We start from the raw sequence: 70,812 nt of genomic DNA on the forward strand, positions 1-70,812 counted from the left end.
AAAGCATTATAAAGCATTAAAAAGCTTTGGCTGCAGTCAAATGAAAATAGGTATGGCAATAAGAAAAATTTAGGTAAGAAGTATCACCAACATGCAAATGTCTATCCCTACAACATACTTTTGAAAAAAATGAGGAAAAGAAGAGGCAGAGAAGCAAGAATCAAAATCAGGAGGCAGGAAGAGGAGCTGGGAGACAGTAAATTACAGCATTATGTGAGATTCCTTTTGAGACAAAAGGAAATGAGGGATGAAAGTATCTTCAGAGGAAGGACAAATGAGAATGAACTGATTCTGTCTTGTTAGCAATGAAAAACTGACACAGAAACAGAGACCTGAATTTCTTCATGTGATACTGCATCTGCAAAAAGGAATGGGCTGGAGGGAATAATATTAAGACAACATACAGAGCTATGATCTTCCCAGAGAATATTGACTGCAAAAGGCAGGCAGGAAGGAAAGAAAGCAAACATTAAATGAGATTAGGAAGGAAGGCACATAAGGTAAGCAAAAGGTGGAAAGTAAGGGATAATCAGAGCAAATATCACCAAAGGGAAGAAAAACTGAGGCAGAGGAGGACCTGGATGTGGAATTGGGATTTGCGACAGTGGAAAAAGAGATTTAACAATCCTAGTTAGTGGAAGTGGTTTTCTGCACAGTATCTTGGGAGGCAAAAGTTAACCATCCAAAAATTTAAATGTCTGGGATATATCAACATCAATCGAAAGAAATTATTCTGCCTCATCTAGAAAGAAAATGGGTCAATTTTAATATCTGGCTCCAAAAGTAAAACACCACTACAAGCAAAAGGCAAAAAAATTGATATGTGTGAAGTCTTAGCTGCAGTCATGACCTTAATAACTTACTGTATTTTTGTACATTTAAAAGCCTTTTGTAGAATTCTATAGAGGATTAACAAGAAACAGGAACACACAACCCATTTATTATCTGAAAAGGACCAATCACAGTGAAATAATAAATAGTGAAAAAATAAATCTTCAAAGTAACATTTTTGAATCCTGATTAGCTGGAAGAGGTCTGAGTTTATGTTGCAGAGTAAGTGGCTTTGGCATGTAGATTTAAGTAAGGAACAGCGTTATCTGTGGTTCTGCCCAGTTCAGCCTCCTTTTCATCATGCATGTCACTCTGAATACTTTAGAGCTGCATTTGGTCCATAAATGGTTTTGTCTGAAGCCATGATACACAAATTAATTTTAGGCTATGCAAGTCACACCACTATGTCTCAACATCAAATTGAAGCAGACCCTGACTGAAATTCCATTTTCATGGTACCATTAGGGAAATATGGAACAAACAGAGCTTTATTCAGAAAAACTCTGCAATATGAATCTTTCCTGTGCTAGATGACACCCATAAAATCACAAAAACCAAGCTCCTTTTTGCACTAAACATTACTGTATTTATATAAATGCAGTCAGTAAAGCACAGAAGGGTTAAGGAAGGGAAGAAGATGGAATGGGACCACTTAACTCTGTACTTAAGAAAATTATAGGGAAAATAATAGATTTCAGTATTTCAGTATCTAGTACTCCTGCATTTAGCTGCACCTCTAACTAAACCTATAATCAGAAAATAGGCTGAAAAGGTACACATAAAGGAGAGCTGCAGATTAACTTGCCAGACAGTACTTGTGTATCTCATGAAAACAATGCCTTGTAATAAGCTGTATTTTCAGGCAGAAATAAAAGCCTGTAGAATTGCCCAGGTGAGAAGGAACCCCAACCCTCTGTGGGAAGAGGAGCATAGATGTGACTAGCACCCTGCTGATACCCTCTTGAAAACTTCCAGCAATGTCCCCAGGGAGGTTGTCCCAATGAATGGTTGATGCTTTTTAAAAATTTTTCTTTCCTATGTCAAGATTAAACCTCGCCCAGTGCAACCTGTTGCCATTACCCCTTGCCATAAGGTCTCTTGTGGAGGGACCCCACTCCTCAAGAATCCAACTCCTCAGATTTTCCCTAACTGCCTCTTATGATAGGAAACAAAAGAGTCCAGACAGACAATGGAGCTGGTGAAGGGTCTGGGACACAAGTCCTAGGAGGAGCAGCGGAGGGAGCTGCGGGCGTTCAGCCTGGCGAACGGGAGGGGAGCCTCTCCTCTCTCCGGGGAGACCTTACTGCTCTCTACAACTCCCTGAAAGGAGGGTGTATCCAGGCGGGGCCTGACAGTGACAGGACAAGAGAACGGAGTTTCAGCCTGTGCCAGGAGAGTTCAAGTTGGACATTTGGGGAGATTTCTTCACCGAAGGAATGATTGGACACTGGAATGGGCTGCCCAGGGAGGTGGTGGAGTCATCGTCCCTGGAGGTGTTTAAGGCTGGACGGGGCACTTAGTCTGGTTGACACGATGGTGTTCGGTCATGGGTTGGATTCGATAATCTCAGAGGTCTTTTCCAACCTAATTGATTCTGTAATTCTGTGATGCTGCAATTCTGTAATTCTGTAGTCACCGCCCTGCGCGCGCTCGCCCCTCAGGCAGGCGAGCGCCGTTCCCGCCCACCGCCTCACCGCCCCCGCGCGCCTGAGCACGCGCAGTGCGGCCCCGGGCGGGGCGGCCTCTGCCGGGCGTGCGGTGGGCGTGGCCAAGCGGGGCGGAACGGGGGCTACCGGAGCCAATGGGCGTGGCCAAAGGCGCGGCGGGGCGGGATCGAGGGCGTGGCCAGGCATGGGGGCGCGGCCGACGGGCGGCGGGGTCAGGGAGGCGGGGGAAGCGGCCGGGCGGGCGCGGGGACTGGGGCAGGGTGGGCTTCGACGAGAGCTGTCGCCGCTGCCGCCGGCACCGGGAGGGCGCCGGCCATGGACGCCACCACGCTGGAGCTGGACGCGGTGAAGTTCGCGCAGCTGGCGGTGCAGCGGGACCAGAGCGGGCGCTACCAGGAAGCGGTCTTCTACTACAAGGTACGGCGGGGACGCGCCGGTTCCCTGGGGGCGCGGCTGTCTCGTTCCCCTCGCCGCGGGCCGCGCGATGCTCTTGAGCTACCGAAGGGCTCGCACTCACCCCTCGGCCCCCCGAGGCCGGAGAGGAGTGTTGTTACCCCCGCGGCCCGGCACGGCCCTGCCGGCCGAGAGAGCCGCGCCGGGTCAGCACGGCCGCCCCCGCCCTCCCCCGCGGGTGTGCCCCGGGAACGAGCTGCTCGGCCCGGGGGGGACGAGGCGGTGCCCGCCGGGACGAGAGTGGAAGGCCGTGCGTGAGCGTCGAAAGTTTGTCAGTCTCTGGAGGAGCCGCGTCCTTCAGGGCGGGTTGCGAAACGCCTTTTCCCTGCGTCCTGTTTGTAGGTGGAACGAGCGCTGCCCGTGCGCTGATGTTTACCCACAGGCTTAGGCGTAGCACTGCAGGTACTCTGCTTGGAAAACGGGAACGGGCGCTTCTTCCAGCTGCTGGAGACACAGCCCCTTCTGTGCTTCTGGGAAGAGTCATCGTAACCTGAAAACGTCTCTGCCCCGCTGGTTCTACGCTTTCATTCCTGGCCTCTCCCCAGGCCCTGCCAGGCCAGAAAGACTGATCAGTTTTGCGCTGGCGATGTAAGCGCTGGGCATTTTGGAGAACCACAAGTGGGCATACTGTGCTCCTGTGTGTGCAGCTGGGAGCAACTCTGTTGTACAGTCATCAAGTAAATAGAGAGGTCTGTGGTGAAATACGTGATGCTCAGCAATAAGACAGGTTCAGATCACGAGCTGTCAGTGACAGGTTTTTAACCTTGTGTGAATATTCTTTCCATGAGGGAAGAATACATATTTTATTGTTTCAGCACAGTTTCAGGTTAGTGTAGCTAAGGATACAATGAAGTTTATTCAGTGTCTTGCTTAATATCTGTAGGGTTACTACTAATATTTAGTAGTTTTTGTGCAATCATTAGGCATTTTTCAGTTATGGAAATTGTCTTATTTTGTTGTTTTATATGTCATAAAATTACATTAAAGTTTCATATCTCATTGACTTTTCATCTGCGAGGAGGGATCTCTTTGAAGCCTCTGTTTATCCTTATGTCAGTAATCGTTCCACAAATTCCATTATCCTGACAAAGTCATTCTCTTCCAATGAATTGTTAAAAGATATGTAGTTGGCCTTTTTATTTCATGAGTACAAGGTGTCTGTGAAATGTTTAAAAAGCATAGTGTTAATATCGTGGTGGCCTATGCAAGTGTGAAATAGTAGGAAGAGGAGTAATTTTTTTCTTATTTTTCAACCCAGTTGTTGATTTTGTGGGGGCTAAATTTATATATGTAAACCTTATATATGCAAAAGTTGTAGTTGCTGATAATAACACTGATAAGCTCTGTGTTCATCAGCAGTGTGTGTGCATGGTCTGATAACCATGTGCAATACTGCTTTACTACTGTATATTTCTCCTTTTATCTGGAAAAAATTGCTCAGTGCTATTCAGAATGAAAATACCTTTTTGTGCAAATAGCCGCCCTTGTTTGCTTTTGAACATACATGTGTGTGGAAAATCTTTTTCACATGCTGTATACAGGTGATATTCTTGCTAAATGGAAAAATGCACCCCTGGCAGTCTTGGTGCACTTGAAGCTACGAGAGACAAGAGTATAACCTAAATATGTTTGGCTTTCTGGATGTTGCCTGAAGAATCACTGCCATGTTAAATTATACAAAATAATTACAAATTGTCATTGGTTATTTCAGGGATACTTTATTTGTTTGTTTATTTATTCCAGCACAGTGGAAGTAAGCTCTGACCTGTCACCAGCTTTCTTATCAACTGCTCTAAAAAGTTCAGAGCCCACTGGTGCGATTAGCAAGCATGTGAGAAAGCCTGGGTACTGAACTGGCTTCTGCAGTAACTTAAGGATGGAATATGAAAAATGCCACAGACAACACCAAAATAGACCTGTGTGAATGGAGTTCTTATGGTTAGCAAGAATGCTTGGCTTCCTGCTGCCATGTAACTTTGATAGATGCCTAGAGGAGTGCTGCATGGGAACCAGCTTCGGGCAGCTTGCTAATTAGTGGAGTTCTGCAGAAATGTCAGGATCATATTTGGACACCGATGACTTCAGCCAAAACTGCTGAAGGCTGTTGCTAAGTCTGGCTGTTGACCAGCCGTTAGCAGCTTGCAGAATGATCAGTAGTTAGCTTAGTGTGACTGTGGCACACGGCTCGTGACAAACAGTAGTGACATTGGACAGATCATAAATGCTAAGTCGGAATTGCACATCCATCTGGCCACTGGAAACAGCTGGCATGCTGGCTCCACAAGCACTCTGTCAACTGCTTCAGTCCTTAGCAGGCTTGGTTTATAAAATACTTGTTTCCATTATGTTTGCATCTTTAAACCAGGCAAAAACAATTACTCTTGAAATCACACAAGCAACATCAAAATTATACACTGGTTTTGTAGCACTGGTTTGGAAATCCTCATTTGTTCTTTGCATCATATGTAGACCATGTACCTTTGTGGTACAGCACCTGTTTTGTCAGTCTGTACTTGCAGTATATGACAGACAAATCTACCCATCCCTTGAGCTCGTAGCTCTAGTGCACTTTTTTTACCCTGCAAAAAATAGTTGTGTGCTTAATGGTAGTTAATTGCTACATATAAATGGTACTTCTGCTTACCCTGCAGTGGCTGTGGATGTTTTATGTGATGTAACAGGGAGATGGATGCTGGCAGGGAGCATGCAGTACTTGGTTCTGTGATGTTTCTCAGTGAAAATTTATCCTGATAACAAATACAGGCTGTATCAGGATCATTTTGAATGTGGGCAAACTAAACAGATGGATAGGGGAGCAACCTGCTAAGCTCGTCCAAAATAATGGCCATAAAACACACGAGGGAGCCTTGGCCATGGATCTGTGCTTGCCCTGTGCAGGGCAGCCTCTCTGAGCACCATCTCTGTGAAGCAGCTCTCTAGTTACTCTTCTGCTTCCTGCCTTCCCAGCCTGCCTGCTGCACGACCACCTCCTATCCTCTGCCACTGGTGGGAAGGCAAGCACTGCCACAAAAATGGGGGGGTTCCCATGTCAATAATGAGGACAAAACAAGGTTTCTGTCCTCATTTTTGTGGGGTGACAAATGTTGATTCTCCATATGGTTCAGAGACTGTGTCAGCTCTGGCTATTTATTGCAACCCTGCCAAACCTTATGTGTTTTTCTTAAACTCAGTGGAGGGATAGACAGCTTATGCAACTGAAGGCGTTTTTTCTTAATAGATTAGTACAGTATGGAAAAAGCCTTAATGTGGGTAATGTACTGTGCTTCTGAGCCAGAGGCCTACACTCCCTCCTGAAAGGAGACTTCCATCCAGTATTTTGTGCACATACCGACGTTTACAAAAACAAGTTTGAGAAGCTAGGAAGTCTCATATTTGTAGATGTTCAAGATTGGATTGCTTTATCTGAGTAAAAATAATTTTAAAAATAATTTTTAATACTTTTTTTAAAAAATATTGGTGTTTGATTTTTAAAAGCTTTTATATTTGTTTACTTTCATTATTGCCAGATTAAATGCAGATAACTGGAATAGCTACTTTTTTTCCTAACCTTAAATCCTCAGCTGTAAAACCAAACTGATTTCAGTGAATGCTTAAAGAGTTTTACTTAAAATCTCCTAATTTCATATATTACTATACAAACAGACCTAAGATCTGGTCTTAGAGAACTTCTGAATGCTTTTATAGTCTTATAGATTGTTCCAGATATGAGAAATTAAACATGATCTAGCTTATAACTTGAAACTTTTTCCTTTTTGAGGCAGATTTTCCCTGCAGCTACTGAGTCTTTTTGCAGATGTAAGGGCTTGCTTTCATGCAACTCATGGCTGCTGTAGGCCCTCTGTTTATGGTAAGTAATTTTCTAGGCAGCAAACATTAACTTTGTCTCCAATTCTTCTCCCTGCAGGAAGCTGCACAAGCCTTGATTTATGCTGGGATGGCTGGGTCCAACTTGGAAAATATTCAAGAAAAAATAAATGAGTACTTGGAGAGAGTTCAAGCTCTCCATTCAGCAGGTGGGTAAGGAGCTTTCTAATTAAACCTCTGCTTAAATTAATTGAGTGGAAAGTTGTTTGCTGCTGTGAAATACATATCAATGGTGTTTGCTCTGTTTGTATTATTCTGATTTTCTTGTCCTTTGTGAATAACCACAAATACAATGAACACATCGGTGCTTTGAATTCTGATACATAGTAAATTAAGCAGAGACTGACTTTCTAAGGACTGTGGGTATTCTTTGCTTTTAAATATTTTGAGAAACCACATCTGCAGAGCAAATGTGAGAAAGTTCATTAATAAAGGTATTAGGTGACATGGACACCTAAGGAACATAGGTGATGTATTTTCACAAATTATTAAATATTTTATGTAATTAAACATCCTTGTTCTCAGTGTAGTATGGAAGAGATTTTATTTATATTATTTCTCATCCAAAATATCCTGAGAAATAACTTCTGCTTCAGGGAAGTGTGATGGTGTTTCCTTGTCCTTTCATAGATGTTTATAGCAAAGTTTAGAAAGATTTTATTTCCAGACAAGAAGTAGCTGTTACCCATCTGATTAGAGCTGCTAGTGTTTTGGTGACATGTTCAGGATGTTTTTACATGTCTGCTGCTATAGAAAGCTAAATACTTGTTTTTTCATGTAGTTCAGTCACAGAAGACAGACCCTCTGAAGTCAAAACAACAGTTGGACTTGGAGCGTGCTCACTTCCTAGTTACACAGGCTTTTGATGAAGATGATAAAGGCAATGCAGAAGAAGCTATAGAGTTGTACACAGAAGCAGTGGAACTCTGTTTGAAAACAGTATGTTAAGCTACAGGTTAACTTGGTGGAATTATGTGATGGTAAGAAATTCTTCCACTTTCACAAATGACTGACCATTAAAGGCTGACTTGAAAATGGAGTACCTGTATTTGTTAAAACGACCTTTTTAAATTTTTTTTGTTTCAATGTTTTTTGGTTTTTTTAGTGTTTCTTCCAGTCTTTGTTATGTTGCTATACAACACTGTAAATTTATGGGGACTTGTCATTTATGTGTTTTTTTTTCTGGACTGGATTATACTAAAATCTGGAAATATTCTGGAATATTTTTTATGTTGATTTTTGCCCTGGAGCAAATACCACAAAAACAGAAATTAAAGTCATGTTAAAAACGAAGATGACTTGCTAATGTATCAGCTATATTAATTTCTGACTACATTAAAGGAAATCAATTAAGTGAAATTTGTATATGTAACATTTTCTGAAGACATAACAGTCTACTGATGCCAAAACTATTAAAAATACTACTTGATTACTCAAGTGCTCAACTCTAAAACTTTTATGAGTGAATTTAATTCACACTGAAATTAATAAGGATGTATTGGCCATTACATAAACAATGAAGAACATAATTACAGGTACTACTTTTCTCCCTTAAGTCCAGTTGCCTTAACTAACTCATTATAAGAAGAGCTCACCATCATAATGTAACTCCACCAAGTCTGTTTTTCTTTTTCTCTTCTTTTCAATGTTATAATGTAAAAATATTTGTGGGTTTTTGAGGGTGTTATATTAGTGTTGCTACATACTTGAGTAAATCCTTTTCTCTGAATTGTGTTAACAGGCTTTACCTAGGCTAAAACCCTTGGTGATACAGTGTAACCAGACCAAGAGTTAGTAGAGCTGCTCTAGGTTTTCCACTTGAGCTGTTGGGGCAGAACATTTTCAGTCTATTACAATACATTTAGTATTGCAGCATGTTCCTTCTCCTTTTCTGTGTTCCTCCTCCTGTTGTGTCAGTGCCTGCAAATATGACTGAAGTTAGTCTGAAAATGTTTCACATTGACAACTGCATTTATTAGGTATTTCATTAGATACAAGATACTGTTGCAGTTTCTTTTAATCTTGACTAGCATATTCTTTTGTTGACAAGATGGTAAAGTCTGTCCCTTAGGGTGACCCAAAAGTACCTTCTTCTTCCCAGGATGAAAGGAGATTTAAGGAACTCTGCTATCTTGAAGCTTTACTCCTGTCTTTCTCCTCAGTATATTCAGGGGGAGAGATTTGTTTCTTCCTTACCCTTGAAGTACTCATAGAGCAGCCATTACTTCTCTTCTGTGGCCGATTCCTAGATGAGTGTGCTGGTGTTCTTCCTTCACTACTAATCTTTATAAATCTTTAAAAGTCTTTTCCAACCAGGAACACCAGAGTGTTATTTATTTGCAAATGAAATTAGTCGCTTACAGAGGGTGTTTCTGGTTTTGTTTCTTGGGGTGAAAGTAGCTTGCCTTTTGTATCCTCAGTTGACGTCCCTGACCTGGAATAACTGGTCAAGGCACAAAGCTAGAACCTGAAACCTGCACGTGGGTGCCACAGGAGAAGCCACGCCTCAGTTCTGCAGATTATTTGGCTGCAGAAGCCATGCTTCACCTGTAAGGAAGATAAAAGTATAAACTGTCATAAATGACCTCCCAAATGGGAACAGAAGTTAATGCTCTTCACATCTTTGTCACTTGCACCTCAATCTGGTTGTTTGAAAACAAACTAACTTTATAAAATTAAACATTTAAAATTTTTTTCCTGAGTTACCATGATAATTTTAACACACATGGGGAAGAGAACAGGAACACATCCAAGCTCAGCAGTATATGCAGCATTTTGTTTTGTCTTCTTTCTGCCAAGAGTGTTTTAGTACAATTAATTCTTCTGGCAATTCTTTTTGTGTATGCACTGTTTTCCATGCTGAAGAATTTTAGACATAACTTCCATTTATCAAAATTTCAGTAGAACAGCAAAATTATATTTGCTTACATTGTATTTTTTTTAATGCTGAGTTTAAAAAAAAGAAACAACAACAAACAAAGCAAAATATTTGCTCATTTCAAAAAGTGAATTAATAATAAATAAATAAATATCTAGTTACTCTTTGCTGTAATCTAGAAGTATGACAGCTGAGCTTATAAAATATGTTGGTGGTTTTTGGATGTGTAGATTTTTCTTTTATTTTGCATTTTAGGCTACTGAAACCTCAGAAGCAGGCCTCCAGTCCAAACTGAAACAGCTGGCTCGACAAGCACTGGATAGGTGAGTACTGCTAATGTAAGTAAATGTACTTGCTGTGAGATCTAAGTGTACACTCTGAGTTGGATTTTCAGTCTAATGTCTGTGTGGATTCTGTGTAGACTAAGCTCCTGCAGAATTCACCTTGGAACTAGTTGCCAGCTGCTTCACTGCTGAATGTAGCAGCTGTTGTGCCAGCCCTCTGGGAATCTTGGGACATGCAGATGACTGTGTGCTTGTTAGAACAAATGCAGTACTTCAGAGATATAATCCAGAGTACTGTAATTATTGACATCTATAAAAGATGCTGAAATCAGGCTACTATGAAATCAAAATGCCTCCATAGGAAAGACAGCTTAGAATCTGGGAAACACTTCTTTACAATAGCAATCTAATTACATGTTACATGTGTATTGAAATCTCTGAAATTGTCTGAAACAATTTACACAAGTATTAGTTCAATGTAGCTCTTTTAAAATCAGCTCTATGATGGTGAATCCCAGGCCATGCTGGGCTCAGTTTCAGTATAAGCTGGGTTTTAGCACTTCTCAGTCTGTATTCATAAAAAAATCCCAATATTTTGCGTGTGTGTGACTATCCAGCAGCTTAAGGCAGCAATTACAAAATATGGCTCCTGCATACACAGTATTCAAGCAGTTGAAAGTCTGGGTTGTGAGAATGCCCATGGGTTTTATTACTATTGTATACCTGCTAGACAAAATATGTCTGGAAGGTATGAAAGAATGCAGATCAGTTTTCTCTCTGTGTTTCAGTGATCTTGTTTTGAGATTCCACATAATGAGCACTTAAACAAATTCTCCTATTAGCATAATTTAGAGGCAATAAAAATCTAATGAGTTCTGTCAAAAGTAGTTTGTATGAGTTGCAAATGCTATATTTTAATTGATTCAAGAACAGAAAAATAAAGAAGTACCAGCATCAGAAATCGATTTTTGTTTCTTAGAAAAGGTAGTGTTTCTCAACTTGGGCATTTGCTCATTCCATTTAACATGTGTGGGAATATGAACCAAGAAAATCAATAATTGAACTGTAATTGTATTTTTATCACTGTTGAAAAGAAAATGCATTCTTTATTTGCTTTAGAGCAGAAGCACTGAAGGAATCTATGTCAAAGCCAGCTCAGAAAGAAAAGTCAACTGCAGCCAAACCAAATCAGCCAGTCAGAACCTTCTTTCCACTGGGACCTGATTTTTCTTTAAATGATAAACCACAGACAATAAGAGCAGTACAAGCTAGTGAATCTCAAGGTCAGAGATACACTGCAGAAGAGATTGAAGTACTCAGGTAAGTCTAAGATTTTCCAAAATGAGTTCATGGAAAGTCTGGCTCTGAGAAGCCAAAGTGCAAAGTTGTTTTTCTAGATTATACAACTGCTACCTCATTGGAAATCAAAGGCTCATAATATTTTATATGACTTTTCCTTCTATTGCACCCAGTTCCTTTTACTTTGATTTTTATTATAGGTGAAATAAACTACAAATAATCCATAAAACCATTATCCTAAATTGTGACTTTTGAAAACTATCAAGTATATGATGTTCAAGAGGTAGTTGTCTTGTTTTCAGAAGCACTGTGTATTACTAGTTTTTAAAAAGTTACTTTATTTACAATTAACTTCTGCAAGTTAAAATTCAGAAGATGATTGATAGATTTGTAATTCTTCTTTTTTGTTGTTTTTCTTCTGACTTGCAGGAAGACTTCAAAGATTAATGGCATTGAATATGTACCTTTCATGAGTGTTGATCTGAGGGAACGTTTTGCCTTCCCTATGCCTTTTTCGTAAGTATGCTTCAGTTACTGAACTTAATTTTTTTTTATTTTCAGAACTTTTCCATATTTGATATTTCTCTATTTTCTTTTTCAGGGTTTAAAATTGTTTGCATAGGCTTTTAAGCATAATTCACACAGAGATATTCAATACTACCACTTCCTTCTTCCACTCTGAACTTAAAACTGTATTGTAAGATGATCCTGCTCTGTAGTACTTTTGCACTTGTGTATTCTTCAAGCCTATGAGAATAATATTTATTTGGATTTTTGGTTTATTGGGCTGGGCTGGGCTGGCAGCTTAAGTCTGTTTTCTGATGCTGCTTCATGCTAATGAGTTTAGCTCTCTTGCCTCTCTTGTAAAATGCAGGTGATAGCTGTTTACTCTGTAAAGGGCTATTCCAAGGAAGAGTGATATAAAACAGCTAGACTTTCATTCATAAGCAATAATAATAAGATTAAGATTGCACAGCTGTAATAGACAAAGACATTTGGGGTTGGTTGAAATTTTTTTATATTTTTGCCTTTTTTCCCCTTAAGAGCCACAAACTTAGAAGCAGTGTTCCTTGAAATTATTTTACCGCTTTGTAATTGTTCTGTGCGTATTTTGCACCATCTATCAGACGTATTTAAGGCTGCACATAACATAAAAAGCTCTTCCAAGCTGCAATTGATTTATTTCTACTTTTTTCCTCTCTTAAATCTAGAGATAAGTGTGGGAAGCTACCATTATCCCCCAAACAGAAGGCCATGTTTGCCAAGTGGGTGCGACCAGATGACATAACAAATAACCCTACGATGATCTATACTGTATCAAGTTTCAGCATAAAGCAGGTAAATTGTTCCCAAGGAAAAATGTGTGCTGCTAGTGGTTTATCATGGGGGGCTTTGTAGATCAAAAATAAATCCCCAAATATGAGAGCGCTTTCCTTGGCTGTTATAAGGTTAATATAGGTCTGTAGGGGCCTCATGTTGAGCAAGAATACATTTTCTGCCTCTTTAATAGTGGCTTTGCTTCTTTTGGTTTAAATCCTTCCCTTTTGAAAGGAATTACTAATTGACTGTTTTCCTTCCCTCCACACACTGCATTCATCTCTCAGTATCTGAGTTAATAGTAAATGTCCTCACTGGTTTTCTTTTCTTTATAGACAATAGTGTCAGATTGTTCTTTTGTGGCATCACTAGCTATCAGTGCAGCATATGAAAGAAGATACAACAAAAAATTGATCACGAGGTAAGTAGCTGTTGCTTTGTAAGATCTTTTCAGACTTAATACTGCCAAGCTTTTGCAGTATGTTCTCTTGACAGCTGAAAAACAGCATTTGTTTCACCTTCATCCCTCTTGGACTTGTGTGGTTTCAGCACTTCTAAACTGGAAGCCAACTTTATATTGAAACAAAGAGTTTTAAGTCTAACAGCAAAAAGCTGTTAGATGAGCAATCCTAATAAAAATTTTGAATCAAAATTGGGAACAAATTGTGAATTTATTCACTATTGACATGTTCAAAGAAACAACAATGTTCCAACATTTATATATATGCTCTAATATACAAGACCTTTTAATCTTTTTTATAGCCACTTCAAAAGTCTGCCCAATTTATTGCATCATGGTATAGGTGTTTTGTTTCTTTTATTACTATCACAACATCTCATCTATCTTTGTTTAATGGATAACCCAAGTTTTATCCAGCCGAGCAGCGCTTTGTAAAATTTGCTGTCCTGGTTAGACAATTGCTATTGATTAAGTTTTCTGGGGTGTAACAAGCCTATGACATGGGTCCTTTAGTGTACCTTCAGTTCTTTTTCTATGACATCTTATTCATCTCTAGTTATAGGATAACCATTAAACAATTCTTTATTGAATTTTGTTCTTCAACTGTTGGTTAAGTTCCCTAAGTGGTATGGGTTCATGGAGTTCCTTTCTGCAGGTGCTGTGAGATAATTTCTTCAGCCAACACAGATCTAAATCAAAGCCAGCTAAAATCACAGTCAAACATTCCTTAACTAATTAAGTGTAGTTCATTACAAAATTCTTTAAAAATCACAGAACTCCTGACTAGCTAAGATACAACTCACTGACAATATACATATATATACAGACACTGGGGTCTAACATCAGATGTGCTTTCAGGAATAAGAAATAGTTGGAAGGATTTTGCATTTCTTTGGTATTTTTTAAATATAAAATTTATTTATAATGCTCTCTAGTTTCGTTTTTCTTCTTTGTTAGCTGTTGTGCAACAGGTGGCCCATTTTACAAGTCATTGTAGAATTAATGTTAACAACCCTATCTCAGCTCCACTCAATTGGCAATGTAAGATAAATATGTTGGCCTTGCTTCTGTTTGAGAAACAATTAGGTTACTTACTTGTGTTCTTTTTGCTACTATATTAAGTAGAAAGCTGCAGCAAGAGCAGGGCCTGAAAAAATAAAACTTATTTAAACATTATTTTTACTAAATTTGAGTTGCTCTTCATTAAAAATTCCATATTTCTGTTCAGTGTAAATTCTGTAAACAGACTGTGTTAATCCCACTTTTATCATTATATGTACAGACAAGTCATTTATGTAATAATTTTCTCTTTTTTTTTTTTTTTCCCTGTTTAACAGTATCATTTACCCTCAGAATAAGAAAGGAGAACCAGAATATAATCCATGTGGTAAATACATGGTGAAGCTTCATATCAATGGTGTTCCTAGAAAGGTAAAAGTTTTTGGGGAACTTTATACTGTTACTGTGTAAGTTGTGTGTTTTAAAGGCTTGATCAGCTTCACTATGAAGTGCTTGCATAGCAAAAACTTTAGGCAGGTGTTTTTGGAAAGTAGTTTTTAATTGTTAAACCTTTTTGAGATTCATTTTTGGTTTTGAAGTATGCAACCACATGCTTCTGTCTGTACTTCTGTACTTCTATAGCTGTTCATAAAAATAGCCTTACATAAATTCGTGTAAAAAATGCCTTATATTACTTATCAGCATTGTGAAAACCAAACAGGAACAAAGCTATGTATCCCCTGTTTATGAGTTAAATGGGCACTTTTCCACTCCATCTTAGAAAGAATTAAAAAATATAGAGGGGGATATCAGAAGGAGTATAGACATGAAATGACCATAGAGGAATAACTCAACCAATAACTAAAGGAAGCAACAGCTTTTTAGTAAGAGGAAATGCCTGATGATAAAACTTCACAAACTGACAAACAATTTCATCTTCTTTTCAGTGCAATAAATAAGAACATAAAATAATGTATTTCTCCATATAATACTTAACTGTAGCACAGATCACAGTGACTGATTAATGTTTATGAGAGTTCAGAAGTTGAGTGGTCATATTCATGGGGTGGAAAAGTAGGGGGAAACTCCTCAAAGGCTCCTAATTGTTAAGATACAACCTCTGGGTCAGGAAGTCCTTGAGCTGCAAAATTCCAGAGTCTGAATGTTTCAGGAAAGTATCATTTTTGTGTCTGCCTTGCTCTTAATATTCTTTCCAAAATATCTCCTAATGGCTGCCTTTTGTTAGGATGAATGGCCATTTGTTCACCTATGAAAAGGTCTATTCATTCCTGCACAGATAGGATTTGACCAGAGAATGTGCTGTGTTAGTAGCCTGCATTTGTAATGGACCAGTGCCAACAGGAAACTGAAACATCTAATCACGGAAACTGTTTCAGATTACTGCAAATATGCAGTAAGAATCTGTAATGATGATGAATATATAGTACCTAATTTAAAGAAGAAATGTTAATACTGTCAGAGCTGTTGCTTTGAGGTGTTTTTCCTTTTCAGAGAAAAGAAACTTAAATCTGGAACAAGAGGCTGTGAAAGTGATATGACACAATTTGTTTCCTTAAAGATAAATAAATATTTATTTCTCTGCTGGCTGCCAAGCATTGTACATGCTCTAATTCTTAATTAGATAAGGAATACTGTTAGGCTTTTTTTTTTACTTTTTATGCTTGTAATTGCATAGAACCTTTCTGCAAATGTCTTTTTGCAGTAGCTATTGCACACTTCATAGAAGTGTACTGTCACTATCAGTCAAGGCAGCCACTCACATGTCACCCAGTTAGACCAGTGCAATTGAGAGCTGGCAGTAGAATTTTTTGTTCATTTGTGCAAACCACTGCAGGATTGGTAAAGGTCATATGAGAGAATAATGGTCAGGTCTGGCTGTGTCAGAAAAGCTTTGTATTAATGAGGGTTTTGTTTTATTTTCTGATTACTTTCAAGATACTCTTAGATTTATGATGTTTTTTCATTCATTTCACACAGGTAATCATAGATGATCAGTTACCTGTTGATCATAGTGGGGAACTTCTCTGCTCTTACTCCAATAATAAGAATGAATTGTGGGTTTCACTAATAGAAAAGGCTTACATGAAGGTCATGGGAGGATATGATTTTCCTGGATCAAATTCTGTAAGTATGAGGTTATTTCTAAGAGGAAAAAATTCCACTTAAATAATAATGTGAAAAATAATTTCCTTCTAGTGAAATCAAAGTTAACAGCTTGGGGAGACAGCTATTTGGTTTGACATTTTCTTAATTTTTTTTTCTGTTTCTTTCTTTCACAAATATTTTTAGCTGTACTTAGTGAAATTATTCCATCAAAATAGAATGAGAAAGACATCTTGATGGTCAAAGTTAATCTTAGTTCTCAGACTTCAGTATTGATGCTTGTGAGTAGGAAGTGTTTATATAGAGTCTAGATGGAGATATTGGTTGAAGTCATAAATTCTGTTTGCCCATATCAATACTGCTGATTTTGGTTTCTAACTCTTTCAATAAATAGGACAGTTCTCCCTTATTAGGCAATGGAGTCAGCTAGGAAAGGAACAGTCTAGTCATTTAGAAGGTCTGTAGAGAGGGAGCAAGTACTTTGATCTGTGCTAGTTTATCAGATTGTTCCACTCATCTCCATAAATATGCATTGGGTTTCTATGATGTGGTTACTAAAGAAACCATCAACATACATCATACAAGTGACATGCAAGTTATTCTTTAAAGAGAGATGGTTTGCTGAAATGAGTAGCTCACATAATTTGTTACTTAGGAAGCCTTTCTGATTTTAGCTTTATACTATTAAAATTTTAAAGTTGGTTTGGTTTCTTTTAATTCATGGTGCTAATTGGTGTCTTGACAGTCACATTCTTGGTGGGTATACTTGGTAATCATCACTTCTTGAAAAAGTTTTATGGAGATAAATGTGGCTTTGTGTAAGGGGTAAATGTAGCACACATTTTTATGTGTCAGGGTGCTTTGTTTTGAAGGACAAAAGCTGGTGAGAATAACTGTATTTTATTCCCATTGCCATCCGCTAACTTGCTATCAGGAAAAACAGCTTGACTGGTGACATTTAATCTCCACCCTTCCTGCCCCTCCACTTTCCACTGTATTCCAGCTTCCTTCTGTAATCAGGGTTGCTTACAATCAGACTGTCTTGTACTTGTAATTCCTCAAGTTTCCAGCCCCCAGTGCTTGTTACTGACACTTCAAGCATTTACTGTCTCTGCTTTTGCTTTGAGGAGTACAAAGCAAAAGAATAGGAATTAAGCAATATTTCAAGGAGTTGGGAGATTAAAGCATCTTTTTATGGAAATATATGTCAGTGTCAGCTTTACCAAAAAGAATAAAAAACCCAAACCCTGAGCTTTAGAAATAAAACATAAATTATTTAAAATGCATATATAATAGCAAGGTACCAAATCGTGCTTCTGAGATATGCTTTAAAAATCCTTAAATCAATGAAATAAATAGAACACATCACACAATTGAGCATGACTGATGATTCTGATATGCTTCCATTGCTCTGGAATTCCAGTTTATTTCATCAGTTCACTTTCCAGTTTTTTTGGGTCTTTTAAGCTACTCAGAAATGTTGTCCACATCTAACCAAAGAATTTTTTGTTTGTTAGTCTTAATCTTGATTCTTTTATGTGTAGAGCTGTATTGTAAATTATATGTGCTCGATTTCTTTCAAGATGTTTTATAAGTTGTGTACAGATATCGTATGTTTATATCTGACTTATCTATTCTGATTTCTTTTGAATACTTGCATTTCAGAATATTGATCTCCATGCACTGACAGGTTGGATACCTGAAAGAATTGCTATGCACTCTGACAATCAAGCCTTCAATAAAGATAGCACTTTCAGAATGCTTTATCAGAGGTATACATTTGTTCTTTCCTAAGTCATTAAAATGTTTGCTGTGTAGTAGCTGTGTTACCACTGTAAAAGCAGTACAGTCACCACTGATATGTCAACAGCATTTTGGTACTGCTATAAATTGTGTTTTATAAAACCTTCATGTGCTTTCTGGAAGAAGGAAAATTGAGGTATTGGTGGCTTTGATAGAACAAAAGAATAAAATACTGGGGAATTTTTGTGTGACAGAATTCTTCTTCTTTATGTACGAATAAAATAAAAAAATCCCTTTCTTGATAGAGAAAACAGAATATAGTCAGAGAATAGTAGTTTGGAACCAATACAGCAGTTATAAATTGTACCAGTTATATATATATATATATATATATATATATATATATATACACACACCAGTTGAGTGTTTAAAAAGAAGAAGGGTACATGTTCTGTGTTTCCACACAGTTCCCCAGAACTAAATTATATCTGCTGTCCTTAGCAAGCAGATATAATACAGTATTCCTAATCATATCACAAGATTATGCCCCATCAGTAAATCTCCTGGAGGAGCAGCAAAAGTCTGTCAAAACTGCAATCCTGGTTTTCAGACCTGCCATATCAGTTGGATTTGATGGTCTTAAAAGTCCAAACTAAATGATTCTATTATTTTGCTTATGTTGAAAGATACAGCTGTAAATTATAAATGCCAGGTATACCAAGTACTTTGATTTCTTTCAAAAAGGTTTTGTACAGCCAGTGTCTTATGTATTTCAATGCAGTAGAAGGAGGTTATTCTATTGACTGAAACACCTGCATCCACGATAAGAGAGTGCTTTTTCAGTTGCTTAGGAGCTCTCAGAGCTGTCAGCAGTTTTTCAGATGTTCTGCTGTTGTAATTTGAAGGTGTGACTGAAGTTAGGATGGGATCTAGTCATTGGAGCATTGCTGTTGCTCACTGTGCTAGAGGAAAATGTGTTAATCCATATAGTCCAGTGATCATGTAATCTATCTAGGGACACTGAGTATGTACTTGGATTTCTAGCGTGGGCTGGAAACATGTTAGTATGTTTTCACAACTCTAAGTGTTCCAAAATTAACAACTGCTGTTCAGAACACTAAACTAGAGTATAAACACCTGCAAAAGTATAGAAGCATGAACTTCTCATTCTTTAGAATCCTGTGGGTGTGACAGACTTGATAATTTACTGTATGCAGTCATTGACTAAGTGGTGAAGAAACCAGTTTGTGCTCAGCTGTGGATCTGTGAAGAGTATTTTAGAAGTGACACGGGCTGAGCTTGAGGTTGATAAATGCTGAATTTTGTTTATGAAAATATGAAATTATATTAAAATAATATTTTTTTAATTTAAACTGTATACTTAATTCTGAAAGAAAAATATTTCCACTTTCTCAAAGTTTTATCAGGAGTGATTTCTGCTGACAAAAACCCCTGGTTTTGTGAAGCAGGGTCATGCTAATGGGCAGTGTACAAACATGCTATTGTGGTGTCTGGTAAATGTTAGATTGCAACTTGTGAGATTTAATTAAGCTATTTTTTCCTGTTTCTGAACAGATTTCACAAGGGAGATGTTCTCATCACAACAGCAACAGGGGTGATGTCTGAAGAGGAAGGAGAAAAGTGGGGTTTAGTTCCAACCCATGCATATGCAGTCTTGGATATACGAGAATATAAGGTATCAAATGAAACTGAAGGTGTTTTCAAACTCCTGTTTGAAACCTACATGTGTTTCTAGGTTTACTCTAGATGGGTTGCTACTGAATTTTTTGCTCTAAGAGCTAATATATTTAATTTTGTCTTGGACTCCACTGGGAAATTTCAGAAAACTTAATGACTCTGTGTTTTCATGATCCATATAAAAGCCACTTTCAATATGTAAAAACTACCATGACAAGATGAATTGACAGTTTTACTTTGTGGGTTTTTTTTAGGGACTTCGATTTCTTCAGCTAAAAAATCCCTGGAGCCACTTACGTTGGAAGGGACGATACAGTGAAAATGACACAAGAAACTGGACCCCAGATTTACAAAAATACTTGAACTTTGATCCCAGAACAGCTCAGAAAATAGACAATGGTAAAAAGGTTTTTAAAGTCATTATCTTTTCAAATAGTATAGATCTTTATGGTGTATCTCTGCAGAAAGGTAGAAAGGAATGCTTAAGCACAAGGAGAGTAAAACAAATACTAGAAACTAAAGTTTAGGAAGTATTTGTATATTTAAATCTGTCATTTCAGGTTTGTCTGGAGTTTAAGTAATCTAGACTGTTAAATATGAATCTCAAATTCATTGACAAGGCTACCTCCTTGGCTAAATGCTGTCTCAGTATGTGGGAGTTCAGTGCAAAGAAAACATTCTGGCAATAAGCTGTGTAATGCTGCTTTTTAATACGTGAATGGACTTTTTGTGGTTTTTTTCCTCCCCAATATTTTCAAATATGTATCAACATGCTTACTGTAATCAGTATTTAAATCAGTCTTTCTGCTGCATCAGCTACATTTTACTGTCATAAAGATGTTTCTGCTTTTTACTGTGTCCTAGTTGCTGTCTGCAAATCTCTGAGGGAGTGCTTTTGTTCAGTACCATTGTTTTTACAACACTATGCCTCCAAATCCATTAGATTATAGCATGTATTGATAAGCCTCGTTCAAATGCCTGATGAAAACTTTTGATTCAAACATAAAAATAGCAGCCCTGGATTTGTGACAGTTATGAGATAATAGGTTGTTATTTATTTACCAATTCATTTAGTAAGTAATTTGTAGTGTCTACTTGTTAAAATTTTATGTGAAATTACATTAGTAATTCTAATGGAGTTATTCCTTCTAATTGGATTTATACTTTGGTCTTCTTTTTGTGTAGTCATTATGACTGATTCTTAGTGCTGCAAGGTCTGCAACTGCCTATGTCAGACACATTATTTATAAGGCTGCTACCATTTTAAAAGTTCATTCTACTAGGAATTTGTTGGCTTGCAGGTATTACTGTTGGCTGGAGTTGCAATTTAGGGAGCTATGGAGAATTAGAACAAATGCATGAGAATGTTGCAAAGATAAAGCAAATTTAGGGTGCAAAAACAAGTGACATAGGTGTTGGATGAAGTATCTTGGAAATACATTTAAACATACTCGTGTTGGATACTCAATTGTGCTGGATGACTGCTGAAGTAGGAATTGCAGGAACCTGTTTGACTGTGTATTTTATTTTTGTGTTTTCAGAAACCTAGGAAAGGGGAAATCAGGTCAGAATCACCTAATGATGTCTCTTTCAAAATAGCATATTTTCTCATACCTTCTGCTTAGTGCTTGAGAATGGAAAAGCATTCTGACAGGTTCAGAAAGTCCCTGATTATAAGCAGAGGCTAACTTGTGTTTTTCTTGCTTTAACTTGGTTTGGGGGGCAATTTTAAATTTAGCAATTTAGGCAATGTAGATATTACTACTACATTTTGCAGAAGTGTTGGCTTATATAAGTTATATCATTTGCTCAGAAAGAGACTTTTAAAAAACCAGGTAAAATCAAGGTATCTGGGTAGAAAAATAATAACAGCATTTCCTTTTCAGGCATTTTCTGGATTTCCTGGGAGGACCTGTGCCAGTACTATGATGTTATTTATTTGAGTTGGAACCCAAGTCTTTTTAAAGAATCTACATGCATTCACAGGTTGGTCCAAAAGATAAAATTTTTGTTTCAAAATCTCAGTAAGTGTTCTGATGTTTCCTTCCTTCCATTCTTCCAGGTTACAGCTAGGGGCTTGAATTTCAGCCCTGTTCTTTTGAGCCTGGCTTTACACTTTCTCAGCCCAGGCTTTGTTTATGACTACTTCTGTAACATCAGTGGAGCTCAGTGACCCTTGTGATGTTGCTGTGGAACTATGGTTGTGAAACCAGATTCTGACATCAGTCCCACATCTCCCTATCAGAATAAAAATCAGATTTTTGCGCAGTCCATCTCTAAGCAGTGCCCAGACAATGCTTAAGTGACCTAATTATTATTTGGAATTCATTTTTCTGGCCACTTGCAAGTTGGCTGTACAGAGTGTGTTGTCTTTACAGGGTGTGTTCACTGACATCAGGGTAGATTAACCAGTTCTGGGTTTTAGCAGATGTGGTTATCATAAATAATCTTCCTTGCCTGCTGATTTGTTTTCTGAATGTGATACATGTCTCTTACCAAATTTCCATTATATTCAGGGGTTTTGTCTCCCGGTTTGAGGATAATTATGTGTATCTGTGTCTCAGTTTTGGAAAGCAAGGGTTTCTATACTTTTCCACTCCACCAGACTGCACTTTGCCACTGCTTCCACACTGTCCCTGCATGTGTTAGCTCTGCACAAGCTCCTTCATCCACAGTGTGACTGCTGAGTTTATCTGTAAAGGTTCCTTCCATTCTTGCTCTCCAATTACTTCCAAAATATACTGTGGTGATGTAGCAAGATGAGATAATGTGTATGCTAATATCAGAGCTCACCTCCTGGTCTGTCTGTCCTTACATTATCAGTGATTGTCTTCCCTCTGTGTAGGGAAAATCCTTAGCACAGTGGCAGTTGCCATGAAATGCAGAGTAACAACAGTGATAATCTGAAGCTTTTTTAATGCAACATTCCACACATGCTGTTCAGTTTTACAAAGGTGAGAGGGACAAGGAGACTTAGGACTTCTGTTTCCAGTGTGCCACATTTTGTGTTCAGTCATCAGCACTTTCTGTTTTTTCTCACGGTATTTTTCTTGTCTAGACACTTCACGAGGCAGCAGGCATATTCTGCAGTAGCCACCTCAAAGATCTTTAACACTTCCTGCAGGGCATCCTTCCAAGCGTGAAACAGGGCAAATAAAAAAAAAAAAAGCCTCAGGAAAAAAACAAATGAGGAAGAAATTTGGCAAGCTTTTGAAACCAACCATGGCAGGCAGATAGATAGATAGATAGACAGATGGATAGATAGATTTCTACAGTTACAAAAATATAGGTGTTTTTGATTTAATATTGATGTGTGCAACCATGGCTATGGTTGTGTAGCCCAGACTGCTTAAATGGTTCAGCTTTTTCTGTGCTTTTTTTTTTTCTTTTTACTGTGGTTGCAGTCACCAGCCAGGCTGTTTGTATTCAGCATTTTTTTATTATCATACATGTATTGTGATGAACTCCTTTATAAAGCAAGGTTCTAAGATAACGTTTCTGATGTGACTGTGTTATGTAACCACTGCCACAGATTCTAGCAGAAAACTAGTCTTTGGTAACTTGTTACTGATAATATTACGCCCTGCATATGTGTAGGATTTGAAGTTTGTTTCAAAGCACAAATGAGTTTCTTACCGGTCTAATAACGTGTCTGTCACTTTCAGTACGTGGGATGCAAAGCAGGGCCCGGTGAAGGATGCCTACAGCCTGGCCAACAACCCTCAGTACAAGCTGGAGGTGCAGTGTCCACAGGGTGGTGCTGCTGTCTGGGTCCTGCTCAGCAGGCACATCACTGACAAGGTGCTGGTTCTGCACTGCGAGCTCTGCCTCAGCTCCTGTATACATCTTTCTGTATGGCTTTCTCTTATTGGTATATTACTGCCTGTGTTCAGGTGTGTGTGCCAGACTTTTTTAATTCAGCAGGTACATGCACCTCTAATTGAAACAGAGTAAAATTTGAGCTAAGTGATTCTATTCCACCATAAAGGTTCTGAAGTAACTTTGAATCCTGGGGCCTGAATAAGTTAAATCAGTGGATTTTTGTTTACTTCAGGCATTTGAAAAATAATTCTGTTGGGTATCCCAATAAATACAAATATCAGATCGTATTGTGTGATAATCAAAAGGGATGGTAGAATGTGTACTTGACTCTGATTAAGCATTCATGATGTTTCACAGAATTGCACGACTCTGATTTGTGATTTTTTGTGGTTTTGTTTTTATAGGATGACTTTGCACACAATCGGGAATTCATTACAATGGTTGTATATAAGAGTGATGGCAAAAAAGTTTATTATCCAGGTTAGTGTACCTTAATTGTCAAGTAGCTGATTTTATAAATAAATGAAGAAGCACACAGAATTTTGAGGAGAGGAAAGGCATTTTTTGCTTTAAAACTAAATGCCTCATTAAGAGGTCAGTCTTCTGAAATCATTGTTTTGCTCTGTTTGATCCTATTTAAAGTCTACACTGAAGGAATATGCCATCCTACACATACTGTATACACTCTTAATAGGTCTACAGAGTTCTGCTGACACTTACTTTGATGCAACATTTTCTTTATTTTTCTGTTTATTTTTCAGTGCCAGTAGTTAATACTTAGAGGAACAGATGTTATTTGCTAATTTCTCTGATAGCATAATTATTTCCTGCATTTGTGAAATTATTTAAAGGTCTACAGCTTCCACAAAATTAAAATAATCAGGGTCAATTGTCCCATGAACTTGGCTTAGTAAAGTACCTAAGCAAGACTATGAAATATAGGTGAACACTGCAGGAGATTTCCAAGAATCAGGTATGGAATGTTCAAGATGCTTAAATTTTATCTAGATCTCACTCTTGGTCATTATATGTCAGATTATTTTCACCTTGAGAAAAAAAGTTTTGCTGTAGCTGTGAAGTAGCCAAATATGCTTTATTTCAAGAGAGATAGCAGATCTGTGTAAAGGTAAATGTCCAGGTTGAATGGATAGACTGAAACTTTAAGGTGGAGCTAATAAGATCATATTTTTATTTATTCTTTCTGTTAAGTAAGAGATTGCTAAAAATATTTCTTGGAACTATGCAGTGGAGGTGCATCCTAAAAAAAACTGGGATTTGGCCTGTTGCTTTTACAGATAGGAACCTTTTTAGAACCAGGTTTGCATTCAGGTAGCTGCTCATGCAACAACTCCCTTAGTAGAGTTTAAAGCTTTTTTTCACCAAAGAGTAGAATTTGTGGGACTTTTTCTATTGGAATGGCTAATAAGCATTGCATTGTTTACATCTGATCTTTTCCAGTTAACTCTGCTGACCAATTCCCCAGAATCCAAGATTCCCCTAGAACCCAAGTCTTTCTGTGGACAGATCTGTTGACACCTGACCAAATCATCATCTGTTTTTGCAAGAGCTTCTCTGTGAGGAGAAGCAGATGCCCAAGTTGCTTGTGGTGTTCCTGGTAGTTGTAGCAGTGCTTATTTTGCACGTGTGTCTCACTGAAAAGGCTCTTAAGTGAGCAAACCCAAGGACAATTGTATAGCAGAGAGAATTGTTCAATTGTGCTCAAAAGAGACAGCCTAGCAAGACCGTAGCAAAAACTGAATGATTCATATGTTTTGTCTTGCTACACAAACTCTTTTAAAAACTTCTGATATCATGAGCTCAAACTTGTTTAAAACCTTTTTCCATGGAAATAGATTGGTCAAGCTGCAGTACTATTTTTAACCATCTGTTAAAATGAGATGAGAACAAAGCAGCTTAATCCTTTGGCAGCAAGGCCGAGATTTCCCATTCCTAAGCTTCTTATTGTTTTATATTAATCCTTTCCCCTCTCATGTTGCTTTGTGGAAGAAAATAAAAGAACCTGATCCAGGGCCTATTGAAGTAATTGGCTGGAGTTGGTCCTGCTTCACTGAAATTAAAAGAAGCCTGCAAAGAACCAATTAGAGGCCAAATAACAAATTACACTGTCTAATTGTAAAAGCAAACATTTGGGATCTTTTAAAGTACCACATGTGTGTTCGTATTGGGATGCAACTGCATCTGTGTAGTGATCACAGGGATTTGAAGAGAGAGGGAGAGAAAGCATGTGTGATTTAGTTAAAGGAATTAATATGTTTTGAAGTATTGTTTACGAGGTGGCCAAAGATTTTGACAGCTGGCATTCTGGAACTGTCCAGCTAATGAAGAAAGAGCAGACACTTCAGAGATTTTCAAAGAGTGCTTAAATATTCTTTATCTTTCTCTTGATATTTCAACATATTTACAGTAGTCTTCTTTGAGTAGTGACACTGGTGGGAGATGGATAAGCAGTCCTTGCAAGTCTTGGGATTTAAACTGTATTTTCAAGCACAGAATTTGTGTCTTGTCATGTGTGATGTACCTCTACTGAAAACAGTAGTTGATGTTAAGACGCCTTTTTATGGGTAAATCTTGAGGCTCTCATCTGTTCAGAGCACTCGGGTCTGTTTAGTCTAATCTTAGAAGTTTACCAAGCTGGGGGATTTTTTGGTCAGGGAAAAATGTTCATCTTCTTTTTCAGCTGATCCTCCTCCTTATATTGATGGTATTCGGATCAACAGTCCTCATTATCTGACCAAGATAAAGCTGACCTCTCCAGGTTCCCATACATTCACCTTGGTGGTGTCCCAATATGAGAAACAAAACACCATCCATTACACTGTCAGGGTATGTGCTGTTGTTCCATAATGAGTGTAAGGAATTAAACTGTAAAATGTCCTGTTTTTAAAATTGATAAAAAGGGTATTTCTAAATCAATATTGCTATTTTGGGGAGGGAAGCTATGAATGATGGAGCAGAACCAATGGATCAAGTGTTTGGTAACGTTCTCCACCTGCAGTTAAGATATTAGTATGGTTTTAGTAACAAAATCAGGGAAAAATACTCTTATTTCCTAAAATAAAAAAGTATCTAAAGGCAGATCACTGTCTCTCTATGTATCCAAAATCAACCTACTTTAGGTTCTGGTTAAGATTTAAAGATTTTTGACTTGTCTAGGTCTTGACTTAGGATTTGCATTTTTCTCTTAGCTGCCTAGCCACATAATGATCAATGCTAGATTTTTTTTTCACTGAAAATAGAGTAAAATGCAGATTGTTTCCATTTTGCTTGTTTTGTTGGTTGGGGTTTTCTGGTTGTTTTTTTTTTTTTTGGGAGGGGGGTGGGGTTGTTAAGAAAAATTAAGTAGAACTAAGTCTTAGTCCCAGCACAATCCTGAATTTTGAGTTTAACACAGGGTCATCTGATGGGTAATACAAGCATGTAGTGAACAAGTATCTAAAAACATTGTGTAATCAATTCTGCTTTCTGTTAATTTGTCATGATTTCATTTGAAGAGTGCAATATGAATGTTGAGTGACCTGCTGCTTCTTTTACAACACAGGTGTATTCCTTGTGCAAGTTCACCTTTTCCAAGATTCCTACACCTTACACCATTTCCAAACGGGTAAAGAAACCTTTTTTTTTTTTTAATGGGTCACTGGTTTGGCTTTGTACATCTGAGATGTACAGGGTTTTAAAATACACTTTGATACTTCTGGCCCACCTCCACCACAGAGTGTATTGTTGCAGCTGTGCCACTGCAGACGTGCTGCAAAGCCTTTGTAGAACAGACTGGCCTTTGGAACAACAACCCATACCCTAATAAGTCATCACTCTGCAGAAATCAGGTTGTGCTAGTAATGGTGCAGAGTGAAAACCCTCCAGAAGTATTGCTCATTTCCCCTTGGGAGAATTGCATGATTTTCTTAGAAAAACTCTTGGCATGATGGGACAAAATCAGCAATGCCAAACCAAAGGCACCAGTAGCAAGACCATAAGAAACAAACTTAAGATGGCAGTATCACAACACGATACTGTTCCTCAATTTTGCAAAGATACCTCAAGGGTCTGTAACAATTGGAATAAGCACTCCCAGACAGGATCAAGTAAGTATATCCATTGTACATTTCCTGTAGAATCTCCCTGAGATTATAGGAATGGGAGGAGAGTGAAAAACTTGGCTGAAACTAAGGCAGAAGCTCAGGCAGTTGTTTTGGAGCCAGCTGCTGTTCATATTTCAGCTGTCAACATGAGCTGCAGTTACACCTTCAGCTGAAGTGTAAATATAGCCAAGAGCTCACAGGATAAAGTAACTTGCATGTATTTTCATGTTTTAGCAGTTTAATCCTCAGGAAAGAATAAACCAGCAGCTGTTAACTCTAGCTCTGTACCTACCATGCATACCCTGGAGAATTCTATTCTAGTCAGAAGTCTTCTGTCCAAACAGTAACTTGTTCAGGTAGAGAGAAACAAGGGAGTTTGAGCCACAGTGGAACAGTCCATTTTCTAGGACGCTTGCCTGAAACCCAGGATTGTATTACTTTGTGGTCAGGGGGACATGCTGGCTTGCAGCTTGGCTCCCCAGTTCAGACAATGTTCCATACCAGCTGTTATTTCTGGAACAATATTTGAAGTCTGTTCTAAAGAATGGTGAGTGACTAGAGAGATTCTTGGGAACAGAAAGATGATTTGTTCGGTTCTCCAAAAAGCTGTTGTCCTATATAGCTATTAAAAATTGGGCTTACTTTGAGGAAGTACTTTAAGAGGTCAAAAGCACATTCAAGATGAAAAGCCTGCTTGAGGAGGAACATCCATTTTATGTTGTAATATGTTTGAAAAGAGAATTAAGTATGTAGAAAAATCCTGTTATTATTTGAACATGTCTGTTTAGTATTCAAAAAAAAAAAAACCCACAAAAGGTAGGTTCTATCTATCCAAGGCCAGTTCTGTGTTCAGGATTGAATACAAAAAGTTAGTTGCTTGTATTTAATGCCTATTTGGTGATTGCTTAGCAGTCATCACACTCAAAAGCAAGCAGAGAACTAATTTGCAGTTTAGCAGTAAAAACAAGTTCTGTTAGATGTCCTATACTGCACTCAAGTAGTCACCTCTGGAGCTCACCAAGCCCTGATATGATTCCTGGAAATTAAGTGTAGCAGAAGTGGAAAAGAGCTAGAAAGCTCCATAGCACACAGCAGTTTTAGGTTCCTGGGTAGCAGCATGGTAGGGGGAGAAAATCCTCTTGCTTCTGTACTTACCATGTTTGAGGGGCTTGGGCCCTGAGTGAAGAAATTAAATCACAAGGGAAAATACTGCCCCTTGCTGATTTGACAGTCAGGAGAGAAGAAACAGAAGAGATGGATCTCAGCTATAAATCTGTGGGAATGCCTGGCATGTCTTACAAGTCTAACCTTTCAGTTTAATGACTAGCAAGAGGAACTTGGAAACAGATGGCCTGCTTCTCATAGTCTGAGCAGCATTTTTCCTCTAGTGTGTCTTTATCCTTGCAGAGTCTGTACTTATGGTTATCTTTCACAGCAGTGCTGGTTCTCAGAGTGCATAGAGGTGATGGACAGGGCTGGAGGCAGAGATCTTTGAAAGCAAATATTGCAACACTGTTAGTGTTGTACTGCTTGTATCGCTGCTGTTTCTCATTTAACCCAATGGAGGAGTATCTGAGGACAAAAAAAATCACCTGTGTAGTCTTGTAGGCATGGGATAGATGGCAATGAGGGTCTTCTGTTACTGCAGTTTGTCACAGTCAGAAGTCACTCAGTGCTTGTTTAATGTAAGCTGGAAAAATACACTACGTGTCTCAGGGATGTAAGGCTTTGATCGAGGGGAATGGGGAACTGCACAAGATTGTGCACGCTTAACCCCATCCTCCTCAGTTTATAAATTAGAAGAGGTCACTAAAGTCAGTAACCTCTAATGTGAGAGGACCCTCTAGTCTTGTTTGTGTGTATATATGAGCAAAACAAATCCTCAGAATTTGTTTTCTGTACTTTTGACTTCTTTCAGGTTAATGGACAGTGGAAAGGTCATAGTGCTGGAGGATGTGGAAACTTCAGAGACACCTACAAAAATAACCCCATTTATCAATTCCAGCTAGACAAGAATGGACCACTGCTAATTGAACTACGGGGGCCGAGGTTTGTAGAAAATAATTGTGTATCAATACAGTGAAGGCATTGCATGCCGAAGATAAAGCTTTGTCAGTATCCCCTTAGGGAGGGTGGGAAGCTTGTGGAAAATCCAGAAGACAAGGTGTGGGAGTTGACTCAGATTTAGTACTATTTATGTGTTTGTCTTTACCACCATTAGTGTTTTAAATCTACACATTCACTACTCAGGGAAAACCTTGACCTATGAGGAAAGCAGCAGCCTTCCTTTCTCTTTAGTTTTGGGGTCTAAGCAGAGCTAGGGAAGAAGGTATAAAGGACATCTTCTTAAAAGAATGATCATAATTCATTTTATTTTGTAGTAGTGCTAATATGCAAGATAGTAAACCCTTACAGCTCTCAAACAAAAGTGCATTTACTCTGCCACTAGCTGGCCAGGAGACGTGCTGGATGTCTATGTCCTATAAAGTAGACTTATGCAGGCCAAATTCCTTTGGCACAATTAATGATTACCTCAAAAAACCAGTATTCAGCACTTCAGAACAGCAACATCTCCTGACCTGGAGTCAAGTGTTTATCCTTTGCAAAGCTGTACAGTGAGCCTCCCCTCTGTGAGGAAACTCCTTCTCATGAATTGAAGGGAGAGGTGTGGCTGCACGGTTCAGTGAATTGAGCAGTTCTTTGTATGCATTTTTTCCTGCACTTGCACATCATCTTTGGGTAATTTGAAGGACAGGGGCAATGGTGCCCTGACACATGCATTAACTGGAGCAGACAAAGTGTCCCAAGTTTTATTGCAACATGAGAAATTCGGCTGAGATCACTGACTCCGAGTCCTCTGATAGCAATCTGATCACACCCCAGGATCTCTGCCATGTGGAACAGGAGTGTGTCACAAGCTTAACTACTTGAATTCTGCTTGAGTGCACAGGCAGGCTTCTAGCAGGCATTTTCCCTAGTTCTAGACCTCAATTGAATTCTGTCTTTCTCCAAATGCTATATTCATGTCATGGTAAATTTGACTTAACATTTTTGTCACAAAGATGACAAAACTTTCAGATGTCCTTTCAGTTATACTGTATAGTTTTTAATATCTAGCCCTCTTCATGGTAATCCTGATGACCCAAATATCTAAAGCAAGTCTGTCATGTCACTTGCAGGCAATACAGCGTTGGTTTTGAACTTGTCACCGTTTCAACAGTGGGAGATCCTGGTTCCTATGGCTTTCATAAAAAAAGCAGTGGTGACTACAGGTAACACTTAATGAAGTCTGTATAGAGGTTTGAAACATACTTTGGATCCCATTCCTAACAGGTAGTTTTCTTTATCATAGGTGTGGATTTTGCTACTTGGAAGTGGAGAACACATTTGCTGGAGTTTACAACATTATCCCCACCACATTCCTGCCTCAACAAGAGGGCCCTTTTTTCTTAGATTTTAACAGTACTACTCCTCTAAAGGTGTCACAGCTGCAGTGAAGAGACAGAACTGTGCAGTGCTGTTTAAGGAGATGGTTTTGGTTTGTCCAACAAACAGGTGAAGAATGCTTACTACACATGCACAAAAGAAAATTACATCCTGAGTTGTAGCCAAAAGCATGGAATCACAAATTGCCAGTTAATTGTGGCAGGCAGTAAGCTTTGAGTTTGCTGCTATGGTCCAGGAGTGAACACTGTTCAACAGGCTTGGGAATAGGCTAAAATGCATATATTCAAATGAACCAGCAAAACTCAATTTATTGCAGTTTTTCCACACTTTGAATCAAAGTCTAGTGAGTTACAAGAAAAACTAATATTGAAATTCTCTCCTCCCAACATACAAGGTATATGAGCTAAAGATTCTATTCTTAAAAGTAAACATGTAAGAAAAAAATATTCTTGTGTATTCTGCTTATTCAGTCTCAGGACCAAATAGATTTTTTTACATATTTGTGCTGCTATCTATAATGTTTTCAGCACTGAACTGGTTCTTGCATCTAAATGTAAATGTACTACTGCTGAGCCAACTGTATTCCACATACCATCTTATCTGGAATATGTATATAGGAGTAAAGGAAAAGGAAGATTCCAGCTTTAGCTATTTCTAAAAGCAAAGCAAATGCTTTGCTCATGTTACGTCCTCATGTTACTTTGAGAGCTGTTACTTCATCTCTGTATGACTTCAGTACATAATACAGCAGGAGGTTCTGTGGCTTTCTTCCTGCCATCTGCTAGACCTAGGTTGATCCCAGCGAGCAGGAAGGACAGGAGGTTATCCAGCAGTAGTGCAGACAGTGCAGCACAGCCTTCCTCAAGCAGCTATGAAAAGTTTTCACCTGAAGAGCCCCTGTAAGATCCACTGTATTGACTGAGGGTAGTCTCAGTTCCTGGTACAGAGATGGGGAACTGCCCACCACCAGCAACTCAGTATTTTATTTTCATCACTTTTATAAGTATGTATCATGTAGGGAAGAATTATTTAAACCTCTCTCCCCCTACAACACTTGCTGATTCCATTATGGAAGACATCTTTGAAAATATAAGGAAAAACGTGTAAGTTGAAGCCAGTGAAGGAATTGAGCACACGGCTAGTGTCATCAATAAAAGAGTTTCTTAAGAAAATAGTAGAGGTGGAATTAATGCAGAAAAAGTTATTTTTTTAGGAGCCTCCCTTATGTGCTCTTCTTCTAGATCTTGCATTGTATGCATTGTATCTAAAGAGGATTCAAGATGAGAAGTTTTTATTTAATACCAACTGCTTCACAGATCCTGAAATGGATTAAATGTTGTTATTTTTACAAAATTACAATATTTCACAGTTAGGGGAGAGGGTATTTTTAAAAGAGCCATGGGAAATTTTGCTGCTGTTCACACTGGTTTGGCAGTTTTCCAAGCAGAAAGGTAGCATTTAAATCTTGCTTTGCATCACAGGTGTCATTTGGCCATTGGGAAACTGAACACACATTCTACAGTAGCACCAGAAATGTTGGTGGGCTAAAATTATTCCCACAGAAATCTGCTATTAGTCCTCTCCAGAAAGTAGAACCTTTTGTTTCATTTCCTTCATCAGACAGCTGCTTAGCAAGTGTCTGGTGCTGAAAGGGCACTGATAGCTCCTGCCTTGGAAAACACTCTCAGAGACCATCTGGGCTAGGGAATTCATGACAAGACTGTCACAGAGTGACTTACCTTCTTTTGCAGGGAAGTTTCTGATGATTATTGCCATAAAGCAACAGAGGCAATAGCATGGGCTCAAGCTGAGAAAAAAAGAGTGAGGTTCTTTGTGATTATGCTTGGCTTTTGGAGTATGTGCCAAGGACTGCTTCATCCCTAAAATATGAAAATTTCATTCAACTCCCATTTTCCCTACAGGCTTCTGTAAAGTTTTTAGCTGAGGCTAAAAAGTAGCAGTGGAGTCCTCCATGTATCTTATCACCTCTAAAGTCAGAGGTAGTGAGGAAGTCTCAACTGAGTCTCTCTTTGGCAGTACAAAAGGCAAATGCCAGAAGTGCCAGCTTTCAGCACCGAGTTCTTACACATTCTCTGCTGTTTGAGATCAAGCTGGTAGACTTGCCTACAGGAAAATCTGTTGTTGTTCTTCAGTGGTTGGTTTCGACTCGGCAGGAAGGAGTTTTTCTTTCTCTTTCCCCCTGAGCACAAGTTAGTGCCAAAGCTTATGCTGCATGAAACGAGCATAAGGCTCAGCTTCCATACTGTGCTGAACTTAAACTGAACTGAACTAAAAAGTAAGAAATGCACTCACTTTCCTAATGCCAAGCAAAGGCATTAAGGCCAAAGGATCCTGTCCCCACCAGGATACGCCAATATTTCTTATACATTCGGGCTAGTCAATGGATTGGGATTAATGGGCATTAATGGGGAGCCCCATTAATGCACAGGTCTTAAGCTTAGTGTCAATCTTATATATATAAAGCAAATTCTGCAAAAATATTGCACCTGCATAGGCTACCAGAATGCCATCACTGTGCATTTCCCTTCAGACATAGGACAGAACACTCAGGTGAAGTATTTAAGAGGTACTACAAAATATCCATATAAATTGTAGCCTAGGGATTCTGGTTATGGCAGATTAATTTTACAATAAAGCTTTCTTGCCCTTTTTTCTTAAGAAAAAATGTTGATGTAAGCATTTAGGATTTGCTTTAATATTTTCTGTCAAATACATACTTTTATATTTTTTCCACAACTGAAGTCTGGAAAAATTATTGTAAAGTGAACTGATCCTTAGATTTTAACATGACCTCAGGCCATAAGTTAAGCTTTTCTTTTCCCTGTACTGTTGAGCATTTTTTGAGCCATATGACAGAGAACAGTTTGTTAGGAAGACACAGGTTAGCCCTTGGCTGATCCCATCCCCCAGTTCTCAAACATTCAGTGAGACATAGTACCATGGATCAATGGTATCAACAGCTCCTATCCCAACTGCCCCAGACTGTGAGTCTGAGTTCAGTCCTAGTCTCCTGCTGCAAGCTTCATGTAACTATTTTGTACAGTAATTATGTACTTAACCACACTATCTCTGCAGCCTTTGAATAGCCACCTATTTAGAATTAAGTTTGTGTACATACAGTAGAGATTTTCATCACTTCATCTAAAAGGACACTGAAATTGTTTGATAATACCAAAGAGAAGTAGAGCTCCTAGGTTAACATTCGCTTTGTACATTCTCACATCAGGGCAGCTGAAGCAATCATGTATACTTTGATACACCAGAGGCTTATTTTTATACCCATGAAGGCAGCTACCATCATGTTACACTTCAGAATCCATGAAGAGCTTAAATAAAAAGTAACTGGAGAAAGCTTGTTCATTTGCTTGTACTCCACAGCAATGTATGTTCATTTAAGTCTGTCATATTTATAATTATGGCTTTTATGAAGTTTAAAATAAAATGAGTTTTCCATTAATTTATTAGACACACAGTTCTGCCTGTTTGCTTGCACATTTGAAGGGTGATTTACCTACCAAGTCCAGGGCTGCACCATGAGCTTTCAGCAACTCTTGCAGCAGGGTGGTAGAAAAGGAAGGGCAGAGTGGGTTCCACACTCTCACACAGTTCCAGATCAATGGTTTTACCCAGCTGGGAGCTCAACCCAATCAGGATATACACAAGGCAGTGCATAAAATTAATTCATTGCACCCAAGTGTGGGAAGTTTGGATTTCCAGTTCGAACTGGCAAGATGAGAAGAAATTTCATAGCAAAAAAGGTTTTAAAAAAAAAAAAATCATCACCAAACCAACCATCCAAAGAACCCAGGAAAATATAACAGGTGTTGACTGGGAGGTCTACAAAAGTGAGATTCAACCACAAAGAGCAATAGTTTTTCTAACTGAAAGCAGCACAGACAATAGCTCAGCTATGAAAGTTTATGTAAGAACACTTAATACAGTGTGGCACTTTTGTACTGCTTTTCATATTAAATACTGTCTATCCCAGCTTTTTTCCCCAAGTAATGGTCACATCAGAAGCTGGAACCACAGATTTCTTTTGTAAGCACTTTCTGGGCCTGAAAACTGCTGGCAGTGAAAGGTTTCAGCCTTAAGGTCTTCAGAAGATGTAAACATATAAATGTCCAACACAGTTACAACTTAACAGCTGTAACACGATGAATCTATTTTTTTATGAAAACAGGATTCTTTGCCTACAATTCTGCACAGCTTTTCAGCAAATTTCAGCAGCATTAGATACAGAGGTCTTATGTAACAGAATACCTCCCTCTTCCTACACACTAAGGAGGTTTTGGAGAACCTGACTGAAGCTCTGGTCTTGTGGCACAGTTCAGAATAAAGAGTGAGCCACATGTGCAGAGACTGGGGAAGCTGGAAAGAGGCACCAGTTGCCCACGTACCACAATGGATTCTAACACTAGTGTGACCTCAGCCTGCAAGTCCTCAGCTGGAAGTGGATATTTGGAGGCTAAACTTGCTGTGGGAAAAGATTTGGTTCCTAGCATTTGAGATAAACTTCACTTGCACAGACTCAAAACATGGAAAACAAAAATGTTTACTGTAGTGTGAAGAATTTTACATTAACTTTGAGAATAGATACACAAGCTGTGGCAGGGATGAAATACAACAGGACTGCAAAAACATAGAATAGAAAATACTTTGGGCAATACTAAGATTCCCATCAAATTAACAATATAAACTGACATTTTAGATAAAATGGTGCTTTCAGAAATGCTTAGTCACCAAAACTGAAGAGTCCTAGAATTTTTACTACCACTTATTAGCATAATTATCAGACACTACTACTGCCTAACAGCTGCTGGCAAAACATGCCCCGTGCCCTTTCTAGTTTTATTGAACACTGTCTAGGGCATACTAAAATCCCAAGTCCCTTTAACAGTTATAACCCCCACACAGTACAACCTACAGAGATGCTTAAGAACACATTGTCAATCAACACTGGCAATTCCTTTTCTTCATGCATATTTCAAGGGCAAACCCCTTATCATAATCATCCTGAAAACATCTATGACTCCCATTTTTGAGGAAAAAAACAAAACAAAACAAAATAAAAAACACTTAAAGTGCTGAAAAATAATACTTCACTTCTCAGAGAAGCAGAAGGGCAAGGGGCCAATCAACTCTTTTTGGTCACTGCAATCACCTGCGGACTCCAAGCCAGATTTGGGAAGGTGTCTAGAAAGGGCCTCCCACTGCTGGGCATTGCCATCCCCCTCTGTCATCCGTCTGTTCTAGAGGCTTTTAGAGGCATGACTCATTTTATCCTTTCTGTGAGCACCAAGAGAAGAGTGAAGGCTTTCAGACCCCACACATGCAACAGCTTTCCTGTATACAAAATATTTCTACAGTTTCAGCATAATACAGACCAATACAGATGTTAAAAGATTATGCCACTTGTATTCAAGAGATTGGTTGTGTCTAAGGAGCATTTCATTCTACAAAACCGAAGCCAAACCGCTCTCTGCAAAAGTCTGGCTTGAATTTCAGGCCACCGACTGGCATGAATTTACACGGGAACATTACTAGTTATTGCTTCAGCCAGGCTGCTACAAAACAATTTACAAAGTCTGTGAAATATGAGCACACCTTAAACATTTGATAACTCGTCCGGCCTACAAAGGATTTACTGAATAAAAACTTCAGCCCTCCACAATTAAACTTCTTAGTGCATTTTTAAATTCTCAGAGTAAACGCTTAAGATTTGGCATATATTATTGGCACAACGTTCTTCAAACACTCAGAAGTTCATGTATAAATATTTAGACTCCCATTATTCAGGACAGGGCACGAGAAGGCTTCAGCCAATCTGGGCAGCTTTCCTGCCCGCGCATATTCCCTCTTTGATTTTCATGCACTGCAGGGAGAGCTGCTTCATTCGGTTATCCAGAGCCAGCCCTTCGCTGGAGCTGCTCCTGGTGCTGCTCCTATTCTTGTTCACTCTGTCGCTCGTCTTGTTCTCAGCCCCTTCTGCCCTATCCCCTGCAAAGAAAGGATTAAACTGGATGTTAAATCCAGATTTCATTCTGCAAGTTAAGCTTCAAGCAGGTGCCTCTGCAGCTTCCTCTGCCAAAGCACACAGAAATTACAGGAGCAGGAGCAAGATGCTTTAACAAAACCAAGTTGACTTTCCAAGCTGTGCTCGTTTGGTGCACTGCATCAGCCTTAGGGTGGAGCAGACAAGGGCAGTGGTAATCCTCTAGTCTGAATTAGTCAGCCAGGGCTGGCAGAGCCTGCAAGCAGCTCCTTCTGGCATGGTATTTTTTTGTGAGGATTTTGGGTTTTTTTTTCCTCTGGAAAGCAAGATTTTTAAAAAGCAGGACAGCAATTTAAATAAATAAACTCAGATTTTCCTCCAAATAAATATACCATGAGAATCCCACTGATCACTTATTTAGTGAGAAATCTCAAACCCCTGCATCAAGAGAGACCTGGGGAACATTCCCAGCCAGGAGAACAGTAATTAATATATTACAGATATTGTTAACTTTGAGACACAGGGCCTTCCACAATTGCCTTCCCCAAAGAAGCAGCCAGCAGCTCAGAGCATTCCCTGGCATATGCCTAGGGGAGCTGGGATGGTTTTCCTGCTCCCTTTATGAAGCTGAAAAACACTGGCCCAGGGTGTATCCAGCTGTGCCTACCTCTTTCAGCTTCACACTCGGGGGAGGAGGCCCCACTGCATTCACTCCGGGGCCCCAGGACAGGGAAGATCATCCCAAACTCAGAGAGGGAGACAGGGCTGGGCAGATCCAGGCTTCCAGGTCGTGTCGCAGGAGGAAACTGAGTGGGCACCTCACAGGGACTCGTGGGACCAGAGCTGAAGCTGGACACTGACTGAGTTTCTGAATCTTCTTCGGACACAAAGCTGCTGCCATTATCATCCTCAAACACTTCTGAAGCCACTGCAACGTTCAGAGAATACTCCAGTTAGTAACTGAGCCTCCCCTCCCGCCCCTTCCCAGGCAAAGGCAGTTTTTCAGGTTTGCATCTCCCACACACGGACACACTGCTAACCCATGGGCTGTCCCCTCTGGTTTTCTGCCCCCTGTGCAAAGCCTTAGCCTGGCTCTGCCCTGAGGAGCAGCACACCTGCCAGCCAGGCCATGCAAGGCCAGCTCTGCAGTAGCTATCTTGATCCCAGCACAGCCTCCTGGTTATTTAAGGCACTAATTAGAAAGACAAAAGTCCCAAGATTTCTTTTTCAGTGAGGATCACCAAACAACACCAAATTAAAAAAAAACAAAAAAAAAAAACAACATATATTCTTTTCCCTGCTCGTGTTGGCTCAGATCTGAATTCCAATTAAAGCAAACCCACTCCAAACTGTCTGTCTAGATTAAGCTGCAGGGTCCTTATGAATAAGCACAGGAGAAACCCATTAAAGAAGGCTCCATTTTGTGCAAGGGTGAAGATTTTGCTGAAATTCAATACACTTCAGAGGCTCACTGCAGTATGGGGACCAAAGACTTCTGCACACAAGCCAGTCCCACTGGGATCAGAAGGTTCTCTACACATGTCAGCCTCTACACCACACAAGTGTGTGCTGGAATCACACTGGCCTGAAGGAGTCCCAGACACAGCAGGACACCCACAGTGACCTGAGGTTATCTTCAATTCCTCCTCCTAGCAATTCCTGCCATTGTTAGCAAGGCTCAAAATCGCCTCGGAAGAGCGGCAGGAGCAAAGCAGCAACGTTATCAAAATGGCTCAAAGGAGAAGCTTCAAAGAAATTCTTCTGTCACCTTGGCAGCCTGGAGCTCACAGGCACCACTTGGACATAAAGGTGCCAACAGAGTCTGCTACTGCCATGGTTATGGCAGAGATGTTCAACCTCTTTCTGCTGGACTTGGAGATTGCAGAACTGCACTTAACACATTGCAACATTCACCCAAAAGGCTTCAAACAAAAGATGGGTAACAACATTATCCATCTTCCTGAGTCCTCTCCAGGGCACTTCATACCCAGAGACAGCTTTTCTTGTGGTTTGGGTTTTGCTGTTTTGTTTTTAATGAAGTCAAATCTAAGACTGCTGAGGGGCCTTTCTTCTCACTTGCTGTGTTTCATCAATATATGGTGAGCAGTACAGATAACTTTGCAGGGGGCAAAAGCAATAAAAGGTTTGGCAAAAAAGATGTTTCCAATTAGAGTCCTCTGCTTGGCAAGAAGCACTGACATCAGGCAGTCTACAAGCAGCACAACTTAAATTGTAGCTTGTTTTTCACATAATGCACAGGAGCATCTGCAAGGGCCAAGAAACTCTTGCTGATGACGAGGTGTTTTATCCAACTCCAGCAGACAGAAATCAAGATATAAAAGGATCTTGGTGGAAAGCTCCCCCCATACTACAATGAGAACTTAATCCAGGCTATGTTATTATTTAATCCAGGCTGCTAGACCTGCCCTGTCATAACCCAGTTCTGTGCTGGCACCAGACACAAGCTGGTGTCCTTCCACTCATGTCAGACTGCAATTCAGAGAGAGGGATGAGCCCAGACTGCTGTTCCTTGCAGCAGCCTCAGCTGCAGCCAGGGGAGCCAGCAACTAATATTAATTAATGCTAACTTTCCTGTCTCTTTCTGCCCCTATATCCCAGGTCCCTGAACTCCTTCAGCACAAAATACCCTCAAACTCAGTTATACCTAAGGTTTTCAGGAGGCCTTCTGCATGAGGAAGGGGACTTGCAGGTGTCCAAAAACGCCAATTCCTGCCTAGGTTGGAAAGGCTCAACCTCAGGAATTAAGGGTGGCAGAAGATAAGCAGCCATACTGAAACCTGGCTGCATCAGCTGTCCAGACACAGCACTTGCTGCTGCAAGTCAGGTCCCAGCTACACTGAGCGAGAGAGCTCCAACACATCGTGCAGAAGCTCCAGCCCGGGCTGCCTCCCAGCTCCCATGGCTCACACAAGGCTGTACCATGAACCTCAGTGCCAGAACACACTGGTGTCTATGGGGAAATTGCATCTTCTGCCTTTAGGCACCAGGATTGTGCAACCATGAACTCCTGCAATCCTGACCTAGACTTTTCCCTGTAGAAACAAAGCTAAAATACAAATTAAACTAGAATTTGTGGGCGACGAGAAAAAGACTTTCTGCATCAAGAAGGGGAAAAGAGTGTCCAGGAAGGAGGATGTAATGTCCATCTATCCACTTTCACCCAGAGCCAGGACAAATGCAAACTCACATACAACAGACTTTGCAACACAAGGTCCCCATGTGCCACCAGAAAGCAGGGGTTACCTTGCTTGTTTGGACCTTCCTTGGAGGTTGTTGCTGTCACCCATTTCTCCTACAGAGCCCCTCAGCACACTGCAGCAGCATATTGCTGCTTGCTCACTTCCCTTGTTCACAGAACACATGCTCTGCTGAAATCACACCTTGGCAAAAGACTCTGCAGCACAAAGGAGCTTATCCTTACACGCTTCCATGTGAGCATCACACCTTTCTGTACTACTGTAGCCACAACTTCAGCTCCCTCTGCCACAGGCCCAGCACTGGAAGACAAGCACTTGATCCAAAAGTTCAGTTCCTGGACTGGCTGAATGATCTGTGACAGTCTGAGACCACTCCAGGTGAGTCACTGCCAGCAGCACCACTGGCTTAAAATTAAGACACATACTTTAAAGTGTGTTAATTTTGCTCCTTTCATACAGAACTGTACAAAAAACTACAGGGATGTTAAGGGAAGGGCTGATGCACTTTAACTCATTACCCTTTCCCTTGAAAACTGGCTATTAAAGAATGTAATCAACTCCTGCAATAACAACAAGCATCATAACTGAGCCACAGTCCCACAACAGCCAGCAAATTTCCAAACTGCAGAATACACAGAGCAAGCCCAAGTCAGCATTTCCTATGATGCCTGTGGGCTGTTCCCAGGCACACAGGGCTCTGTACTCACTGGAGATGGTGTCTGACTCTGCTTTACTCGCTGACAGGTCCTCCACAGACGTGCTGCTCCCCTCGGCACCCACGCCGCAGCCTCGGGGCCCCATGGCAGTGGACCTTCTCCTCTCATGAATCTCATCTGAGATCATCTCCAGGTTTTTCAAGGCAGTCTTATACTCTCCCTTTGCCAGGGCCAGTTTGGCCTGCAGGTCATCCACTGTTTTCTTCAGTTGCTAACAAGAGAGACAGGGATTAGATGGACTTTCAAACAAGGCACAGCACAATTCCCAGTGATGTGTGCAGGTGCCTTGGCTCTGCACAGGCAAGCACAAAGCAGGGCTGGTAGCTAGGGGATGGGAGAGTTCAGAATTCAGAAGCACTCTGGCACAAGCAGTGGCACTTGTGAGGGAGACAACAGCAAGGCCAACCATGAGAGCCAGGGGCTGGGACTGCCTCAGCAGTGTGGTCATGGCCCATGGCTAAGCACAGAGCAGAAGCCCTGTTCAGATGTGACCATGCAGGATCTCTCCTTAACAGGAATGCAGCTCTCATCCATGTCACTGCTTATCCCAGAACCACCCCTAAGGTCTGCTGGCAGCCCCTGACTGCAGGGCACAGCAGGGGCTGAGCCTCACTCTCTGCTGAGCACCAAACCCATCACTTCTGCTCACGAAACCTGCAGAGCAGAAAGCAGCAAACCTCAAACCTTGACAGCTGCAATACAGCAGTTCCCATGTCCCCAGGCACAAACACCATCCTACAGCAAGGGCCAGAGTGTTGTACATCCTATTTCCAAAAGGAGAAACACTGCTTGTGTGTCTGTAGCTCTCTCAATGCTGCGGTTTTTTTGTGCATTAAAAGCAATCTGTGCTTTTTTCATATTGCTTCAGGAGGGCATTGAGCAGCTGCCATGGAGAAGCAACAGGTCCACAAACAGTGTGGAAAAAAGGGAATTTCTCAAAAGATGCTTCTATGCAGCAGGAATTATTGGGCTGGCACCCAGCCCAGGGCAGGCAAGGGTCAGCAGCTGCAGGCAGGCAAGGCAGAGGAGGAGAGGGCACCCAAGCCTGGAACATGGCAAGTAAAAAGGTGCACACCAGAGTCTCTGAGGCTTACAAAATGCTGTTGAATTTCAGGCAGCCAAAGAAAGGGCTCACAAAACCTTTGTAGGATATGCCTTGCATCCTAGACATGGAATGGGAATCCTTTTCTAGCTAGACTCCTACTGATCCAGCATTCCACTGGAGCCTTCCTGCCCCCATGGCCAGCAGCCCAAGGCAACGTGCTCCACTTAAACCCTGTGCCCATCCATCCCACACAACAGCAGCACTGGCCACTACCCTGCAACTCTGAGGAGCCAGGCTCCCAGTTTTGGGGGCCATCTGCAGCAAAAGTCACTCAAGTAGGAAGAGACTGATTCTTGCATTTGAATTTGTAGGGCTACTCTGCCCTCCCATCCCTGGCAGCTCCAAGGATTTGGATATATTACCATCCCACACAGAACTGCCACGCCTGCCCCAGGGCCACTGTGCCCTGCAAGGCATGTGCTATGCCCAAGCACTGGCCAGACATGGTTGCACCACACAGAATGCAGTGCAGAGATGCCAAAAAGCCCTGGAAGCCTATCCAGCCAAATCCCAAATCCCTCTTATGCCAAATCAGAAATTCACATCTGCATAATATTTGAGCACTGCAAGCAGGTTACTTATTCTGTTAATTGGTCCAACCAGTGAACATAAAAGAGCACCCCAAGTACAGTTAAACAGTCTGAAGCATAAAACAGAGGAAAATAAAATGAAACCCACAACAAACAAATAAATCCCAGACATACTATACTACAAGAAGAAGCAAAGACAGTCAAACTGTACTCTTTTGGTTCTGACAGAGTTCAAACACTCTTATTTCACACAAGAAAACAAAGACTCTCTAAGTCTTTTATCTTTAAAATGTGCTTAGCAAATTGCTCAAGAGGTTTTGAATTGGTTTTGTATAGAAACAGAATATAGTTGGTGGAGCACTTTAGATGTAATTTCAGTATTTACTGTAAGCAGTAAAGAGTTTCAGATGGATCTGAATTACATACATACCTCTAGTTGGACATAGTACTTCGCCTTGAGCTCAAAATAAGGTCTGTGGAAAACAAAGAACAGTTGTTTACAATCACTGGGACTGAGTGCAGTGTACTGACATGGGAGTTGCTCTCTTTGTAGCATTCACACAGCTATTTTGTGTATCACTGCAATCCCAAGAGACCACTACCCAGATGATGGCACACCTACACGTGCTCTCAGTGTCTCTCTCTTACTCTATAATGCATCTATTTCTCATGGGTCTTTTGACCCAAATACAAATTGCAACATTCCAGTTTTTGGAGTTGACAGCATAATTCCTCCAGGCCTAGATTCTGCAAGATATTTAAATGTAACTTTAAATCCAGCTTCAGGCATAGGTATCCTCTCTCTACCCAGCTAATTTCTGAGCCCACAGCACATGTAAATTCCTACAGAAGCTGAACCTGCTCTGTGCTCAGGTGTGGGGGGTGGAGAGGCAGTTCTCAGGTTCTCAGGCTCTTCTGAGCTGTAAACACTACTGCAGCTGCATTTTGGACTGTGCACTAGAATTCAGGAGTGTGAAACTGTGGCTTTCTGATCCTATATTCTTTGAAGGGTTGAATTCACTACACAGTCAGGCACAAAATAACTGAGCTGTGTTTCCACAAGAGTAGGTTATTTCCAGCTCTGATATTTTTGAACACCTTTCACCATCACCAGGAGCACACAGCCAAGTATTAATGTTTCCAGTGACACCAATCCAGCCAAAATGAACCTCTGCCTTCCCTTAGTGGGACATCACCCTGTCAAAGGCTACATGGATGCACCTGCCAGGCTAAATAAAACACTGCAGCTGAGAATTTGGAGCCAACAGACAAAGGACTCCTACAGCTGTACCCCAAAGCAATGGTAGCACAAAGACACTGACAGAATGGTGTTGCAGGGAAACACACACAGGGAAAGCAGTGAAACCCACTCACCTCAAATGACCTGATTGTCAACCTTCCTTACCCAAGTGCCAGCACCAAAAACTAAATTAAAAGCAAAACCAAAACAAAACTATCCAGTAATCCTTTGCTCATCAACTTTACACAGCAAATCATCTAAATGACTTTCCTCCAGGATGTCTTGCTTTCAAAATAGTAATGCTTTAAGCATCTTAATCCCAACTGAAGCAAGGAGCAAATGCAAATCATTTTCTGCCCAAAAGAGAGCAACTCATTCATATCCACAAATTTAAAGAGAATATGAACAAAAGGCTAGAAATGCCTAAGTGTTAGGGCTAGTGCTCCCACACCACCCAGGGAGAAGGTCAGAGCAGGATGGTGGTGTTAAATCCTCCCTGAAAAGCAACTAGAGGCCAGCTACACCCTACAGCACAAACAGCTGCAAATTCAGCAGCCTCATTTCCCAGTTTCTGTAGCCACTTGACAGCACTGATGTTTTCAGCACAGTTGCAATTTTCCTTTATGTGAAAATTGCAATGCTGGGAGACGACTGACCTTTCCAACACCCCTATGCAACACAACATCCACGACTATTTGTGCCATCAGGCATCTTTCACATCAGTACTAGGTTAGAAGTGGCATTTCTGTAAACCCTTTATTAAAGGATCTCTGAAATACCCTACCTAGATGGTTTATGCTGCAGTCAGCCCTGCTGTGAGACAAAGGAATACACTGGGATTCTTCCACAGAAGTAGAAAACAGCTTGGCCCAAGGAGAATGACACAAGACACCCCTCAGAGTAGTTCCAGCAAAGAAATGAAAACTCAGAGGCACGTCACACAAGAGGCAGCTGGGACACCAGGCTCCACTCCATCAGAAAAAGCTATGTAGGACCCCACTGACAACTTAATCATGGTCTTTATTTTAAACCTTATTGCAAGGAAGGAACTCCCAGCAGCCAAAACTGTTCTCAGACATTGCCCTTATCCAGAGGAATCTGTCATTTGTGATCTGATTATGGTTTTCACAGCCCCTGTGCTGCGCTAGACAAACAACATGCAGCTCATTCTAGGAAGTCACACTACTACACTGTTTCAGCAAACATGCTTGAATCTTGTTTGAGAAGTGCTAATCCTTTCTTGAATTGAGCAAACACTAATCAAAATAGATTTTTAGTTGACCGATTTCACCAAAAAGTCATTTTTAGATGGAGGGGATTAAAAGCTAAATACAGCAAGCAGATTGTTTAGACAAGCCACAGTCTGGAAATATTTAAAAAAAAAAAAAAAGACTGTGAAATATAAAGAGGATTAAGAATTGTTGTAAACAGGGCCAAAATTTTAAGCAGGTTCTGAGCAAAAAGCTGTTTCACTTCTCTACAACAGAGCCAAACTGCACAGCAAATGCAGGCACAATTATTAATGACACAAGCTGCTTAGCTGTGCCTTCTGAAGGGTGTTTCCTGCCCCAAGAACAGCTCTCACACAGCTTTGCCATGGCAGCAGCAGGAAGGAAACAAGCCTTGTGTAAAGCACCTTAGGCCTATGCAGTCTCTCAGCTTTCTGTCACTCGCTTTGCTGCTCTCCTAACTAAAAATAAGAACTGTGAACAATCCTAGGCTGTGAAACATGCACACAGAGCTCTGCAGACAGCATCTGTGTGGATTCCATGCACCTGCTCCTCAAATCACACATCACCAAGGAGTTCAGTGCACTAGAACAAGACCAAGATGCTGCTTGGAAAAGGTTTCTTATCCCATGTAGTTCACCAGTCCATCAGGTCAGGTGTTTCAAAAGACACTTAGGACAACAAGGACAAATACCAGGACCAATTGTGCTGTGAGGTGCTACACACAGAGAGGAACCCAAAGAGCAGAATGGAATAGGTACTTCCCCCAAACAGCTTTCACCACTACTCCTCTACAAACATAAAACATACTTTGATTTATTGATGGCTCTCTTTCAGTTTCTTCTCCAGCTGTTTCATCCTTCCCATGGCAGCATTGTATTTGGCTGCAGTCTCTTTGTGAACCAACTCACTTCTCGTTTTGGTCTGCTCCGCCTCCATGACCTTCAAGAGGGGGGAAAAAAAACAGGTTGAGCAGCAAGACACAATGATCCACTTCTTATCATTTCAATTAACAGCAACTCTATAATCTCTCCAATCAGCTCATGTCAGGAAAGTGAGGGTATAGAAAAAAATATTTCCAGTGAACCTACTTAAAAGTCTTTTCCGGAAAGAGCAGCAGGTCTTCAAACACTGTGTAAATTATGACAAAGGCGTTACAGCTTTTCACAATCTCTCTTACAGGAAGTTCAGAAGACCCTCAGCTTTTGGGATCATCCATTTTTTTAACCCAGTTAGATGTTCACAAGTGGAGCAACACTAGTAGAAGTCACCCAGCTATGTTCAAGGGCAATGTTTCTGTTTTCTCCAGCTCCTCTCCCAGGAACTTGACTTTCCCAGCAGAGAGCTCCCAGCTGCAGCCCCGTCACTCTGGAAAGGGCTCAACAGCCACCACAGCAGAAGGAGGACTCAAATACAATCTGGCCTGAATCACCAGTCACTAGAAAATTGTGTATCCAAGATGGCTTTTCTCTTGAGACAGCTGACATGCCTGAAATCACAGTTTCAACACTGAAAATGCAAATGTCCAAGCCCTGAGCTGACACCCTCACTATGCAGACAAGGAGAGTTCTGCTGATGGCCAGCCCTCTATTGTCATGTATCAAGATACCCAAAACACAAGTCTGATAAGGAGGGAGCTGGGGGTGTTTAGCCTGGAGAAAAGGAGGCTCAGGGACACCTTACTGCTTCTTTACAATCCCCTGCCTGAAAGGAGGGTGTAGCCAGGTAGGAATTACTTCTCCCCAGTAAAAAACCACAGGAAAGAGGAAAGGGCTTCAAGTTGCTCCAGGGGAGCTTGAGATTGGGTATAAGTAAAAAAAAATTCACTGAAAGGGTTGTCAAGCACTGGGAGAGGGGAAGTACATGTCTCTCCATTAGCTGCCCTGTTGGTATCCCACAGCCAAGCTTTGCCAGTAATTTTATCCAGGGTACTCTTATTGTCCAAATTTGAGATGTCAAAGGTGTTAAGTTAGAAAATGTGTTTTATTTAGTGCACTAGCAGTCAAGATCTAGACAGGGAGGTGACTGATTTCTTTTATGTCAGAAAGGTGGTGACACCTCTTTGTTGGTATGGCAATGAGGGGAAAGCAGGTGACTTTTTTAAGCTTCCTTTTCTGCAGCTATGAAGGTATTCATACAAAAAAATGGCAGGACTTATTTTTCTCCAGTACTGGATTTTGAAATGACTCAGCTGTGATACCAACCACTCTACAACTTCACACAAATTTGCACCTGGCTCCCAACACCAGACTGCACATCTGAGCTCTCATATGCTGAGAAAATACTCAAAATATCTTGATTTTAAATAACCTCACCCACAAAGCACTGATTTTTTGAAAAAGTGTGCTAGTCCTCCCAACCATTAGCATGAACTGAACAAGGAAAAGAGATGGTCAACTCTGACTCACTTGGATTGCTGCTCCTCTCAGGAAAACTGTCATATTGTCCTTCCTGATTACCTAAATCAAAGAGTGAAACTGCCAAAGCCATCAGCATCAGCTGGGAGCTCTTGCTGCCACAACAGGAGGCCACTTTTTGCTCATCTCCACACAACCACTCATTATTAAAAAAGGAATTGCTACAGAACTTGAAACTATGAGAAATCTTTTGATCAGATATAAAATAATATACTCAACTTCAACACTCTTCAGCTTTCTCATAAATATAAGGCATCCATTTTCAAAGAAAGGTAAAAAAAAAAAATTATCTATCAGGCTCATAACATATTCTCTCCTACAAACTGAAAAATAAACTACAGCCTCTTATATCAAAGAACTGTTTTAAAGCCAGTTGGTGCAACGACTTGCCTTAGTGAAATATGTCAGACAAGGCTGGTTTTAACGTGGAAGTCTCTTAAATTAAACTGCAGTCTCCAAAGACTGCACAGAAGGTGGTTCATCTTCTTTCTAGTGTGGCAAGGAAACTGCAATTTAAAAATGCCGTAAGCTACAAAATAATGGAGCAACTGGAATCTGCCAATGCTCACTTACATGTCAGTCCCTCACATTCTTGGGGCAAAATTAGCATAAACTTTGATATCTGGGATAAATCACATTATAAGTATGACCAACACCAGGGTTGTAAAGCAGGTTAGGTGTCCAGCATAACGCTGATTTTTCAAACATCACAGAAATGCTGAACCCTGCAGGACTGGGATTTGAGGATGACAGATTGCAAACGCCTCAAAATATCTGACAAAATGTGGAATTTGCTGCCAGCCATATATACCCATGTTCATTACCTTTTCCAGAAAGAAAGGGGGAAAAAAAAGCTGTATCCTGTTGAAAAATCAGTGATGTAATAAAATCTCTCTCCCCTTCCCCCTTGTTTTCTGTGGGAATTCTGTCCTCATGCTCACATTATCCACACAAGTCTGCAGAGACAGCCTGTCCCCCTTTTCCTGGGACAGCAGCTCAAGGTGCATGCCTGAGCCTGAGGCTATTACCTGGGGGACTGTAAGGTACCTCTGCAGAGATCCATCACCTGCCAAGATGCATTCATGCACTTCATCCAAACAAGAAGTAACAAGAGAGACCATCCACCCCTCCACAAATGCCAAACAGCTTTTAAATGAAGAAGTTCATTCCCATTTAAATGAATGCCAGTCCATTCTGCAGACAGGAACAACCCACAAATGATGCTATCACCTCTGCAGCTGGGAAGTTCAATCTAACACCAGCTAGGGAAACTCCTCAGCTCCTTAAGAAAGCTTAGAAAAAGACAGATAGGCTTGTGCAGGAAAGAAGTATTTTTTATTAGAGCTAATAATACATTTGGTGAAATAATTGAAGTGTCATATGGACTTGTAAACAAGCTCTTGGTCATAGTTCCCAAATAAGCTGGTTTGTCTAACCCAAGTGAGTGCTTCTACCACCCACCTTGCCTTGTAGGTGCTCCTAAGCCACCAGAGATGAGACAGCATCACTCAGAAAAGGATGACACCTCTTCAAACAAGGGCTGCTCACGACACATCTCGCCTCCTCACACTGCACCTGTGTGTACCTGTACCTCTTACACTGTACCTGCCTGTCAGCTCACCCTTGGGGTGAGCAGGGGACATACTCTGGGACAAAAACACTCAGAATGGAGGAACTTCCACGATTCCCACACAGCCACCAGACATTCCTGTCACTCCTGCCTGTCCCTAACTACTGGATCACCTACTCCAGGCAGAACTCACTCTCCAGGTAGCACAGGCTATAAGACACAAGTAATAGGAAACAAAACAGGCAAAAACCCCCAACAGAGGGATTGATCAATTCCCCTTCTCTCCTCCCCTACCCCTCTATTTCCTACCCAGCTGTCTGGAACAGGAAGGTCAATTTACAGTATATATTTACCATCAGTAAGTCTGTACAAACAGCTTTGTTCCCCCCAAAATGTTTCCATAATCTGAAGTAAAAATGGACTCCAGGCAAAATTTCAGTAATAATAACAGATGCAAAACAACAATTTTATCAGTGGAGTTGAGCAAAGCTGACCATCTAAGCCAGACAATTACTCTGGAGGGCTGTTTCTTTCACAAAACATTAAATTGATTGTTCTTCTAAGGGAAGGATTAAAAATAAAAGAGGAAAGAGACAATGCTGTATCAGTAAACCAGGAGGAGAGCATCAACAATACAAAAAAAAAATCACTGCATTTCCAGGATTAAGTGATAGATCAGGACAAGGAAAGATGTGGGTTTTCTGTTGTTTCTTTCACAGACTTTTCTTCTCCCCCTTTTTCCTCTAGGTTTTTCTAGCTGCAGGAAGTATCTCTCCTCTCTACATCACGAAAGCACCCACACATTTTACACTGACAGATGGTACTTCACAGTGTAATATCAAAGGGAGCTTCACAAGCCAAATTAATCCAAGAGGGAGCATGCTTCCTCCCTTTTTACTCTCCCCTCATCCTCTCCTTTTTAAAATGTCTCATGATCAAGAGCCAAAACATTTCTTCTCCCTGCCAGAATTTATAAACTCAACATATCTCAGGAAAGACTGTAAAAGCAGAACCTTTTTAAGACTGCAGATTGCATCAGCAATTAGAAATTAGCAATTTCTCTTGAAATTCATGAAGAGCCTTCCTTCCTGCTCCAGCTTGTGTCAAACTAGAGGTAAAACATCTGTCAGTACTTTCCTTTTGTACATCTTTATGAATTATTTTCAACAGGAGCATAAATGTGAAGATCTTCTTCCTCCATCCCTCCAAAATTCAATATCCTTTGGTCCTTCCACAGGATTCTCTTTCATAGCCCTGCTCTCTGCACCTCAAACTGCAGCATTACAATTCAAGGAACAAACAGGCTGGTACCCACTAGCAAAAACATCATCTCCAAAGTTTAAAGAGACACTGCAGTTACCAAAATCCTGGTAAGCCAATGGCTAAGAGTGAACAATACTCTTCCTCCCCAGGCAGCTTAAGAGCTCATCAAGCCTGTCTACATTTCCACTATAATCAACAGAGAATTTATCTTACAGTGAACTTGCCCCTCTGGCCACATGAATTGCTCTCCAGACACCACTTATGTGATCTGATAGATCACCTTTCATCCTAATGGAACTTTTGGCAAGTAATCGTGATAAGCAGTCAGGCTCTAGACACAACACCATGAGCTAAATCCCAATCTAAGTGTCATTATACTTCTCAGATATGTGGAAAAAATGGACATTTAGGAACAAACCACAGGACTTCACCCTGAAATACACGTCCAGTTAAGAGTAGAAGTGGGCAAAGCAGCTGCTTGACTTGCACCACAGTCCAGTGCTCCCAGCCTCCTTTAGGAACATAGCTCAAACTGCAAGGTGCAAAGAAATTTCTGAGTGACAGCCTATGCTCCATGTACATGTTCATGATGGTTCTGTCTGCTCCATGAACAGAAAGGCTTTCCACTCGTCATGCTTCCAGCTCACCCAGAAAAAAACTAAATTTCACGTAATTCTCCCATTTCGCATCAGTTGAACTGTATGATTTTCTAGATCAGCGGCTACAAAAGTCTTGTTTACTAGAAGCCCAACAGGTTGTCACATTAAAAACAGTGTGAACAGCTTTTCAGACTATCAAGACATCAAAAAGCAATTACAACATACAGCCCTTATCTCTGTTTCCTCCCAGTGAGGGTCTGGAAACAGCATTTCCTGTTTGGTACCCCAGAGCCCAAGTCTTTGTCTATATCCATTAGGTCAAGTGCAAAAGTAACCTGGCAGCACTTCCACACATAGCTGTATAAGAATTCAGTTTCTCATTTGCTCTCTTGCCTACCCTTTTGTTTTATGCTTTCTGTTTACAGTGTTTGTCAGCTACCAAGCTGCTACAGGGCTCAGGTTTGGTTCCAAGTTTCAGATTAATTCAGAAAAGCCTGCTCTCACTGCCTAAGAACAGCAAATAAAAACACTTTACTCTGGCCTGACATTTCCATCAGGAGAGAAACTAAATGGATTAGTAGCCCACTTCTAACATTTAGCTCAGGGGTGCTTTTCTGCACTTGAGTCCTTGCTGGAAAAGGCCTGGTGCAAGATTATTCTCTGCCCACTACAACTCTCATCTATAAATGCATGCAAAAAAAGCTAGAAAATCCAAATAACCAGAGTGCAAAAGCTTTCTCCAAGAGCAATTTTATACAGTGCAAGTAAAATATGACTATTTCTTAACCCACAGTCTTTACCCACAAAACAGTTTTTTCCATTAGTGATTGCTAATGTAATTCATAGTTAATGATCTGAGTTGTCAGCAACACTGTGGCAGTCAAGGGGAACTTTTATTCTAAAAGATCCCATTCTCTAGCCTCTTTTCATCCATATCTTGGTAGGGAATGCCAGTGTTTTCTCCTCCCGAGATCCCAATCGTTCTGTTTTCCTCGCTGAACAGTAAGCACTTAATTAATTGCACAAACTGAAGCCAAACGAAGTTTTCACTCTTAGAGAAGATATAAAACTCAAGCACTCCAAACAAATTAATGTTGGGTGTGTCCAGCCAGGACTTCAACAGCATTTTTCACCCTTCTTGGCTCTGGCCTTAGCCTTAAGAACTCCACCGTGGCCAGTGAAAATTGAGAGAAACTTCCATGAACTCTCTCAAAACCTGCTGCCCCATGGAGAGGTGCAGATGGGTGCTTTCTGGGAACTGAGTTTACCCAGACTATTTTAAGCCCCAGGAATTGTTGGGCAACAAGTTTTCCATCAATGGAGCCCTCAGCTGCTCTACACAGTCCAGTCAGTGCCTAGGAGATTTTACAGCTGCAGTAAGCACACCTGAGTTCTCCATTTACTGTTCAGCTGTAACAAATCAGACATTGGTGCTTGAATACCCCAACAAGCAGGTATCCTGCAATCCAGTGATGGCACCTATCAACACCACCAGCACGACTCCACCAAACACTGCCAGCAGCCATCTGCTGCTCTGAATCACTGGGTTTGCTCATCTCAGGTGCACATCTCTCACAGACTGTCAGGGAATGATCAAGGGTTCTAGAAGGACACAAGGATGCCTTTGAAATAGCCAAGGAAAAGAAGAATTTCAAGTTGCCATTGTTTCTTTTGTCACCCACTCCAGCACAAGTTTTTGCTATGCCAGCTAGAGGGATGTAGGTGGCAGATGTGATTGCTGTCCACCAAAACTGAGAGGTTCAACAGTCTGCAGCTCTAAGAAACTCCTTAAACGTTTCTGGTTTCTCCTCTATCAGTTCTGAGAATCAAAAATTACCTATTTCTGGACTTTGTTCATATTGAGCAGGGATTAGTAACTAGGGAAAATGACAGCTGGCACATGGACACTGAAAGGTGGGACTCCCCTCATAAACACAGAGGTCACCACATCTGCAAATAACAAATGATAACAGGGACAATAATGCAAACAGTACCCTGGAGTTCATTTTCTTATTAATATATACCAGGTTTTCTATCTCTCCCCAACACACAGCCAACGTCCTTTGTTCCCTGTTTCTTCATCATGCAGCTGGATTTTAAAATTCACTCTGAAATAGAGGCTTTCATATGACTGAGAAGCTTCTGCAACAGAACAGAGCTGTTGCACTGAGGACTGCAAGACAATATGAGCATTGTATGGCATGATAGCATGTTTGGAATAGCAAGTTCAGCTTCACTGGAATATTAAGGAAATGACAGAACAAAGGTTTTTAACTTCGATTTTTGGCTTTTATGTTAAAATAAATCTTTCTGCCTTTTTTTTTTAACAGAGAGAAGACAAATGACAGAAATTCTTCATCTGCTAGAAAGAGTACTGCCTTTCTTGGTTAGTGCAAGTCTTCTGTAGATTTAGAAAGATTTTACAAAGGAGGTAAGACCTTGTCTAAATTCCAACGTTAGTTCAGGATAAAGCAGCATGCAAGCTTAAAATTCAACATACAATTTTGAGTAATTCTACATTCAAACACACATTTCTGAAGCAAAGTGACTTGTTCAATTTAGTTGATACCAAGAACAGGTTACACTAAAACTTGAACATGTCCCTCTTTTTCCAGAGTAAACACTCCCATAACACATGTATTCAGAAACTGGCATCTCCATGCAATTATTCTGGCAACTCCAAATGCAGATATGCCTTAAGACACTGTTTATCCCTTAAACTGGAAGGTAATAGGAGAACACAGAGGATGGAGAAGGCAGATGCTGGGGCATCTTTATTACCCTCTGGGTAGCAGTGGTTGAGCATCTCCTGCCAGGCAGAGTCAAACTGACGCTTGTCATCCTCCAGCAGCCTCTGCTCCGCCAGAGAAATGGTCTCCTTGGCAGCACGCAGCACCTCCGTGGCCCTCTGAAAGTCCTGAGTCGCCCTCTGAGCCTCCAGCTGTGCCTAAAGGGGGAAAAAAAGGTTGGGATCAGAGAGAAAGGAACCCTCAAGGTCACATTTAGAAGATCTATGCCACTAATCCCAAGACTTTTTAAGAGAGACACACCAGCGTCACTGTTTCCCGAACTTTTTCTTGAAATGACAAATTTTCCACTGGAGTAAGTCTTGCTAAGACAGCAGCTCCCACCCAAAGAAGTCATTTGCCAAGAAGTGTTTTGTGGTCAAAAAACTGATGGCCTACAAATAAGCACCTGGCTGAGAGATAATACCTAATGATGTAGCTTTAATCACTGATAAACAAACCTAAAGAAAATGAAATAGCTAACTCGTGGCATGTCAAGAATACACTGAGAATGGCACTCCCTGAGTTTAGTCAGGGTGGATTTTTATCTGATACACCATTAATGATGCTGAGGAAATATTTTGGAATTATTACCTTGCTATGAAGAATAAACAAGTTCTCTGAGATGGCGACTGCTTAATTCTTTGGGCATTTTTTACTTTGCTATCGCTGGTACACAACTGGTGCAGCACACAGACACAAGAATAGCCAAGGGAATTTAAAAAAAAAAAATCTTTACCTGAATTTCTCTACATTATATATTCCATAGATTTTTATTTAAAGGAGTATTTTTTAGCTGTTTTGCTCAGAAACACAACCCTTCCAATGTAAGCCTCACATTCAATTAACTGAACATGCAGCACTGTGAAGACAGTTTTTACACTTCAACAATTTTTCAAAAATAAACTGGAATTACCCAGCCCATTCCTATGAAAAATGTCTTTGACCAGACATGACAGACAGAACAAAATAATGAATAAAACTTTACATATAATGATACACACAGAAGGAGTGTGAGAATCAAACACAAGAAAGGGCTTTGACATACAAAATACTACACTGAGAAAGATAAACTCTCACAAATAAAGGAAGAGGTTTTAGTATGAAGAAATGGTGGTCATTTGGGAAGTGGCTGAAAATCTCTGATACAAAATAAATGGAACAAGGGTGCATTTCTTCAGCAAACATCTGGCTACACCCCCTCAACACCAGCTGCAAATACCTCCACACTTGAGACACCACAGTTACTTGTAAAGGTAATGGAAAAAACCCCTCCCTCCCTGCCCCACGGCAGGGGAGATGGACTCCCAGTTTAAACACAAGTCTCAAAAGGAAATAAAGCTCACTAAGCTTCCCTCACCATGTCCTGAAATAGCAGCAAGCTCTTCTTACTTCCTTTCCTCTCTCACATGAAGGTACTTCACCCCAAGGTAACCATGCAAAAATAGGAATTATGTGTCAGAGGTCCTTCAGTTACTAGCTAGAGAGGGAAATCAAAGTCATCACAATCAGAGCAGTAATTTCCTTCTGACCAAGGTCCCTGATGCATTTCCTTCTGAAGTGGCTGGTGGTGTTTTCCACAGAGAAGTTCATTTAACCATATTCTTTGCTGTTTTCAGGCAGTTTACACCCTATCACCCTGCCTAAGCCTTTGTGAATAGCTAGGGCACTAAAGTGTTAATTTCCATGCAGAACTACACATTCCAAGGCAGGACAGACCTTTGGGCCAAGGTTAGTGGATGCACAACATCCTGGTATAAGTTCAATGCCAACATGATCTCTTCTCCTGAAAAAAAACTGCCACAAGTTACATCTCCTCATCACCCCAGTCACCAGCTGCCTGATTCAAATGTATTAATACATTTTATAAATTCAGAGTAAGCCTGACTATAGAATATTCTTATTTAGCCACTAACTAACCTAAACCATGATACCCAGCAAGAACAAGAAAGTCATATGAGGATCTTTAAATAAGACTCTTCCTAGGCTTCCAGCAAAGAATATAGCAAAAAGCCCGAATCTTAGTCCCCAAAATATCTACTAAATTTCCTAAAAATTCACTGGACAGAAAAAAAAGAAAGTTTTAAGCTTGACCTATGCTAGTAAAGGAATCAAATACAAATAAAGGCCAAAATTTTCCCATGAAAGTAGTTTGGAGATGGGATTTTAAGACGGGAACTAAAACACAAGACTTCAGTAAGAGCCTGCACCAAGCAGAACAGTGCTGAGGATTTTTGGAGGAAGAGCAAGACCAGTCTTCATGGCAGACTCTACAAGAGGCAGCCAGATCCCAGCAGTAAGGCTGTGAAGGCAGCTCTGGCCCTTGGCTGCCCTGCTGCATGAGCAGGTCTGCCCATGCAAGGAATGACTGACACACACAGGAACACACTGGAGACCCATTCCTAGCACAGCCAGAACCTCCTCAGCCAGCAACTGCTTTCAAAACTCAGTACCACCAGATCCCAGGGGCAAGGCAAGCACACAAGTACAGTTTTCTCACCATAATGCATCAGCACTTGAAAGTTTCTCTTGGCACAGATACCTGGGTCAGGGATCAAGACACCTAAGCCAGCAAAAAGCCTGCAGAGTATTAGGAGCTGGGATACTTAATCCCCAAACAACATTTAGTGGTAGCTTGCAGTACTAGTAGCTCTTCTGATGAAGGCCTTAACAGGCAATTGACTCTACAACAGGAAAACTATCTTTATGATAAAGAAAGCAGGAGCCAAATTTACAATTTACAGTTAGATTTCTGCTTGCACCTGGACCTGTAGGACATTGACAGCTGGAACTGTTAACAGGCAGGCACAAAATTCTAGGTCCATAATCCACTCAGCTTCATGCCCTCTAACTGTGTGGGTAAATGGAAAGCAAACTTAAACACACTCCCTGCCAGCTGCATTTGTTGAATACTGCTCTGCAGTGGCAATTTGGAAACAGTGTTTTGTTTCTGACCAACATAGTTGGTCCAAATAGCAATTTAGCTTCAAAAGTTATCTGAAGTCAGTCTACAGTCTTTAAGCAGTTTCTGAAAGTCTGAGAAAGAAAAAAAAAAATGCTAGGGTAAAGAATAATACATTTGTCATCAGAAAAACATCAACAGGTTTGTGGCTTTGCCAATGTGAAAAACGATACTCAAACACTTTCTTTTGTGTTCTAGTACAGTTACCCAATAATTAGCCTTCATTTAAAACTCCCTGCAGCACCTACAAGTTGTTCTGCACCATCACCAACAGGTTACAGGTTAGTCCTAAGCCTGCAGGTCACTCCATTTGATGGAAGAGAGAGTAGCCATGTCCTTCATGTGCTTTTAAAACCACAGAGAAACCAGCAGGAGCTCGTGTCTCCATCCAGCCTCCTTATATTGCATATGAACTTTACCACATTAGACAGTGGCTGTTTCTCTCAAGACTAAAATCAAAAATTCAAATGAATGGCTGAAAATTAGATTGTCTCTCATTGTAAACCTGTGTTTGAATTGAGAGAGGTTTAGCCTTGGGCTAGAATGAGAGAAAATGTACTAGGGATGAGGTCAAATTGCTGAGGGAGGTTGAAGGCAAGTAGGATGTCAATTTTCTGCCTGTTATCCATATGACTGGTGCTTGATGGAGTCTACCCACTACAGAAATTAGAATCTCTTTCATTATAGTCAGAAGAGCCAGTCCAATGGAACCTCTTTTTGAAAATGAGCAAGTCTTGACACCTTGGGAACTGGGGGACCTGTGCCCCAGCTCCCACTGGAGCAGTGACACTGCTCATTGTGGTTCAGGATCAGTGCTTTCTGCCAGGAAACTCAACTGAATGTCTTCACCACTCAGACCCTCCATGTATCAGTGTAAAATATTAAATGGGACTCCTCTGCAATTCAATCTTCAACAAGCAACCAGCTACAAATACATCTCCCCTAACAGTAAATCCCTTCCCTACAACCAGCAGCACATCCAGAAGTCCTGCTCTGCCCACTCAGCCCCCTCCTCATGGCCAAGAGCTCTTTACATCACTATCCACCCTGTGCTGTTCTGCACAGGCAACCTCCTCTCACCAGCCCATCTGCCTCCCTCATCTCCCTGGCTCTGGCAGGCACAGCCCTGAAATTCCCAGGCAGCTCCCAAAGACTCAGAAGTGACATGCAGCAGCAGCACTCACAGAAGCATCACTCACATCGTGCACTGTGGTATGAAACATGTCAGCTTAGAAAATAAATTATGCAAGATTAAGGGGGTACTGACAAGGTTTGTAATGCAAGCTATTAATATATTGCTGAAAGATGCTCAGTCCTGACAAACCCCTTTTGAGGGATAAAAGCTGCACCTCCATGGGCAGTCCTCTGCTTAGCCTACACAAGGCCTTGCACAGAAGGGAACCATGCATAACAGCCAGATTATGTTGGCAGCTAGAAATTTTAGAAGTGCTAGGCCATGGCAAGCTAACAGAGGAAAATAAAACCAGGCACTTTTTAAATGTAGCCCTCCTGGAACCAGCAGCACCATACAGACACCTGCTTGTCCACTTTCAGAGTAGAAAACTGAGTACTCTTTAATCAGAAAATACAATTTTCTGGCTAGTCCACATAGCTTTTGTTGACCCAATCCCTCTTTGTAGTCAAGCCCCTGCCCAGCTGCTAAAAGAGGATCTTCCCCACCTTTCCATATATATCTTGAACCTACAACACATCTCCATTTCATCTCATCTCTGATTTTTGCTTCTGCACAGTATCACTGACAGTGAAACATGGTATAACACAGCTACAGCATTCCTCTGAGGTTAGCCAACATCCAATGTACCCTGGTGGGCACTGCTCAGCCTCTGACACGTGAACACACCTGCACACAGCTAACAGCCCAGCCAGGCTGCCCCAAACAGATGCACGGGGCTCATTTTGTGGAGACAAGCCTGTGCAGAATTTCTCCCCTTGGCCAGCCTCACCAGGGGACCAGAGCTCAAGTACTGATATTTAAGGAAAAGGGCATCACGACACAACTAGAAATTTTCCCGTTAGAAACATCAGTCAGCAAAGATCAGATATTTTCAAAATTGGCTTCTCATTTATCCAGGTGAATCTATCTCATTCTGCACTGCCAAGGCCTTGACACCTACTTTATTTCAGCATCTCTGAGTTGAGTTATTGCCAGTGAAAGACATGAACAATCTCTGTTTATGAAATCACCATAAGCTGGAACATGAAGGGAACACACAGCTGCTACTCAGAACAAGGCATCAGTACACCAAGTGCTGGCCCAAGGCCTTTGCTCTAGAAAGCACTTGTTTGTTACTGTGAAACCAATGTTTTTCCCATCCATTAATCCTTAAAACAATAGTTTAATTGCTACCAACAAACATGTACTTACTAGCAAATAGATAATGATTAACTGTGCTCCAGTCCCACTCTTCAGAAGGCATCAAGTTTTAGATATTTTCATTCTGGCCCTCTTTCCTTCTTGTACCAACATCCCACATTAATTTGCTGTGCAAAGTGCAACAGGGAACGTGTTTTGAAACAGGAGCTTTACTCCATCCATCTCCCACCAGAGCTGCTGCAGCCCTGCCTGTCTCTGATTGCAGTGACTGCACCAGGACATTCTGCACAAGCTTCTGGCAGGGATGAGGACAGCAGGGTGACCACACAGTGACCACAGCATCTCCATCTTAGCCACCACTGCAGCAGATTCAGTGATTCAGAAGTCTAAAAGGTGAAGGCAGTTGAGTGCTTGCTGCACCACTCACAGTAACCAGCCACTGAGTGCTGCTATTTCAGCTTCAGTTTTCCTGTTTAATTCATTTTTTCCTGTTTTAATTCAGCTGACAGGCAGGAACAAGAGCAGCAGCCCAGATGTCAGCACAAGGGCTCATAATGCAAAACATCCAAACAAAAACAACAACCTCGACACTGGCGCAGCTCCATCCACGGCAAATCTGCACTAAGTCAGAGGAGGGGCTGAAAAGGCAGAACCTCAGCTTAGATGGACCTTGGGAAATTGGACTGGACCAAGAGACATCACAACAAGGAGAACTGTGGAATCCTGCACTTGGGGTGGAATAATCCCATGGTCAGCCCTGTCAGGAGGGACCTGCACATTACAACAGGTGTGAGAAAGCTGAGAAGGTGCAGTCTCATTGGGAGCAATGCAAACCATGTCCTAGGCTAAACTAAGAGGGCCATGGCTGGCCAATCCTGCAGAGAGGTTACATAGAGAGGTTTTTAATCCCCATCCCTGGCAGTCTTCAAGACTTGGCAAAGCCACAGCTGGTGCAACCCAGCAATGTGACATTCTGCTTTGAGCAGAAAGTTGGGATCTGATGACCTCCAAAGGTCCTGTACAACCAGTATTTCTATCAAATACCATCACATTTTTCTTAGTTTCTCAAAATCTGAATAACATTTTTGCAAAAACTTTGCAGGGATACTGAATGTTATCCTAGATACTCAGATGTATTTATTTTCCTGAATAAATAGACTAATGGTGCAACTGAAAGCAGGGGGGCGGTAAGGGTTCTGTTTGCTTTTTTTAAGGACCATAACCTTCTTTTCCCCTCTCCCTACAGCCTAAAAACTCTGATTCAAACCAGAACTGTAAAGTAGTAAAAACATTTCAGACACCCCTTCTAGCTATACTTTTATATAAATCTTCTAAAACCCAAGGTCTTGGGAGTGACCTCATTATGACAGATCTACAAAGCCTGAGCTATGTAATCTACAATGACTCTTTACACCAAAAAAATACAGTCTCCCAAGAGTCTGAAATACCTTGTGTTCCTTAAGCAGTTTATTATAAAGCTATACAATTGAATGGGTTAGAATTTGCTTTTCCAAAAGCAGATTGAAAGATTTTTAACTTAATTAAGAAGGCAAAGGAAAGGAAAAGGTGAGAACTAGAGTTTCGTGAAACACAAACTATTTCCTCCCTGCTGCACAACTACTGAAATGCCTATGGAACACCAAAACCATGTGTCCCTTAATCTCTGCTTTTGATTAGGTGTCTTATTCTTGCACTGGGCTTTTTGGTCCCCTATGTGCATCCACCCTTCTCTTGTAACAGCCAAATTGTTGGAGAACTGACCTGACTCCCAGTTCTGTGTACATTCCTGAAGTCTATAAAAAGGCTCAGGAAATAAGAGTAGACATACAAAGTACATTTCAAGAGACATCTAGCTCTGAGCTAAAGTTAGGTGGTATGTGTAACTCCTTTAAGACAGGATCACGAGTGTGTTCAAAGACCCAGAAGGTTCAGGGCACAACCAACAGCTCAATCATTAGCTGCTTCTGCTACCAGCATGCTGACAGCTGGACTCCTCAAAGGCAGAATCCCACCACCTTCCTTGGGCTGTGGAAGGAAATGAGATAGAAAATATCTGAGCACACAGTTCCCTTAAACACTGTTAAGCCCAGTCCTCGACTGGACTGAAGCAGCTGCCACAGCCCTTCTTTGTTCTCTGGCAGGTCCCCATCTAGATTGTATCCAGGATCCTGTGAAAGGAGGGCAAGGATATCCCCTCTGAGCTGATCACTGCCACTGTGCAGCCACATATCTGAAACCTGCTGCTCTCCTCACTGGTTTGAGCTGATGTAGCTCCTTGCCTTACAGGAATAGGGAGGCGATGCTCACTTGGGCACAGAGATTGCATGGGAAACACTACCCCAAACCTCCTGCCCCTCATTTGTGTTTCATGTGGTTGTTGAGAGGTGCTGGTGTGCTTGGAGTTACTCACACTAATTAACAAGCCTGTGGCACCAGAACATGACAAATGGTTTCAGTCTAATACCATCCAGGCACAGCCTTCTTGGGCATTCACGGCCATCTGCCTGTTAGTTGTGCAACTGTTTGTGGCCAAAATTATTAAGCTGCTGCTTTCTGGAAGAGGGGATGATAAAATATGTCCAGATTTTGATCTCTGGGGTAAAAGACCTTATTAAAGAGAAAAACACCAAGATAATCCTCCCTGCTCTATGCACCTGCATTCTGAGAGCTTAGGCAGTGAGTCAGTGAGTCTAGGGCTAACAGCTGGTTTCTAGATTTACAGAGGCTCCACATCCTCATCTGCACCTGGCAGCAGCCTGCTTTGCTGCAATTAAATATAGAAGCAAGGAACAACTCCCATGAATACACCCTGCAAGAGGTATACTGCCTACTTTAGTGGCTTTTGCTAATTACCCAAGATAATCAGCATTCAGCACATACAGATGCAAGAGGTACGTTCAGGAGAAACACAGGATTGTTGTCTCATGAAATTGTCACCAAAGCAGCAAACGTTTTTAGGTAGGAGTTTCCAGGGTGTTGGCAAGGGATTGGCAGCCTGGTTCTAAAAGCACATCTTGTCCACAAATACTGGCATAGGCAAAGACAAGGCATGTGGGTAGGAGTTTCACCTGGCTGATGGGCTGTTCTAGACATGTTCTCCCAGTTCCCAGAAAGCCTCACAACCCACCTGCAACTGCCTGTCCTCAATACCAGGAATAAGCTTTGGGAGAAAGTTCTGGGCTGACCTTTGCAAGCTCACAGATACTTCAGAGACAGTCACTCCCCTAAAGTACATGTTGAAGGTAACTACCCACCCTTCAGCATTTTTCCTAGTAGAATTACACAACACAAGTGAATAACAGGCTTGCTTCACTCAAATAAAAACGTTGCAGGCAGTATCCCAGACTAATGAAGGGATAAATCCATTCCTCAAGGGAAATACTCTAGGTAGCAGCAGGAATAGGGAATATGTCAATTCCACTTCTCAGCAAGAAAAACCTCCCTTAAGAACAAGCCATTAGCACTCTTGACCAAATTAAAAGAACCAAGACAAACCAAACAACAACAAAACAATAAACAAACAACCACCAGAAGGAGAAACAGCTGAAAGAGGTGGACATTTCTTCCACATCCTGGCAGCAAAATTTCTTGTTTAATAGTACAACTTTTTGTTGGCTGCAATTGAGATGTATTTCTTACAGAAACTAAGTCAATGCAGAGCCTTTCCCACATACTAATTTCCTAATACAGAAGTTAGACTCTTCAGATCATCTTTTCCAGCAAGAACAGACAAAAGCTCCAAAATTCATACTGTTTTACTAGAAGTCATAATGAAACACATCCAGAAGGTCAACATCCATATCACATCTGTCTTGGCAGCAGACCTTAGCATGAGCCTTCATCACTCCAAAATAAACTCTCACCTATTTAGACCACTGTATATAATAAAGACTCAGTTGGCTGAAAAAATTCCCCCAAGTTGCAAGACTTGTGCTGCCTTCAGCATTCATCCCTGAGCAAGTATCACACAAACAGGTACATAGGATATCACCCTGACCTCAAGCCACCCAGGCTCAAATGCCAGCTACTATTTTTAACAGATTATTCTGTCTGTGGTTTACAGTCTCTTGAAATAGCCTTTACTAGAGGGCAGAAAAAAATCAGGAAAGGAAATAGTGAGAGACAACAAAGCAAAGCAACATTTCCTTTAAATAGTTTTTTTTTTTTCCTGTAGATCTGTGTTTTGGCAACAGCTAAGTGCTACAGTCACACAAAGGAATGCACAACCTAATCTCTCAAACTGAAGAGGATGCAAAATGATGTTACTCAAATCTTCATACAACAACAGAGGGAAAAAATGGATTCTGTTCTATTTTCACATTCCAGCAACCTTTGAGAGCTGCTTACACCATCCTGCCAGTTCCAGCATCTGTTATTGTATAATAGCCAGAACACCTATATCACTTCTTTCTGCCCAAATAAGGTGACATCTATCCAAAAACCCCAAATTTTTCTGCACCAGCCTTCTCCTCGTTACTCCGAAGAACTGAGGGTATTTCCACACCAACTTAACCCAGTATTCCATTACTTCAGACCTACTTGCACAATACTAAGTATTTCACAACAGAAAAAGAAAAAAACAAAAAACAAACCCCCACATTCTTGAAGGTAGGAAAAATAATCAGGTCATTTGATTGCCAACAATTAATGGAGAGGAGGTTGAACAGCTATCTGGCTTTGAACTACTGCCATCCACTATGACTGAGAACTGATGGAGGCTTTGTAGGGCTGGAGAAAGAGAGAGAAAGAGACACCAAAAGAGAGAGTAATTTTTTTCATCTCTCCTAGATAAGTTCTTCAAAACAATTTAAACAGTATTTTCCTCTACTTCTGTGAAGAAAAGCAGAAGAAGGAAGAACCTTTAATTTACAGTGCAGAGTCAACAAATTTACATGATGGAGCCCTTCAAGGGCAAATAACCATAAGGAAATCAATTACAGTTTTTGTATCAATAGCTTATATAGCCATGCCTCAACAGAACAGTGCTCACACAAACCAAAATGTAGGGTGCATGAACACCCACCCAGAATAACTAGACCCATTCACTGAGGCACAGAGGCTCAGAGAAATACAGGTGATCTAACTTTTAGAGGGGGTCACACATACACACAGAACTTACTGACACAGGTATGTCAACTAGCAAATGGTTAAAATTAGTTCCCACTATTTGAATGTGCCAGGAACATTGTACTTGCAGATGATATTGTTACAGATGCCACCTCTCCAAGAAATATAAGCCACAGAGCACTAAATTTCAATCAGGCAAGGATTTTTTTTCTGTTCATCTGAGAAGTAGTAGTTGTCAGTGTTCCCAAACATGGATTAAGAGGGTAAAAACCTGCCAGCCACACTGACCTACTGTCCTGCATTAGTAAGACTGATGGGAAGACAAATACATTAAGGAGCTTTCCTTCACAGATCAGATCTTTGGCATAAGCACTGACCAGGCAAGGACACCCAGTTCGACACACTGCAATGTCCCACTGCTCAACCAGGTGACAGAGCCAGAACACAAAAGTCACATTGAGTGAGGCTTTAAGTAAATAAATAATGTTAATAAATCAGCCAGGCAAAACCCAGCTTGTTGACCCAGGTAAGTGACCCTGAGTTCCCTGCTTCCTAGGCTTTGTTGCTGCTTTGAAGGAAAATGCAACAGAACCGTGATTCAAGATTTACAATACAGATTTCAAGTTCTAAGCATTCAGGTGGAACAAAGAGAGCACACCAAGCACAAGCTCTGTGCAGCAGCAGTGAGACACTGAGTGCTCTTGGGGTTTCAGATGAGCAAACGTGACAGGAGAGCCCATCAAACACTGAGTTTGGCAAAATATTTGCTTGACTGAATCCAAAGTACATCCTGCTTTGAAAAAGCTTACAAAATTCAGTGGATTCCCTGGTGAAAGTCCAGGAAGTGACTCCTCACCCTCAATAAGAAAGTTACAGATTCCCTTGCTTGGCTTATGTCCTGTTCAGCCCCACAGCCAGCCAGGCATGGTGTGGGAAGGGAGATGAATATACTGAGAATGCCCTTTGGGATCACAGCAGTGGGAACTCCACATTTCACCAGAGGACTCACGTCACAGCGACATGGTTTCCCCAAGATTTAATGATGTGTTTTGTAATAAAAAAACACAAACAAAAACATTGGTGGGAAGAAGGGGTTCAGACCTAGAGCAGGCATAGGAGCAAAATGGGAAAAAAGACACACAAAGTTTCACAGGCAGACAGGTACAACACACAGCCTCAATGCTTAACACTTTCAGACACTTCTTGCACAGCTCACCTACACTTCATTCCCTTACCATTCCTCCACAGCACTGAGCTTCCCAATTGCTCACACAGCAAGTTCCATGTCTCTTTTCCCATCAGAGCACACTGGTCCCCTCTTCCCAGGCAAGGCTTGTGCTGCCTCCCTCCTGTGCCACATCACATCACCCTCCATCCCACAGACAGGTTTCTCAGCCACAAGCTCAGAAAGGGAGCTGCTCCCCTGCATCTCCACCAAGTAATCTAACATTACAACCATCTCCATATGGTTGATTTACACACCAGGGAGTGAGTCGCTTCCTTCCTAATCCAGGCATCATTCCCCCCCATCTCCCACTGCCAAGAGGCTCCCCAAGACCCACCAGGCAGCTGCAAGACAGCATCCTCACTTAAAAGGCAAACAGCACAGGCAGAGCACAAACAGCACAACCTACACTGCCAGCCTAGACTTGTTACTGCAAAAGGCCAGAGCAGCAGCACCATCCAAAATACAAACAATACAAAATGCAAAATGAACAGGTCCTAATGATCAGACAAGGGGAACAGTTTTAAACTAAAAGGGGAGAGCTTTAGATTACATGTTAGGAAGAAATTATTTATTCAGAGACTACTGAGGCACTGCAATAGCTTGCTCAGAGCAGCTGTGGATGCCCCATCCCTGGAAGTGTTCAAGGACAGGATGGCTTTGGCATTGAGCAGCCTGGTCTAGTGGGTGGCACCTATGCCCACGGGAGGCAGACTGGAACTTGTTGATATTTAAGATCCCCTCTAATCCAAACCATTTCATGATTATGTGATTACTTAACAACAATAACAGCACTGAACTACAGCCACAGAAAGCAGTCAAGTGCTCTGGGTGTTTGGTTTCTTCCTTAAACAGCTGGGAGAATTTGCAGAAGGTGTGTCAAAGTTTATTTTCAAGTTTCTGTATTCCCTCCTTTCAAAATGGGAATCCACATGATAGTTATTTGGTTTATGAACGGTTAACCAGAAACACTCCTTCAGCCAGGAAAGGTCAGCTGGTTGTTCCACTGTAACTGTGCCAATAATTTTGCTTTTTACTAGCTTCATGGCAAGTCTCCAAAGAGGAATGCAAGTCTGTCACAGTTCTGCTGACATTTAATTTTTGCTTCTCAAGTTCCTTCTTCCTCCACCTATTTTTTTTTTGCCAAGATAAACTTACCAGATTAGACAAATCAGTCTTAACTCCTTGTTGTCCAAAGCATGAGCATCAGGACTTCATAAAAGTAGGATGGAGGAGATTCCTTATGCCATGGGAAGTCAATTTAGACATTCAGTGTCTAGGAACCAGAGGGAAAGACCTGGATATCTATCACTGTTGGAACTGGACCCAGAAGCTGTCATCCACACTCAATACTGCCCTCCTTTTCCCAGCAGAGCCAGCTGGTGCTTTGATCCCATTAGTTCTCATTCACTGAGTGAATTTGGACAGAAAACCTGGGTGCTGCAGGAATTGACACTGGCACGACCACAGTTTCCAGTTCCTAATTAATCTTCCAGGATGTTCGGCAGTTTTGAACCTCCAAGTCACATGAATTTAAAAAGCTTTTGTTTCCTGAGCTAAGGAAGTTACCATCTGTAACTTTCCATAATTGCCACACTACTTTCAGGCATTTCAAGCTGTAAAAACTTAGAAGCTGAGATGCAATGACCACTTCAGAAAGTTTTGTTCATTTACTGGCTTGATCTCTACAAAGAACGGTATCAGTCTCATCTGCTGAGGAAGACTCTTCCAGCTAGGTAGGTGTGATTTTATCTGCTTACACCCCTCCCACCTTCACCACCAAGTGGCTCAGTTCCTCCTCCATTCCTGTTCTGCAAGATCACAGCAGCTGCTTTTCATCCTGATCCACTTTGAACAAAAAATTCACTGAATCACATCAAAACTGGCATTTGAGAGAAGAAGTAATTTCCCAGTGGTAACTGGGCTCCCCTTTCTTCTGTGAAGAGAAGCAGAATGGAGGTGCAGGATCTGAATATCTGAAAGCTCACCTCTAAATAATTCTTTATTCTCTCAGCTGATTCCTTCACACATATGTGGCAATCCAGTTATAAATTACATGAGTAAAAGATTATTAGTGAGGTGAGACAAAGGAGCTCTACAACATAAAAAATTGCAGTGAACAGGATGGGACACCTGTCCCTACTTGTCTATCAGCTACACTTCCTCTTGGGTATGCCTGGACATCAATGGAGAAGAACCGTCATTCCATCAGGTTTTTCCAAGCCTTTTCAGATAAAAGAGTGCTGCTTAAGTATGCCAACAACATGAAAAAAAAAATTAGTTGTAAAATCTAGAAGACTGACCCAAGAGGAAGCAAAACATGAATATCCTCCAACATGCTGCTGTATGAACACAGGGTACAAGTGGGTTCTTTAGTGAGAGGAACAGATTGGTATGACCTAGCACAGATCTTTCACCTATTTTGGCCTGAAGCAAGTTTTCTGACACTTTTTTGTAAAAGCTAAATGAGGCAGGGGGGCAGAGGGGTGGAGGGAATATCACAGATCAAAACCATGTCTCTGTCAAACAGGCTCAGTACTAAAGCTGAGCAAAGCACCCTCACCTACTCACTATTGGAGCCAATAAAATGTAACCCCTCATCCTGCCACAGAACCAAACCAAACCAGCCCACCATCAAACAAAAACCAACCAATATAAAAGAACCAAAAAATGCTGAAACTCAAAAGCAATACTCCCAGGGCTTTTAGTCAGGTTAGGGGTCACTAAAATGCAAGGATTGCTTTATTTGTGGGGGTGGAAACACACTGTTATCAGATCCTTTTTGCAGCAGAAGCAAAGCAGAGAGGCACGTCTCCTGTTCAGTTTGTCTGTGGGCTCACAAGTGATGATGTATGGATAAGTGTTCTAAAGGCACCTCTCACCCAGTGACCCCACAGTGCTTTTACTTCCCTTAATGAACTCAGCTTCACAGCAGCTTGACAGCTTCATTTTACATGGGAACTGAGAGAGATGAAGTCATTCATCTGTGCCATGCAGCATCACAAAACCAGCTCCTGCCAGCCCAGTGACTTATGCATCAGACCACACTTGCTTTTGCACAGCATCCTGTCACCAGGGAGGTAACACACTTCCCAGCTCTGTCACTTGCTCAGACACTACTGTGAACATGATTGCATAGGCACTTTCCAGCCCCAGCCCTGTAAAATGTTAAGTCAACAGTGGCTTAAGACACTTCTTACCTCAGAGGCTCAGGACTTCTGTTTACAATATTAATGTTTCCTGGCAACTTCACCCTTCTTCCCCATTAGCTTTGGGCAAGAAAAGCCTAATTCTTTGACTAGTCAACTAGGGAACCAGCTACTAATAGAAAAAAAAATAAAAGAAAAAAGAAGAAAGCACCACCCAATCCAAACAGACATGGGAAGATTGATTTTCTGAACATTTAGAACCTGGGCCACCTTTTAGATTACATATTTCATATTTCAATTTCATATTCCTGCAATCTGGGCATTGCTTGTGTACATGCACAATCCTTTATGTGCCAAAGTTCTTCCACCAAACATGGGCATTCCTGCATAAGAACAACATGAAAAGACAATATGCCAAACAGAAAATGCAGCACTAGTACTTCAAAATTCGATTAAACAACAAATTGGAATCAAAATACTCCAAAACAGTAAGGTGTGCCTGCAATCAACACAAAAGGCCCACTTCTGTACCAAATGAGGAATCACAACAGTTCTGTCTTGGCAGAAGCTACATGAACTCTCCTTGAGCAAGAATATTAGCTAGATCTCACTTGAGTCTCAGCAAAAGCCAAATATTACTTCTTTGGTACCAGCAGGCAGCATCCTGACTCCCTGTGCCACCATTCCAGAGGGCAAAGTGCTCAGATTGTGACACTAAGGGACCAGTGTTCTGGTAAAGCAAAGTTTCACCCTGAGAGAGGCCAAGCCATGGCTCTCTTGGCAAACATTCCACAAACAAGATCCTACAGGACTTTTGCATAGGAGAGTTAATTTGTTTTGAATTCCCTATCTTCTGCCAACACAGGATTGCACAAGATGGGGATAAGGGTGAGCAGACAAAAGGGCTCAAGAAGCCTTAGGATCTTGAGCTTAAGGCTTCTCCAGTGTCATACTTCAGCTGGTGACCTGGTTTTTGATGACCCCACATCACTGCCCTCATACCTTCTCTTAATGGGTTTTATCTTAATCAATGAAACAAGTATTTCCAAAAGTGATCCGTTCTGGTGCCAAATGAAAGCAGCTCCTCAATGTGACTTAATCTTGCATCAGGCAACTTACCCTGCAGCTGACATCTTAAACACAAGTAACTCTGGACAACGCCTGCATTTCTGCCAAACTAAGAGTCATTAATTATGCAATTCTGTACTTCCAAAAGGCTTAAAGTTTACAGGTCTCATTTTTACTTCCCTTTAGTGAGAACAACAAACAGGAATTTACACTTCCCTTTCTCTTACCAGTAGAGTCACTAATTTTTCCTTTATTGTTTCAGCCCCCAAGAACCTAATGCCTGTATTTTTGGAGGCAACCTAATGGCTCTAATATAACTGTAAAGACAGGAGGAGGAAGACAATTCTTCATAGGTTAGATGTTATTATTAATTTAAATGGAAAAAATAACAAGCTCTTCCCATGATTTCTTGACAGTTTTGCAAATCAAAGTAAAAAGAGAAATGCAAACTGGCACCTAACCACGTCAATACTCTGGTACATTCCTCCAGTTTCATACTTCCCTACCTATTCACCCCTTCTCCATGCTTTATCATAGTGGATTTGCTCCCAAAGTTAAGTGGAACATTTCTAGATTTAATTAAAATTTAAAAAAACTCCTTAGGCAGGTGCTTTACTCATGATTGGCACCAATCTTTCCAATCTCCCAGCTTCCAGATAGATTCACCATAGTTCAATGCTTGCATTCCTCTTAACCCTCACATTTTCCACTTTAACACATTAATAGGAAAAGGGAGAAAGCAAAACCAGAGACCACCTTCTACCTCTGTCTGCTGAGCAGGTAAAATGCAGGAACTGTGTTCCATGACCAGATTCAATACACAAAATGAAAAAAAACCAAGTTAAATCAGAAGGCAAACCCCTGCTTTAAAATAAAATGCTATCAAGGAATTAAAAGAAAATTAAATCTGGGATAAAGAGCATTTAAATGTACCTAGTGACAAAATGGACTGGGAGAAAAATACAGTTTCCTCTAACAAGCCTACTACTGGAACAGTGATTCTGCTAATGATTCTATTAATTTAAGGACTTTCAGGAGCTTGGGTTTCTCACTGGTCTTGCAAAGTACCTTTGAACCAGAATGACTGAATGGATTTCACGGGTAGTAGAGACAACAACAATTCAAAATTCCATTCACAGAACATAATCTGCTGCCAGCTTCAGAAAAGAGGGCAAAGCTCACTGCTCTGAGTTTGTGATGTTACAAACCTCAATTTTTTTTTTTTTTGGACTGCAAAGTGTGTGCTTCCACCATTAACTTTTCCAAGTGTAACTCTTGAAGTCCTATGCATGCTGTGCCTTACCCAGTTA

The 70,812-nt window shown here is 41.0% G+C and overlaps 2 protein-coding genes across 4 annotated transcripts; one reads left to right on the top strand and one right to left on the bottom strand.

The window, feature by feature from the left end:
- Positions 1-2,712: 2,712 nt before the first annotated feature.
- Positions 2,713-34,494, top strand: CAPN7 (calpain 7). 3 transcript variants are annotated; one of them, XM_056482918.1, is made up of 21 exons: positions 2,713-2,915; positions 6,877-6,985; positions 7,618-7,775; positions 9,970-10,037; positions 11,118-11,318; positions 11,727-11,813; positions 12,509-12,635; positions 12,950-13,035; positions 14,412-14,505; positions 16,072-16,218; positions 17,863-17,969; positions 19,516-19,636; positions 19,893-20,037; positions 21,525-21,624; positions 23,304-23,439; positions 23,865-23,940; positions 26,159-26,304; positions 27,020-27,082; positions 29,479-29,609; positions 30,740-30,832; positions 30,913-34,494. In XM_056482918.1, the coding sequence occupies exons 1-21, from the start codon at positions 2,814-2,816 to the stop codon at positions 31,055-31,057; spliced, it is 2,442 nt and encodes an 813-aa protein (XP_056338893.1). In that variant the 5' UTR covers positions 2,713-2,813; the 3' UTR covers positions 31,058-34,494. The 3 variants fall into 3 exon arrangements, with proteins under 3 accessions (XP_056338893.1, XP_056338895.1, XP_056338894.1); XM_056482920.1 differs by lacking the exons at positions 23,304-23,439; positions 26,159-26,304 and having other exon boundaries at positions 2,747-2,915; XM_056482919.1 differs by lacking the exons at positions 2,713-2,915; positions 6,877-6,985 and having other exon boundaries at positions 7,683-7,816.
- Positions 34,495-35,567: 1,073 nt separating this feature from the next.
- On the bottom strand, positions 35,568-53,841 carry SH3BP5 (SH3 domain binding protein 5). The gene is given in 7 exon segments (XM_056482921.1): positions 35,568-37,028; positions 37,691-37,951; positions 40,949-41,168; positions 43,023-43,065; positions 45,872-45,894; positions 45,896-46,003; positions 53,692-53,841. Coding segments are annotated over 7 exon segments (897 nt in total). The 5' UTR covers positions 53,752-53,841; the 3' UTR covers positions 35,568-36,846.
- Positions 53,842-70,812: the final 16,971 nt, after the last annotated feature.

The sequence above is a fragment of the Oenanthe melanoleuca genome, chromosome 2 (assembly GCF_029582105.1).
Source record: "Oenanthe melanoleuca isolate GR-GAL-2019-014 chromosome 2, OMel1.0, whole genome shotgun sequence".
NCBI lineage: Eukaryota > Metazoa > Chordata > Aves > Passeriformes > Muscicapidae > Oenanthe > Oenanthe melanoleuca.

Bases quoted from the DNA above. Each gene is read 5' to 3' on its own strand.
- CAPN7 (XM_056482918.1), top strand. From the start codon at position 2,814: ATGGACGCCACCACGCTGGAGCTGGACGCGGTGAAGTTCGCGCAGCTG. The intron at 19,637-19,892 runs GTATCAAATGAA...GGTTTTTTTTAG, and splicing joins TGGATATACGAGAATATAAG to GGACTTCGATTTCTTCAGCT. The intron at 30,833-30,912 runs GTAACACTTAAT...TCTTTATCATAG, and splicing joins AAAAGCAGTGGTGACTACAG to GTGTGGATTTTGCTACTTGG.